The 71,817-nt window shown below is 40.8% G+C and overlaps 3 protein-coding genes across 3 annotated transcripts; 2 read left to right on the top strand and 1 right to left on the bottom strand.

Moving 5' to 3' along the window:
• Window positions 1–1,447: 1,447 nt before the first annotated feature.
• Window positions 1,448–10,605, bottom strand: GJB7 (gap junction protein beta 7). The gene is given in 2 exon segments (XM_003586474.6): window positions 1,448–3,730; window positions 10,355–10,605. A coding segment is annotated over 1 exon segment (807 nt). The 5' UTR covers window positions 3,704–3,730; window positions 10,355–10,605; the 3' UTR covers window positions 1,448–2,896.
• A 17,556-nt stretch (window positions 10,606–28,161) lies between these two features.
• On the top strand, window positions 28,162–40,095 carry SMIM8 (small integral membrane protein 8). Its single transcript, NM_001081531.2, has 3 exons — window positions 28,162–28,271; window positions 37,149–37,306; window positions 39,627–40,095. The coding sequence occupies exons 2-3, from the start codon at window positions 37,172–37,174 to the stop codon at window positions 39,783–39,785; spliced, it is 294 nt and encodes a 97-aa protein (NP_001075000.1). The 5' UTR covers window positions 28,162–28,271; window positions 37,149–37,171; the 3' UTR covers window positions 39,786–40,095.
• A 3,615-nt stretch (window positions 40,096–43,710) lies between these two features.
• On the top strand, window positions 43,711–71,615 carry C9H6orf163 (chromosome 9 C6orf163 homolog). Its single transcript, NM_001079772.2, has 5 exons — window positions 43,711–44,096; window positions 48,327–48,421; window positions 51,196–51,303; window positions 66,583–66,785; window positions 71,111–71,615. The coding sequence occupies exons 1-5, from the start codon at window positions 43,949–43,951 to the stop codon at window positions 71,544–71,546; spliced, it is 990 nt and encodes a 329-aa protein (NP_001073240.1). The 5' UTR covers window positions 43,711–43,948; the 3' UTR covers window positions 71,547–71,615.
• The last annotated feature ends 202 nt before the right edge of the window (window positions 71,616–71,817 follow it).

Genomic DNA, 71,817 nt, shown 5'->3' with positions numbered 1-71,817 from the left:
TCCTGCATCATAGGCAGATTATTTACCATCTGAGCCACCAGGGAATGGCTTGAATTAAATCTGTTTACTGATCTGGAAGCCTGGTGTGGTGAGCAGGTGGTTTAAGGGAGACCTATGGTGATTTTTAACTCTGCTTTTACTAGATGAGTGTCTTTGAAAAGGCAACTGCGTTTTGGGATCTCACCTTCTTCTCTGTCTGCTTCCTGGGCACCAGAAGCATGCAGGGGGTTAAGTGAGGTGGTACATTAATAAATGCAGGACACAGGTGTGAAATACTCCATGGCACTTTCGCCTCCACCCTTGTTAATAGAAGTGGAAATTTTCTTGAGATGGGAATTATGTATCTCTAAAGATGCACAACACAGTGTCTTCTATTAATTGTTGCTCAATAAATATCAGTGTATCCATAAGAGAAAGAATAAAGAAGGCAAAGTTTAACTGCCAGTTTTTCTCAAATGCTTTGAGTCTTCACTGACACCCAGACAGCTTCCAGAATGTTTGTACAGGAAACTCATTTTGTAAATTAAGCTTTAAAGAAAAAAATTATCCCCGTTTCTATCTAAACAACTTCACGCATGGCCTTTGCTTCCATTAGCTTTAACTCTTCTCCGTATGCAAAATGGAAAAGCACAAATGTACATATGTTTTCATTCCTTTTAGCTTGAGCAGAGCTTGTTGTCAGGTGAAGAGGCTGAGGTCCCCAAAGACATTTTGACAGCAAATTCATCCTCAGACTGAAAAATTTCCTGACCTCCATCCCAGTTGTGTACACAGAACCCTATTTTCTAGATTCCATGCCATGATCAGGGCCTCCAAAACCTTAAACCTCTGTTAACTGCAGATATATATACATACATATATATACACACACACACACACACACATATATATATATACATATATATATATATATCATATATCCTAAAGGAATATATATATAGTGTGTTACTTGCATTCAATATAAGGCTTTCAGTGGTTACCTGCATTTGTGATGGCTACCTGTTTTCATAGCACAAGGTGAAGTAAACTGGATATAAGTGCCTGAGTCCAGCAGTGACCTGTGGAATAAACTGGAGGAAGGGGGACCACAAAGTTCACATCCTCTCTGCTCTCCAAGACAAGTCCTTAAGACAGATTACAACTGTTGTTGGTGGCATGATCTGTGGGCTACATAATGACACAACCTTTGTTACACATGAATTGTAATGAGACAGTTTAGGTTAAAGGAGGGAAGGCCAGGGAAGACATGACATAATCAGTTTTTGTTAAAATTACATTTTTATGCAGTGACTTTTTGTTTAAAAAAGTCACAGCAGAGAAGAATGATTTCTGAGCTATCTTTACCAGGGAGGTTTGCAAATCCTATTCTAAAATTGTCAGAACAAGTTTTATGTCACAGAATAATCATGCCCAGTGTGGCCAAGTAGTGATATCAATGACAGCCAAGTAACACCACAAAGTCACTTCATTTTTATTCTGGAGAAATGCACATGTGTTAGCATATTAAATCCAAAAAAGGAGGAAAGTGAAAGCGATAGTCAACATCTTTTTTTTAACATTTTTTTACACTAACATAACAGCATAATACACTGTTACTGTCTATCCTAGAGGGAGATGTACCAGCAAATTGTAGGCAAACCACAACCCTTGTGAATTCCTGCTTGTAGAAAGGTCCAACAATATGGAAATTTACAAAATCTTTGAGTGTTCTATGGTTTAAGATAAGTGTTCAGAAATTATCAGGTGGGTGTATTTTTTTTCTGGGTTCTGCTCCCCATCCACGTGGGACCTACCTCCTTCGTGACTACAGTGCCCCTTGCACATGTCTGCTAGTTCAGGCTTAAGTGGACTATCCCCCAGGAATATTTGTATTTAAGTTGCCTTGCATGCATGCTCAGTCATGTCCAACTCTTTGCAACCCTACGGACTGTAGCCTGCCAGGCTCCTCTGTCCATAGGATTCTCCAGGCAAGAATACTGGAGTGGTTTGCCATTTCCTTCTCCAGGGGGTCTTCCCCACCCAGGGATCGAACCCAGGTCTCCTGCATTGGCAGGTAGATTCTTTATCGTCAGAGCCACCTGGGAAGTTGGATACCAATAAACGATGGCTTTCTTCCCTTTCCCCTAGTCCACTTCTATCCAGAGACACTTATACTGCAAAGTGTCCTGGACTGAACCTTCTCACCGAATGTGCTCCTGTGTGCCCCTGGCTCAGCTGCTGTTCCACCCTCATTACGGTCTTTCTCCACAGAGACTGAGCAGGGCTGAGTGAGGGGAGCCTTGGCTGCAACTTGAGAAAGATCGCCAGTGCCTCCATCGTTGCTTGGAGGCCATCACATTTGTCAGAAGTGTCACTTTTTATGTTTTCCAGTTGATAGATCTAAGTGCTTAGAAGAATGTTGTTGGATTTCTTCAAACTAATTTGCAGTTAACTATTCAAACACAACTCATGTAGCCTCATGAACCCTACAACCAAACAATGAGACCTCTGTCTAGTATATACAACTGAGCATGAAAATTTTTAAGAATTTCTCCCAAATGACATTAAAGTTGACACACTTTGTTTGCCAAGGAAGCCTGCTACTGCTAAGTCACTTCAGTCGTGTCCAACTCTGTGCGACCCCATAGATGGCAGCCCACCAGGCTCCCCTGTCCCTGGGATTCTCCAGGCAAGAACACTGGAGTGGGTTGCCATTGCCTTCTCCAATGCATGAAAGTGAAAAGTGAAAGTGAAGTCGCTCAGTCGTGTCTGACCCTCAGCGACCCCATGGACTGCAGCCTTCCAGGCTCCTCCATCCATGAGATTTTCCAGGCAAGAGTACTGGAGTGGGGTGCCATCGCCCTCTCCACCAAGGAAGCCTAGTTCTTGCTTAAGGGAGATGCAGGTTTTGCTTTGTTTAAGCCTCTTGTGTGTCACAGAGTAACTTTGTTTCACCTCCCTGGGCTATGCTTGTGGCCAAGTCTGAAGAGTGCTTCTGGAGCAGGGGAGGGGCCCCTATCTCAGCACATGTAACATACTTGAGGTTGTGGCATTCACACGTGGAGGACTTGAGTCTTTTAGAGTATTTTTGGAGGCAGCACTTAATAAAACACTTGAGGACCAAAAAGCTCAGTTCAGTGACATTCAACACAATGCACAGGCATGAAGTCACGACCAGGAAGAGGATGAAAATCGTTTTCTCTGTGGGTTTGGAGACAAAGCAATCCACAGTATTGGGGCAGGGCTTCAGATCACACTTCAGGAGGTAGGGAACACGAAAGCCATCATATAGCTTGTAAAATAAAACCAGGAAGCCAATTTCGAAACCGGTTTTAACCATGAGGCTGATAAGGTACGTGTACCACAGGCCCCCACCCATGGTGCCTGGGCTGACATAGAGTTTCTTCCTGTGCCTTTTCTCTCTACCCTCACGATAGGCTACATGTAGAACCACCAGCAGTGAAGGCGTGGAGACCATGATTAGTTGTAAGGCCTAAAGTCTGACCTGGGAGATGGGGAAGAAGTAGTCAAAACACACATTTTCACAACCGGGTTGTCTAACGTTGCACTCAAACTCTTTCTGCTCTTCTTTCCACACGTGTTCTGCCGCCACCATGTAGACCAGCAAACGGAAGATGAACACGACAGCCAGCCAGATCCGCCCAATCCCCATGGAGTATTTATTTACTCCACTCAAGAGGTCTCTGAGGAACATCCAACTCATGGCTGAGATTCCAAAGAAGGCAAGATTCTGCAAAAGAAAATCCCTCATGATTCATTTATCTTGATTCCATTGATTGTTTCTGCTACCTTACCTGTTGGTTATGGAATTGACATTTTGCATTATTACAACCCTGGATATTGAGGGCTCTCTAAGAATCCCATAGGATATCCTCGCTTTCATACAAGGAGATGACACAGCTGGTCTACAGGACATAAATGATCCTATGTCCAGTTTGATTTGGAATTTGTTTGGTCACCCAGACTACCCCATCTCCAAACAAATCCTTCTAATTTATGACTTCTCTCTCAGGGTGGTTGGGCTCTGTGGCTGAGCTGGAAAGAATTAGATGTGACCCCCTAGGTGACCTGGGTACCTTCAGATAACCTTCACATGCCATCTTCTCTCTCTCTTTGTATAATGTTCTTTTTTTTTTTTTAATTGAAGTACAGTAGATTTGGGCTTCCCTGGTGGCTCAGACAGTAAAGAATCTGCCTGCAATGCAGGAGAACTGGGTTCTATCCCTGGGTTGGGAAGATTCCCTAGAAGGGGGCATGGCGATCCACTCCAGTATTCTTGCCTGGAGAATCCCAATGAACAGAGGAGCCTGGTGGGCTACAGTCCATGGGGTCGCAAAGACACAACTGAGTGACTAAGCACAGCACACGTAGTAGATTTAAAGCATTGCTTTGGTTTCAGGTATATGGCAAAGTGATTCAGTTATGTGTTTTTTTCAGGTTGTTTTCCATTATATGTTATTACAAGATACTGAGTAGAGTTCCCTGTGCTATGCAGTTAATCCTCATTACTCAGCTGTTTTACGTATAGCTATGTGTATCTGTTAATCCCCAACGCCTAACGTATCCCTCCCCTCCTAGTACGCTGTCTGTGCTGCTCAGTTCTCTTGCTCCCCTCTCCACCTCTTCTGCTCTCTTCCCTGTAAAAGCAGATGGGAAGCTGTCATCGTGGTGACATGGTCTTTCTTGCACTCTGCTTCCATCTTGCTGTAGAACTGAACTCTGGTCTGGGCCCTGATTTGTGTGTTGGGCCCACAGAGTGCTCAGCACTCTCTGTTTAGCAGTCTTTTGAGTTGATCTCTCACAGTCACCCCAGAGAGGCGGGGTTTTGTCTGTCTGTGGTGGTGGTGGTAGTGTTTTTTCAGATGAGAAAGCAGACTCTGAAAAATAAAGTCATCTGCCAGGCTCACAAAAAAAAAAAAAAAAAAAACAACACACCAAAAAACCATTGGTCTTAACTCTCTACCACAATCAAAATATATGGACTGGAGCTCCAGGTCTGCTACTAAGATACTGCGTTATTTCTCAGGTGAAAATCTTGCCACTTCAGGTTCTATCTCCAATTACAAAGATGAATTACTTCTTGCTTTCTCTATAGACTCAGCTAAGGGAGTATCATGCAAATGACGATGTAAGGGAAACCAGGGGGTTAAGAAAATGGGGATGTTGTGGCAACAACATTCCTATCAGAGCACATCACATGGTCTCTTCCAGAGGGAACAATATGTAACGAGCCCTTGTGCTAGAGCCCCAAGGAGATGTATGAAAGTTAAGAGGTGTTTTCAGAAAAAACAAAGACACAGGTACACAATGCCCTATTCAGTAGGGAATAAAATACTTCAATGTCCTTGGCTTCAGAACACAAACAAAATTGCATTAAATAAAAAGGATTCTCAAATCCACCTCAAAGGTTAACATCTCCATGAATTATTAAAACAAAGCCTCAGAGATTAAAAAGGGGAAAGGGGGATATTATGTTTCCTATGACATGTGTCACTGGGCATTTGTCCATGTTACTCAGGAGGATGTTTATGTAATGTTGCAAAACGTTTAAAAGTAGCCTGTTGGACATTTTGGAGAAGGGATAAAGGTTAAGAGATTATCTTCCTGTTTTTCCAAAAGTAGTAAGAAAGTGATCAGTGTTTAAATAGAATCAGAAGACTGCTGCCATCAAAAGTGCCGGGATTATGAGTATCATCTGACTAATGTCCATCCTATTTTGAATCTCTCTGCTGGTAGAAAGGCAAGTTTTCTCAGGAGGGAGGGGTGTTCTAACACCCACTTTACACGAGGGTGCTTTTGCACTGTGGATAAGAGCCTGGGCACAGTGTTGGACCCCTTGGGTTCAAGTCCAAGTTCATCTCTGATGCGGACAGTACTTCCCTCATGGGACTGAAAACAGAGACTGACCCATGTTACGTACTCGGTAAGCATTATCATTATGATTTTTAGTTTTGCCATTTTATTGATGTCTAAGTGAAATCTTTCCAATTGCAAGGTAAATGCATTTTTTCTCCTCTAGCTCTGTTCCTATGAATATGGGTAATAGGAATCTCCCAATAGCCCTTTTGAGCATTTGAAAGCTGTTAAGTCATCAGCTCAACATTTTAATCTCTTAATAATGTAGATCACCTCCTTAATTTTAAAAAGGGTCTTTAATTTATCCCTTTTCTTAAATCACTAAGTATTGCTCCCAATTTTTGAAGAGTCTCCACTTATCATTTCTAATGTACAAATTATCCTGTGACTTTCTCCTTTCCCTTAAGAAGCAGCAGTTTACTGCACAGGAATTTTAGTTTGGAAAACTCCAATATTTTTTTAAAAGTAAAATGTTCAGTATTCTAATATAAGGAATAATTTTGAAAATTAGAAATTTCCCCCAAACATTTGATCTCAATTAAAAGTGAGAGTGGGAAGAAGGTGTGAGAACAATCATATTTCCACATGTGAAAGAATGAAATTGGATCACTTCCTCACACCATTAAAAAAATGAACTCAAAATGGACTGATGGCCTAAAGAGCTAAAACCGTGCGTACATTTGTGTTAAGTTGTTTCAGTCGTGTCCAACTCTTTGTTACCCTATGGACTATAGCCCCCCAGGCTCCTCTGTCCATGGGAATTCTCCAGGCAAGAATACTGGAGTGGGTTGCAAAAACCATAAAACTCAAAATCCTCCACCAGCTATTCTAAGGTTCTACGAACTGATTCATCCAGACAAAAGGATTAACCTTTTTTACTTTTTTTTTTTTAATCTTTAATATGTCAATAGGATTTCCAGTATCACCAAACCATTTTAGACTTTTGTTCCTTCCCTCCTCACACACTGGACTTAATGAAAGAGTGCTTTCTATTTTAACAATACATTGAGGTCACTGAGTAAAATTTTCCAGTTGCTATCTGTTTCAGCTAAGTACCATAAGGAAGGTTCCACCATAACAACCCTCTGGAGTTAGGAAAACTACCACAGACCTAGAGCTTCGGTGGGTCATTAACTTCCAACTGGTCTTTATTTCTTGTGATGAAATGATGTGCCTTTACTTGCCTAATCCCTTCCTGATGTGTATCAGCATTATTCAATGTCTTCTAATTTAGCCATTTTAAATAAATATGTCTGTAAACATTGAATTTTTAAAAATCTTATTTATTTATTTCATTACTGTAGTACTTGACTGATTAAAAAAAAATAACAGTAGTTTCTTACAAAATCCTAAATCTGTTTTTTTTTTTTTTAATAAAAAATGAGATTTTAAAAAAAGAAAAATTAATGGAATCATAGCCCTCCATAAAACATGACACCCTGGAGTGAGAGTATAGCCAGGATAAATTAAGTAACTCAGAATTTGGAGACAAATACCTCCTTTGAGTGTGAAATGAGTAAAAACCATTATGGAAAAGGATTAGCTCTTTATAGAAGAAACCCACACCAAAGAGATCATCTGTCCTGTATTCCTGGGATACGCTGGAAAGTACTAGAATGTTGGTAGATAACAAGGAGTAGGAGTATGCAGGACTTCAAACAGCAAGGTAAGAATTGGGAATTTCATAGCAACCAGAGGGTACCTGAGTAAAGTGGGAAGTAAAGAAAGAAACGGAAGACAGTCAATCGTGTGGTCCTGTGACTGGCATCATGATAGAGCAGCAAAGATTCACAAGGGACTAGAGCTCTGTGTGAAAGATGGGTGAGCAGAAATGACCTAAAATGACATATACCTACCTGCTCAGTGTCTACACGGCTCTCTACATGGAGAGAATACTGAAATGTGTGGACACTATTCTCCTGCAGCCAAGGATACTGGATTTTCTGAGACAACCCCCACTGCAAACGTGCTGCGCTGTTGTCAGAGCTACTGAGAACATGTGCAAGTCTTAGGTTCAGAAAATGAGTTCCATTAACCACCTGGCAGAGCAAGGAGGGCTAATGCATCTGGCATCTCTGGAGTAAATGTCCATCACAATCATTTGCATCTCACTACTCCAAGTGACCTTCTGAGTAATCATGTCCTTGCCAAGACTCCTTAAGCTATCCAAAGAAGTTTTCCTGACATTAGATACAGGAGTTCCAGTCCCTGGAGAGGCACTTTATAAATCAGGCTTCCCAGGGCTTGGTTAATCTGGATGAGTCCCTTGTGGATGAGTCCCTTAAAGCTGACTCCGCTTGGGGTGAACTAACTATACACCCGAACTTCTGAACATTTGGCATGAGTACCAGCCTTCCCATCCTTCTCTTATTGCAGGATGAGCCTTTGCTATGCTAGCAACTTCCCACACGGGAGGCTTCTTGTGTGGTTCAGGCATCAGCAAGCCAAGTGCCCTCCCAGGGCTCCAGATGGCACTGTTCAAGAAACCCTGGCACTGCTGGAAGCCAGGGACCTGCTCCATCATTACCAAGGACAACATCATCAGCCTCCGTGCCCAGCTGCTTTCCCTTCTCAGTAATAATAACACCTTGGATATTATTATCCTTGGATACGGCTTGACTATTTCCAAAACATCTCACAGCATCTCGTCTGTCCCCCGCCCAATCCTCTGTAGTTGGCAGTGTACAGTAGGACCTTCAGTGCAGTGATAAAGAAACTGAAACACAGAGGGGGAAGAGGCTTGTCCACGACTCCCAGCAATCAGGTGGAAGTCCAGCAGCAGAAACTGCAGGACGGGTCTCCAGTTCTCCCTGAAGCTGGTTTCTGTCCTACTTTGCACATGAATCATTTAACCCCTAAAGAAAAGCTTCCTCTCAAGGGCCTTTTTCCACCTCTGAGACCCATAGGACCTCCTGACGTGTGTGAACTCTCTAACCTCTTGTTTGAATATAAAGTATTTCATTTTTAGAGATGCCTGCTTGGAAAAATCCCCCAGAGATTTTCTCAGCTCAAGATCTGTGGCCCCTGAAGGCCTGTTGTTAGATTCTCAAGGGTGTGTGAGAAGTGTATGAATGTGTGTGCCTTTGGTCTAGGATCTTTAAACAAACAAACAGAAGCAACGCTGGACAACCAGCTCATAACCCAGGCTGCCCCAGGCTCTCAGCGCTCGTATTTACCAGTGTCCGGCAGACTACAAAGCCTTCTGGCCAAATCCAGTCCACCACCTGTTCTGTAAATAAAGTTTTGGGAGACAGTCATGCCCATTCATTTACTACTGTTGTTGGGCACTTTCATGCCAAAACAGCACACTTGAGTAGTTGCAACTGAGATATAACAGCTCTCAAAGCCTAAAATATTAACTCTCAGGCCTTTTGCAGCAAATGTTTGTTGACCTCTGATATTTAAAGTGTGTTTTAAAGCATCTTGGAACAAAAAGTTGCAGAACTTTAATCATCTAGGCTTGTGAGCAACAGCACAGGATGGGTTGTGCTCAACGGAAGGCCACAGGAAGCAGCGGGGAGGGCAACGGGAACCAAGGTGCTGGTCGCTAGAGTGGGGACCAGCGATGGGAGAAGCAGCCAGGACTGCCCTGCTGTTGGGCAGGCCCACTGCAAGGACTCTACAGTCAGAATCTCATTCTCTCAATGAGCAGCAATTTTATTTCAGGCAAAATGATGTCTTTTGTCTACTAAACTTTAATTTATTGGTTTTGTGATGTTTGATTTTCCTTTGGTAAATATAGCCTCATGAAACTCGTAAGTTCAGGGACTTCCCTGGTGGTCCAGTGGCTAAGAGTCTGTGCTCCCAGTGCAGCAGGCCTGGGTTTAATCCCTGGTCAGGGAACTAAGACCTGGTGCAGCCATATAAATATATATATTTTAAAGTTGTAAGTCTAAAGATGAGCCTGTAAATTAGGTGTAAAATTATTTTACAGCTCTTTTTATTTTTTGTACCTATCAATCACAATATACTAAAAACGTGTCAATAGTGAGGGTCTACGAGCAGCACTGAGGCGAACTGAACCCACCCAGGCTGACACATGTCCGTACACAGGACTTGTCTGCTACTTCACTTTCCTATATGAATAAAAGTGTTGACACTTTCAGAGTATCCCCTCATAGGAACAGTGCAAAGGTTGTCCTCGGGCCACACAGAAAAGGCCACTGAAAGGTCCTGGGCTGTGCCTCTGTGCCCCCATTACCCCACTTACATCAGCCAATGTCCCATTTTCCTGCCAGGCTTCTGCCCTGGCCAGAGCCTCCCAAAACCTTTGTCACCTCCACATTCCAAATGGGCAACTTTACTTAAGAAGCAGCTCATCCAGAAAGGGCACCTGTGATGCAACACAAAACTGCAAAGTAGTTTGTCTAGGTTTGTAATACAGTAATTAGGATTCCTTCCTAAAGGGAAAGAGGGAATGACTACTCAATTACAATAAGTAGCTTACCTTCCCATTAAATAAACAAATCTTACCACAGGAGAAATAAGCTTAACTTACCTCTTGACACAGATGTGAAGATTAAGAAGAAATCCGGTCCGTTGCTCATTCAATTTAAAAACCATGAGTTGATTATATTATTTCCCTGAGAGGGAATGGTGTTTTAAGCTGAGGAAAATGGAGTCTATTGGTTTCCAAGGTAGTGTAAGCTGAACAGGTGTAACCTGATCGTTTGTTTTGGCTCATAACTTTGATGAGAATTCTGGTGTCTCTGCTGTTTACAGTAAACGTTAGAAGAGAATTGAAACTGAAAAACGAATTCAAAGCTGTTCACGTACACACAGTTTATTGAACATGCCTTTTAAAAAAAACCTTGTCATCATCTACACAAAGAAGCCGGGACAATAGGACAGGGTGTTTCATCTCTTCAAATGATTTCCCAAGGTTATTTATCAGAAGACATTGACAGAGGAAAAATACTAGGTGAAAGAATAAGTCAATCTATCTTTAATGAGCTTATTTTAACTTCACGTCATGGGTTCTAATCTTAGAAATCCTGAGAAGTTAAAAGGCATAGTAAAAATGACTTTTCTAAACCCAGGGAACATTGATAATAGACATTTTCTATGTATATAAATAGAGAAAGAAAGTGCTTTATCTTTTTATGGAGCCATTTCTAGGCATGAGTTCAGCTAAAATTAAAGATGTGCAGAAGTGAAAATGAAATCCCTCTCTCTTGGAATAAGAATAGTTTAGAAACAGAATTTTCACAGTTAGAAATCATATTAGATGTCATGAAATCGAATGCCATCATTTTAGAGATGAGAAAAACAGAACCACAGCGAGCAGCTTGCCGCAGGTCCCAGAGCCAGGGTATAAAGTGTAGAGAAGGGCTAAGCAGGAAACCCAAGTCCTAGACTTCCACACTGTGATAGCCACTTCTACAGACCATGTGGATTTCAGTTCTCTCTTAACTGCTCTTAACATGCATGACCTGTAAAATTATTCCATATGTTCACATATTTAGTCCAAAATTAGAAGTGCAGTTTACTTTGAAAAAGCATTGATTTACACTATGAATTGTATTACTGGATAAACCTTTTCCATACCTAATGAAGCAAATCTTGTTTGATTTGGTTTTGTTTTTACAGAGAGATCCCAGGATCCCACAATAGTGACCCAAAGGTTTGTGTGTGCTCAGCTGCTTCAGTCGTGTGTGACTGTTTGCGACCACCAGGCTCTTCTGTCCATGGTTACTATCATGACAAGATCCCAAAGCTTGTTTTCAGATGTGATCATTTCTTTTAGTTTCCACTCCTTTGTTATAATGAGCACTTATCAAACTTCACCCTTGGCCTTAGAACATTACCTGTTGTACTAAGACACCTGCTGCCAGGAAGGTTGGACTGATGTGGTGTGTTGTTAAGGTAATCTTCAGGTGGCCTTGCTGAAAGCTCCAGCACTAATGATTTGAAAGATCCCAGCCTTAAGATAATGTTAGCACTAACCCAAACAAAGGTAGCATTTGATGATCTAGTGTGGCAGAGGTGTAATTTTCTAGGTAAAGGTCCTTGTCCTCAGGGGTCATGTAACATAAGCTAGAGGAGGCAGAAATTGCTGGGGTAGGGGGCCATCAGGAGAGATTGTATAGAAGAAAGTATATGGGTTTGCTCTGCTGAACCTGACACTTTCTTAATCACGCTCATGTTTTCATGTTTTTGCCAAACAATTTAATTCTCCCACCCTCCTTTTTTTGTTGTTGTTGAGAAACACACATAATAAGAACTGAAAAAGGAGTGGCATGTTGTAGGGAAAATAACATTTTAGAGTTAGAAATTTAAGGGCGGGGAGAGGTAAGAGAAGAGCCAGAGCTGGAAAGAGAATGGAATGAATGCTGTTTGCCTTGTTCTCTGTTTTCAGTGTGAAAATGTGGCCCTGCAGGACGTCAGCAGGAGCAGAGCCCAGAACAGGATAAGCCAGAGCCGTCGAGTGTCCAGTGTGTCCCCCTGGATGAACTGCACAGGGGTCGGGGCTGCAGGAAGACCTGCTTGGGTACAGAGATGTGTTGAATGCAGAGCTGTATGACAGCCAAGGTCTAAGTGTTAACATCACAGCTGGTGGTGGTGATGCAGGTCTAAGCTCTCCTGTGTGTCGGGAACCCTCATGCAGAGTGCTGTGCTCTGAACTCAGCCTTGATTGTTTCTCAGCATAGTTTCTCTTCTAAGGGAGGTAAGCAGTCCTTCCTGCTCATTTTAGACACAACTGGAGCACTGCGTTTTTTTCTGGCCTCAGTAAGACCTTTGATGAACTCAAGTAGGTCTTGAAGACAGTGACCAGAGTGGAGAGGGTGTCTCTAAACAAATCTTAAAAAGATGGATTGACGGTGTTTGTTTAGCCTAGAGAGGCAAAGTTCAAGGGAGTTACTTATCAGAATTTGTGTCAATTCTCTATTAAGAATTTTTTTTTTTTTTTTCCCTTTTGGGCAGAGGTAGAAATCCCACAGACCTGAGTTCAGATATACAAAGGTTGGAATTCCAGACCTGTTTTTCAAACTTTGTGAACTTACTCAAGGTGCTTGAATTCTCTGAGCCTCAGTTTCTGTGTTTGCAAAATGGAAAGGGCATTCCCTTCTTTGTTTTTCTTGTAGTGCTTAAATAAAATAATAACTCCTCAATAAATAGTAGCTGTTGTTATCTTTGTCTACTGAAAGCAATGCTGACTTTAGAGTTGTGAGATTTCCTGTCAAGAAAAATGGGACCAGCTGATTCACGCTTTTGTATGGTAGAAACCAACACAGCATTGTAAAGCAATCATACTCCAATTAAAAAATAAATTTAAGAAATGGGATCAGAAATAGAGAAATATGCAGAGACTTGAAAAGCATTGCCCTAGGCAGCAAACCACATATGGGGAGAATGTGTCTTCACGTCTCAGAACAATTGCTCTTCAGTACAATCTGTGAACACAAGGTACTTACATGAAAAAGTACCTGTCTCTTTCTTTTTTCCCTCTTTAAAAAAATTTTTATTGGAATATAGTTGATTTAGTATTGTGTTACTTTCTGCTGTGCAGCAAAGTGAATCAGTTATATATACATATATCCACTCTTTTTTAGATTCTTTTCCCATATAGATAACAGAATAATGAGTTTCTTGTGCTGTACAGTAGATCCTTATTAGTTATCTATATTATTTGGAAAACTCACAGTGGCCACAGGACTGGAAAAGGTCAGTTTTCATTCCAATCCCAAAGAAAGGCAATGCCAAAGAATGCTCAAACTACCGCACAATTGCACTCATCTCACACGCTAGTAAAGTAATGCTCAAAATTTTATATATAATAGTGTGTATATGTTAATTGCAATCTCTCAGTTTATCCGTGTCCCCGTCCCTCCTGGTAACCATAAGATTATTATCTATGTCTGTAACACTGTTTCTGTTTCGTAAATAAGTTCATTTGTACCATTTTTTTAGACTTCACATGTGATATCACGTGATATTTGTCCTTTTCTGACTCACTTCACACAGCATGACGGTCTCTAGGTCCATCCATGTTGCTGCAAATGGCAGTATCTCATTCTTTGTTATTGTATATGTGCACCACATCTTCTTTATCCACTACTCTGTCAATGGACCCTTGGGTTGCTTCCGTGTCCTGGCTATTGCAAATAGTGCTTCAATGAATACTGGGGTGCCATGTGTCTTTTCAAATTACAGTTTTTTCCAGGTATATGCCCAGGAGTGGGATTGCTGGATCATATGGTAGCTCTACTTATAGTTTTTTGGTGGGGGGAATATGCTATTTTATTAACATTTAAATTTCACTAACAATGAATTCAAGTATCTGCTAGCCATGTGCTCAGATTTTTGAAATAAAGATAAAATGGACGTACAGCTTTAAGGGTGCAGTGTATTTAACACTGCACAATGTACCCAACAATTAGACAATCTATACACTTAGGAGCAAAAGTTTAGAGACAAACCCTGAAATTGGAGGAAAAACATGCCACTCAGGACTGAACAGAAGTCCTTGGTTGCTGAGAGAATCTCCCTTTGACTTCAGACTTGAGACAAACTGAGGGAGTCTGTGTACAAAAACCCACTGAATTCAGACCAAAGAGTAACAGGATAGATTTGCCACAGCCAGTTTGGACTGTGGGGGCCAGTCTGAAGCGAGAAGGGTTAGCTGGAGGCTGGAAATGTTGCAACTGAAATGCAGGATGTGTAGATTTAGAGCAGCCATCTTCTAAGAATCACTGATTTCCAAACAAGTTCACAAGATGCTTTTCCCAAACAGGTTATTTTCAGTTTTTTAAGGAACCTCTGTACTGTTCTCCATTGTGGCTGCACCAATGTACGTTCCTACCAACAGTGTAAGAGGATTCTTTTTCCTCCACACCCTCTCCAGCTTTTATTATTTGTAGATGTTTAGATGATGGTCATTCTGCCTGGTGTGAAGTGATACTTCATTGTAGTTTTGATTTGCATCTAATAATTAGTGATGTTGAGCATCTTTTCATGTGTTTGTTGGCCATCTGCATGTCTTCTTTGGAGAAATGTCTATTTAGATATTCTGCCCATTTTTCGATTGTATTTTTTGTTTGTTGTTGAGCTGCGTGAGCTGTTTGTATATTTGGGAGATTTATCCCTTGTCCATCTCTTTGCAAATATTTTCTTCCATTCTATAGGTTGCTTTTTCATTTTGTTTATGGTTTCTCTTGCTGGACAAAAGCTTTTGGGTTTAATTAGGTGCCATTTGTTCATTTTTTTCTATTTTTATTACTTTAAGAGGTGGGTCAAAAAAGATATTGCTGCAATTTATGTCAGAGAGTGTTCTGCCCATGTTTTCCTCTAAGAATTCTATAGTATGCGGCCTTACATTTAGGTCTTTAATCCATTCTGAGTTTGTTTTTGTGTATGGTGTTAGAGAGTGTTCTAATTTCATTCTTTTTTTTTTTTTTTCCTCCTGAGAAAATGAAAAGGGGTACATGTGGATATACACAAGGGTGAACTCTGAGAGAAAGTTGCCTCTAATTTCATTCTTATAATGCAAGCTGTTAGTTCCCCAATCAGGGATTGAACCCATCACCATGGAGGCACGGTCTTAACCACTGGACCACCAGGGAGGTCCCTACTTCTCTCTTTCTAACATGCAATCCTCAGTTATATCAGGAGCTCATGGAAGATTTTTAGCATTTAGAACGACTCCAGGAACACAATAAATATTTCTCATGTATTTATTTATTGGAGCATGGTTGATTTACAATATTGTATTTGTTTCAGGTGTACAGCATGGTGATTCAGTTATACATACATTTTTTTCAGATTCTTTTCCCTTTTAGGTTATTACAGAATATCGAGTAGAGTTCCCTGTGCTATACAGTAGATCCTTGTTGCTTATCTATTTTATATAATAGTATTCATAGTATTAGGGCTTCCCTGGTGGCTCAGACAGTAAAGTGTCTGTGAGACCCGGGGTTCAATCCCTGGGTTGGGGAGATCCTCTGGAGAAGGAAATGGCAACCCATTCCAGTACTCTTGCCTGGAAAATCCCATGGACGGAGGAGCCTGGCGAGCTACAGTCCATGGGGTCGCAAAGAGTCGGACACGACTGAGTGACTTCACTTTAACTTTCATTCATAGCTCAGTTGATAAAGAATCTGCCTGCAATGCAGGAGACCTGGGTTCGATTCCTGGGTCGGGAAGATCCCCTGGAGAAGGAAATGGCAACCCACTCCAGTGTTCTTACCTGGAGAATCCCATGGACAGAGGAGCCTGGCAGGCAACAATCAATGCGGTTGCAAGAGTCAGACACAACTTAGCAACTAAAGAGAGAGAGAGATGTGTATGTTAATCCCATACTCCTAATTTATCCCTCCCCTTCCTATGTATTTCTCAGTAATAGTTGATGAGAGCAATATAGTGCTTCCTAGGTTTCAGATTCTGGTAAGAATGAGCCATAGGGCTCTGTATCCTGAGCTGCTGCCTCTTATTCTGGTGCCATTGGTGATTCATTCAACTTCTGACTGATGTAGGAAAGGATTGAGGAAAAATGCCTCGTGGATACAGAATATCTGAGGAGTTGGAAAGGTCACATTTCTATATCTAAAGTGAATTTTCAGCAGTTTTCAAATGAAAATATGAGCATCACTTCCTGATTGTGTAAGTGTTAGTTGCTCAGTCATGTCTGACTCTTTGTGACCCCACAGACTAGCCCACCAAGCTCCTCTATCCATGGGATGCTCCAGGAAAATTAGTTGCTCAGTCATGTCTGACTCTTTGTGACCCCACAGACTAGCCCACCAGGATCCTCTATCCATGGGATTCTCCAGGCAAAAATAGTGGAGTGGGTAGCCATGCCCTCCTCCAGGGGGTCTTCCTGACGCAAGAGTCAAACTGGGGTCTTCTGCACTTCAGGCAGATTCTTTACCATCTTAACCACCAGAGAAGCTCTTTCCTGATTGTAACTCCTTTTAAATCAGCCCTTTCTGGATCCAGTGGCACAATGGGCTTGCCCCACACCAGGCAGTCATCAACAGAGACCCAGCTCAGAAACCACATCTCCCCACCAGGTCACTGAAAGCACTCACATTTTCAATATTTGCACTTAGAGCATCAGGTATTTTCTAAGCATTTTCCATAGCCAGGAGATATTGCTTTCCTGTTTGAGATACTGTTTTTCCTAAATAAAAGGAAGTCACATATTCCCCAGGCACCAGGCTTTCAAAATTTTCTGGGTTTGAGTGGGCTCTAAGTTAATCAATGCATATGCCTCTAGCTCTGGTTGAGTTTTCTTTATTATATATTGGCTGTGTTGGGTCTTAGTTGCAGCAGGTGGGATCTTCAGTCTTCACTGTGGCATGCTGTATCTAGTTCCCTGACCAGGGATCAAACCCAGGCCCCCTGTATTAGGAGTCAGGAGTCTTAGCCACTGGACCACCAGAGAAGTCCTTCTACTTGATTTTTCTAGCTGTCAAGTCTATGGTTAGAAGGCCCTATTTTACACACCTCTACTTAAGAAAACAAGTATGCAGTATCAGAAAACATTTAGATCCACCTGGATATGTTCAAAGTACACACAGTGTAACAGATATTACACTTGTATGACAAATAAACCTAGGTTTTCGTTTCTCTCCCTTTATTGAATTTTCTTTAAGAAAAATAATAATATGAATGGCTTTGTGTATATGTAAATGTTAATGCAGATATTGGAGAACAAACTACAGATTTATATCTTCTCCACCAATTTGTGTCAAATGCTTCCTAATTTAATCCTTGCATGCCTCCCCACCCTTCCAAAAAATAATACTGTTTTGATAGTTAGATTCTAGATGGGAGACACAAGTACCGGCAACAAAATCCCACTGTGTATAGAAAAGTCTATAGAAATCTGTAAATGTACCCTGTAGATTAATAATATGAAATATAAATAGATACATACATGAGTAAGTACCCCCCACTCCAGGGTGGCTGGAATACTCACTGACTATGACTTCATAGTGTGCTCAGGAGTTAGCTCCATCATCCGGCAACAATGTGCAGGTATTGGATAACAGTGTCTGACCTGTAATAGGCATTTGATAAAAGTTAAATTTATGGCTAAAAAGGTGACTAATGAGTCATAGTTTAAACAATTTGAGATTCCCATATGAAAGGGGATCTCAGTAGGTTAAAAGCAGGAGCTACTGGTTATTTCAATGCAATCGATGGGCAAAAATATTAATACATATGTAACTATAAGAAGATGAAATAATTGGGTCAAATACTTCCTCCAGTGCCTAAACTAAACTTTAAAAAATCAAAACAAAACCACATCCAGATTAAAAATTAACGTGGACTTTTTTGTGTGTGATTCAAATGAGAGGCACACACTTAAAATTCCATTCAGGGCTTAAAGCCTGTGGCTTGACCACTCCATGTGTTGCCAAAACATTTCAGCAGATGGTGTTTTGTAAAATAAACATGGACATAAAACAGCCATACGCTCTTCTAAGTTTTCATGCCTAAGTATGCTTACCTTTTGCTCCATGTAGTATAATTTGTTGTTATGTAGTCACTAAGTCATGTTGGATTCTTTGTGACCCCGTGGACTCCAGCATGCCAGGCTTCCCTGTCCTTCACTATCTCCTGGAATTTGCTCAAACTCATGTCCATGGAATCAGTGATACCATCCAACCACCTCATCTTCTGTTGCCCCCTTCTCCTCTTGCCCTTAATCTTTCCCAGCTTCAGGGTCTTTTCCAGTGAGTCTGCTCTTCGCATCAGGTGGCCAAAGTATTGAGTTTCAGCTTCAGCATCAGTCCTTCCTATGAATATTCAGGGTTGATTTCCTTTAGGATTGACTGGTTTGATCTCCTTGCTGTCCAAGGGACTCTGAAGAGTCTTCTCCAGTACCACAGCTCAAAAGCATCAGTTTTTTGGTGCTCAGGCTTCTTTATGGTGCAACTCTCCACACAGTTAATTTTACACCCAGCCTGCATATGGGTATACACAGAATTAACACAATGGCACCCAGAGTCAAAGCTTCATAGCAATCTCAGAGACTTGTTAAGCATCTTTAGCCTATTGGAAAGGCTGAGAAGGAAACCCAGCATATGTAATGACCTGTGTCAGGCACTGTAGAGAAAGGAGAAGGCTTTGCCAGGAGTACCACTACATACCCACCAGAATGACTGAAATTGAAAAGACAGACAATATTAAGATATTGGTGGGAGTGTGCAACACTGAAACTCTCATACACTGCTGGTGAAGTATAAATTGGTGCCATCACTTTGGAGACTAGTAAATGTAGTAAAATTGAACATACACCCACTGATGACTCAGCAGTTCTAATGCCAAGTGTGTATATATGTGCATCAAAATACACCAATGTTCATAACAGTCTCAAACCGAAAATACCCAAATGTCCATCAGCATAAGAATGGGTACATGAACTGTGACATATTCATATTTTCAACCTCCTCACAAAGACTACCAGGAAAACTGTTGATCAAATAAAGCTTACAGAGTCTTTGTAACGTAGGAATTAGGGAATAGTGTTTTTAGGGTTTGGAATTCTGGGCTCACAAGATTAATGGCAGGTCTTTCAAGGTAAGGAACTGGTTAGGATTGGATCAAGTTCATGATACCATATTTTAGGAGTGGTGGTCATAACAAAGTGACATTCTGCAGGTGAGCTTTCTAGAAATAAAACCATTGTCTTGGTAAGTGAGTTGTTTACCTAGACAGGAAAACTGTTCGTGTTTATTAACTGGTTAGCAAAAAATTTCCTGATATAAATAGTAATGTAATTTATTGATCTGCTATTGTATCTTCCTTGTTATATTGACACTGGGTGGTCTCAGCAATCAGTCCCATTAGTTAAGTTCATGTTGAGGCAGGAAATCTCACTTCTCAGGACAATGCAATACTGTGTAGCAATGGAAATAAATAACAGACTAAGTGCATTAATATGAATGAATTTTAAAACAGAAAAGTTTAAAAAATTAATACATAGTGATAAAAATCAAAATAGCAGTTACCAGAGAAGGGGCTGGATAGTGACTGAGAGGAGCTGTGATGGGGTTCTGAGATGCCCTTATGGGATATTCTGAGATATCCTAGCTCCTAACTCAAGTGGTGGTCACTTGAGTGTGTACACTTGGTAAGAATCCATCAAGCTGTTCACTTAGGATTTGTATACTTTCTTTTAATTAAACAAGAAGATTATTTAAAAAATAGAGGTGAATAAAGGAAAAGTCTAAATTCCAGCACCATATGTGTGTGCTCAGTCACTTAGTTGTGTCCGACTCTTTGCAACCCCATGGACTCTAGCCCACCAGGTTCCTCTGTCCGTGGGATTTTCCAGGCAGGAGTACTGGAGTGGGTTGCCATTTCCTTCTCCAGTGGATCTTCTCAACCCAGAGATCAGACCCATGTCTCCTGCATTGGCAGGTGGATTCTTTACCACTGAGCCACCTGGGAAGAAAGAAAAGAAGTGAGTAGAAGAAAGATCCAAATTCTATCACCAGTGTATATTAAATGATTGCTACTGAAAATAAGTATCAGTTCAGTTTAGTTCAGTCGCTCAGTCATGTCCGACTCTTTGCAACCCCATGAATCACAGCACGCCAGGCCTCCCTGTCCATCACCAACTCCCGGAGTTCACCCAGACTCACGTCCATCAAGTCAGTGATGCCATCCAGCCATCTCATCCTCTGTCATCCCCTTCTCTTCCTGCCCCCAATCCCTCCCAGCATCAGAGTCTTTTCCAATGAGTCAACTCTTCACATCAGGTGGCCAAAGTACTGGAGTTTCAGCTTTAGTATCATTCCTTCCAAAGAAATCCCAGGGCTGATCTTCAGAATGGACTGGTTGGATCTCCTTGCAGTCCAAGGGACTCTCAAGAGTCTTCTCCAACACCACAGTTCAAAAGCATCAATTCTTCGGCGCTCAGCCTCCTTCACACTCCAACTCTCACATCCATACATGACCACAGGAAAAACCATAGCCTTGACTAGACAAACCTTTGTTGGCAAAGTAATGTCTCTCTTTTGAATATGCTATCTAGGTTGGTCATAATTTTCCTTCCAAGGAGTAAGCGTCTTTTAATTTCATGGCTGCAATTACCATCTGCAGTGATTTTGAAGCCCCCCAAAATAAAGTCTGACACTGTTTCCACTGTTTCCCCATCTATTTCCCATGAAGTGATGGGACCGGATGCCATGATCTTCGTTTTCTGAATGTTGAGCTTTAAGCCAACTTTTTCACTCTCCACTTTCACTTTCATCAAGAGGCTTTTTAGTTCCTCTTCTATTAAAGAAAATCTGAACAAAGGAAATAATTCCTCATAATTACACAGTCCTGTTAGTCTGTTTGCCTTGATTCATGTGCTTTCTGTTTTTCTGTGCCTGTGTCACTTGGCTTTATTCCATCAGGCATCCAGCCACTAATGGCAGAGCACTCTTTCTCTGCCTGCCCACTCAATTGTATTGATCAAAGCTCTGCATCCGTTCTGCAAACAAACAAACATTGTACAATATGATGTTCATGATGCTCTGTTAGACTCTGGGACCTCTCTCTAAATGTTTGTAAGTTTGGTAATAGGCTGCAGAGTACATCTGCGGGTTTGAAGAGAGACAGACACTCTTGGTTGCTTGGAGTGAGTGGTAGAGTCTGATTGATCTAGAACAGAAATTGGATCATTTGTAGAGATGTGGGTGGACCTAGAGAATGCCAAAGTGAAGTTAGTAAGAAAAAAACCCCAAATATGATATATTAATGCATATATGTGGAATCTAGAAAAACAGTGTAGATGATCTTATTTACAAAGCAGAAACAGAGACACAGAGGTCAAGAATAAATATATGGCTACCAAGCAGGGAAAAGGGTATGTGGGATGAACTGGAAGATTGGGATTGGCATATATACATTATTGATACTATGTATAAAATAGATAACTAATGAGAACATACTGTATAGATTAGGGAACTCTACTCAATGTACTGTGGAGCCCTGAATGAGAAGGAAGTCCAAAATAAAGGGGATCTTCCCAGGTGGCTCAGAGTGGTAAAGAACCTGCCTGCCAATGCAGGAGATGCAGGAGACACAGGTTTGATTCCTGGGTTGGGAAGATCTCCTGGAGAAGGAAATGGCAACCCACTCTAGTATTCTTGCCTGGGAAATCCCACAGACAGAGGAGCCTGCGGGCTACAGTCCATAGGGTCGCAACTGAGCATACATGGCTGATTCATTCTGCTGTACAGCAGAAACTAACACAACATTGTAAACCAACTATTCTCCAGTAAAAATTAATTAAAAACAAAAAACAGAGCGAGCCTCTGGGTCAGATTAGAAAACCTCTACTCCTGTTCACACGGAGACTGGCCTCTTGCTTTGCCTTGTCACTGTGGGTTTTAACAACAGTAATGCTGCCATTAATCCAGAAAAGCACTTAGCTCGTCACCAGGTCACCTTACTTCAACACAGTTGCAGCTTTCCTGTGAATAAAAACACCGTAATCCACAAATAACCTGCCCGGTGTGTCAGCTGCTGTATCACAACGTCCACGTGACTTGAGGAAACGCTCCAAGTGTTTTCAAACTAAAGAAAGAACAGGAGAAAAGAGAGAGAGTCAAAGAAAATAGAAGAAAAGGGAATCTTTCTTATTCGAACTTAAAGAGACTTTTCTTATTTGTTTAAGCAAGGTCATGACATTCTTTTAGAGACATTGAATAAAGGTCTTTATTGTATTTTATTCATCGAAGTAACTCAATTACTTGCTTTACGCCCTAAAAGGATAGAGTTAAAAATAATTAGAATAGAGTTTCTAATCTTCTGAAAAGCTCTGTTTATTTATTTAAATTGAAGTATAGTTGATTTGCAATGTTGTTACTTCAGGTGTACAGCAAAATGATTCCGTTATACATACATGCATATATATATGCATACACACATACGTATTTATCCAGATTCTTTTCCCTTATAGGTTGTTACGAAATACTGATTATAGTTCCCTATGCTATGCAGTAGGTCCAAATCTCTGTTTTGTTTTTGAAGCTTAGGAAGCATTTTCTCAAGATAAATGTCACTGCCCCCAAATTATCCCACTCACTTGATTATATTTGCACTAATCCCAATCCATGCAGACCTAGGATCAACACCAACTGTATTTAAATCTCCACCATCTGAAATGGTCATTTTGTCTGATTTGCTGGAGGCTTCATCCAGTCAGACATATAAATCTCCAGAGGAATTTCTTAAGATGAGTTAAAATATGACACATCCCTCTCCCCAGGGTAGAAACTATATTATAAAAACCAGTTATGTCTCACCTGGCGGATGAAGAAGGAAAGTGACTCACCACGAATGTCTGTGGTTCCCAAGGTGAGGTCTAAGGAGGAGGAACAGCAGCACCTGGGAACTTAAAGTGGAATTTCTCAGGCCCCACCCCAGACCTCCTTTCTGAGACACTGGTAACTGAAGCAGGTTCCATCCCTGGGTTGGGAGTATCCCCTAGAGGAGGAAATGGCAACCCACCCCAATATTCTTGTCTGGGAAATCCCATGGACAGAGGAGCTTGGCCAGCCACAGTTCATGGGGTGGCAAAAAGTTGGACACGACTGACTGAGCACACATTCACAATTGGTGTTTTAACAAGCCCTCTGAGTCTGACGCTTGCTCAAATTGCAAACCCTTGATGTGGGAAAATGCTGAGGGTATGTGGATGTCAGACCAACTGACAAGGCTTCAGAAACACTAAGCATCTTGTGAGTTCATTTGTTAGGCTCTGCAACCTCTCTCTAAATGTTTGTAAATTTTTAAATATACTGCATTTTATAACTACATTAAATTTGCTTTATTTCAAAGATATGTACAGGAAACAGTAGTTTCTAGTACAACCCAAATATCCCCAAGCTTTTCAAGCATCTAGATAAAAATAAGGTCTCATGAACATTGATACTGGTGTTTCACTGGCATATTTGTCCTACCTGTAAATCTCAGGGTCTCCCCACCCAAGGGCATGGCTAGTTAAACTGGCAGGTTGCAAAGCCTTGCATGGGCCCCTCTCTACCTCAGGGAGCTCCCCCTATTTTTGGAAATTGGGTTTGGGCAAGGGTGGAAGAGTAAGAAGGGTGGGCTTGGGGATTTGTTTGTGTTTTACCAATGATGGGAGCAGATTGATAAAGGAATGAAACATCTGTGCCTCAGTTAAGAGAAGGTTCTGCAGCCTTGGTTGCTGTTGGAGGTAGTCACAGAATTGATGTCCAACAATAATCAGTATCAAGGCTACAAAGAACAAAGAGCTTTTTGAGGGGTCTTAAAAATTACAATTTGGGAGACAGATTCAGGTAAAACCAAGTGAAAGACTCTTCTGGGGAAGAGAGTCAGACACTTAAAAAAGCAAAAGCCATAAGATTGTTCAATAATTATCATTGACTTTGGTGCAGGGAAGGAAATTTTTTTTAATGTCATTAATTAATTAGTTAATGTTGGCTGTGCTGGGTCTTCGTTGCTGCGAGGGCTCTCCTCTCGTTGCTCTGAGTGGGAGCTACTCTCTAGCTGTGTGCTTAGGCTCCTCATCGCGGTGGCTTCTCTTGTTGGGGAGCACGGGCTCTAGAGCATGTGGGCTTCAGTAGTTGTAGCACCTGGGCTTAATAGTTGCAGCTCGCAGGCTCTAGAGCACAGGCTCAGTAGTCGTGGCACAGGGGTTAGTTAGCAGCATGTAGGATCTTCCCAGACCAGGGATCAAATCTGTGTCTCCTGCATTGGCAGGTGAATTCTTTACCACTGAGCCACCAGGCAAGTCCAAAAAAGGAAATATTTGTCCTTAAGGGATAGGCCGTCACCAGTTATTTTAGGGAAATCCAATAAGTATCTTGAGTTTCTGGAACACTGGGCAGATTCTCTGGACACCTGCTTTAGATGGTAAGTGATCAAAAGTCAGGTTCCATCCAGGCTGAGACGTGTGTCAAGTCACACTTTCTCGATGGCCTCCTGGCTCCATTTGAGAGCATTCTCTCAGCAATACCAACCCCATTTTGATTCTGCTTTCACAACTGTGGGCCTGCAGGCCCATCCTAACAGCTCTACCCTCCTCACTGGGCCCCTTTTCACAATATCTCACTTGCACCCTATTCTGGGAAAGTGTTCTTCGTGATCCAGAGGCACAGTGCAATGGGTTGGTTGGCTATTCTTCATCATGGAACCTCCTCCTCACCATCTCCCTAGTCCACTTAACATCCCTTCAGTGAGTACTTCTGGAGCTCTTCATGTCTGGAAATACACCTATGAGCAAAATATAGAGCCTTCATGCAGCTTTCTTGAAGAAGCTCCATGGAGCTTTCATGGTGTATTCATTGTCATGGCAATCCTAGCGCAGGTTGGAAAAGAATTTCCAGACACAGAGCATTTCAGAAGGAAGTGAGTTTATTAAGAGTAAACAGCAGAGGTCATGTGGGTGCTGCAAACACAGTGGGATGACTTCCTGACAGAACTGGGAAAGCCAACACTTCGTGGGTTGGTAGGAAATTTTTATAGCCTCAAGACAGAGAAGTTTCCTGCTGGAGGTTGGCATCAGGTGATTGGTTAGGGTGCTATAGGGTGAGCACTGAGGTGGGCATTTTGCCTAATATGGAGTCAGGAAGCTCGCTGGTGATGATCAGGGGCCTTTTGGCAACGGTTACAAAGGGGCTTATTCAGTTCTGGAGATGACCGTGTTTCTGGGCTCCCCTTTTGTAGCCTTCATGCCAGGTCTTGCACCAGTAGCCTTGGAATAGGACTCCACATTCATGTCTTCATGGAGCTTACATGGAATGGAAAAGAAAGACAATAAAGAAATAAATTGTATAGTGGCAGGTAGTGACACTATTTTTTTCAAGTCCCTTGGGAGTCTCACATGTGTGTTCAGCACCAGGTCCACCCATTTCTTTCATTCTGGACTTTCTCTCACCATAAGAACACATCCCCTCACCACCATGTGAGGGCATGGCTGTGGCACCCCTTGGTGGAAAAGTTCTGTTCTGTGGTCCCTGCTGGCTGCTGCTTCTCAGGAGTTCTGCGTAATCTGGACTAGAAAGCAGGTCTACCGATAAGGTGGAGATCTGCTGGTTTTGTCTTCCTAGTACCTCTACCAGAGAAGGCAATGGCAACCCACTCCATTTGCCTGGAGAATTCTTGCCTGGAGAATCCCAGGGACGGGAGCCTGGTGGGCTGCTGTCTATAGGGTCGCACAGAGTCAGACACGACTGACGTGACTTAGCAGCAGCAGCAGCAGTACCTCTACCCCATCCTAAATCTTGGAGGTATGATGATATGACCTTGACCCAGGCTGGGCCAGCCATGGTATCCCTTCCTCCTGTCCACAGCAATTTTTCCTGAAAAATGGTACATGACCCAAAAGTCATGAAAGCTAGTCAGAGCTCTTTTATGACATTTGATATATAGATGATTAGAAAAACTCTCTTTCCACTTGGATGAACCTTAACGTGATGAACCCTACTCCAAGACATGGAGTAAGTGTATGTAAGAAGCAACTGAAGCACATAGAGAAATGAGACAAGAGAGCCCTGTTGGCATATATGGATGTACCACGTCTCATTGTTCCCCCAACAAGTTCCCTCCCTGTACCTAATTACATGAGGTAATACAGATCCTTTCACACTTGAGTTACTTTCAGTTATTTGCAGCTGAAAATAATAATTGTATGCTAAGCCCACATTAATCATATCAACTACTTTGACATGGACTGATGCTAGGGAAAAGAAGCCAGCATTTATTATACAAAAATTACAGCAGCAATAAAACAAACCCTGCCTTTGACAAAACACCATATTAACATCATAGTAATAAGTTAATACAATTTTATTACACCTTATAAATTAACTATTAATTCTTGCCTGAAAAAAAAATGCACCAGCACATATGAGATTCCCTTGAAAGGGCTCACAGACCATCAGGGAACTTCTAATTAAAACAGACATCTTTTGTAAACTTGAACGAATTTTCACATGGATGAAACTTTGTTTTATGCAGCTAGTCCCATCAAATATAAAATCTCCTAACCCTAGCAAATATCAAATCTCTTGTTAAATATTATTAAATATTGATGATGCTATTTTAAAACAGGATTATAAAAGCTGCATTCAGACTAGCATCATTCTTCAAAGTAATTTCTTAAAAGCATCATAAAATAGAACTATTGTCTATTCATATCATTTGCATTGTACTCATATCCATTAAACTGACAAGATCTTCAGGCTTTTCTCTCTTATAATTACCTATAGTTTATGCTTTTTTTTTTTTAATTAAACAGGTTCTTAGGTTTCATTTATTCTTTTACTTGATCACTTTAGGTTGGTCATGATAGTAAAAGTGCTTTTCTTTGCATAGTGGTATTTGGCATTTAGGGCTTCCTGGGTAGCTCAACTGGTAAAGAATCTCTGCAATTCAGGAGACCCTGGTTCCATTCCTGAGTCAGGAAGTTCCCACGAAGAAGGGATAAGCTACCCACTCCAGTGTTCTTGGGCTTTCCTGGTGGCTCAGACAATGAAGAATCCGCCTGCAGTGCAGGAGAGCCCGGTTGGATCCTTGGGTTGGGAAGATCCCCTGAAAGAGGGTATGGCAACCCACTCCATCACCATCAGCAAAGTGTGTGCAAATCACAACCATAACCACATCTTGGAATTTCAAGGCACTAATAGAATGGCAGAGCACTAACTGTGCATTTGAAAGACTGTGCCCATAAAATGTGGCCCGCAGGAGACCAGATTCAAGTGTTCTTTCCCAAATCAGAAAGCTTTCCCCTTCCATTAAATAAACGTAGTTCTAGGTGATTTCTTCTTTTACTTATACAAAACACACACGCGAAACTGGAAAGTTATTGGAACCTAGGGGACTGAAAGCATAAGGCAAAAAAGGGAAGAAACCTAAAATGCCCCTTGCAAACCTCATCCCTCCGTTGGGCTGGAGGACCAGGGATGTGGAGGAGAGGCGCTAGAGTCATTTCCACAACTCCCGCGCCCCTGCGCCGCAGCCTCCAGGCCGTAGGGGCCGCTGCAGCGCCGAGTTTGCGGAGTGCGCTGAGACGCTCTCTCCCGCAGGAGGAGACGAGACGGAGTGCGGCGGGCGGGCAGAGGTGACCCCGCGACAGGTGAGCGGCGGAAGGGGTTGGCGTGGCGGGGTCGGGGACGAGGTGGCCGCTCCACAGCGGTCTTGATCCTGTCCTTGGCGGGCCCTACCGCCCTGTGGACCTCGTTCCCAGGTGCATGGATTCGGACTCGGGGGCGTTCTCTCGAGGCCCCCTCTTTCCCGGTACAGTCGTCGCCACTCGGTGAACTCCCAGAGCTGGATCTGGAAGTTTCTGACCCCACGGGGCGCGTGTCTCGCCCCATACGTGGACACCTCCACCCAAAGAACCTTCTCATATTCTGGACAGTTTTTTTGGTATCCCACCTCACCAAACTCCTAATTAGGGGAAAGTGGTTTTGTAATTTTTTCACGTGAGTTTCCTCTTTGCTTTTTAAGTGTGTTTACAGTCCTGTGTCTCCCCTGCAAGACAATGTCTAGAACTCAATTGAATGCAGTTTCTTTTTCTGGAGGCTTCAAAGGCATCTGTCTTTGACTAATAGCAAGATGTAGTGTAGGTCCAGGAGAAGGCGATGGCACCCCACTCCAGTACTCTTGCTTGGAAAATCCCATGGACGGAGGAGCCTGGTAGGCTGCATGCAGTCCATGGGGTCGCAAAGAGTCAGACACGACTGAGTGACTTCACTTTCACTTTCCACTTTCATGCATTGGAGAAGGAAATGGCAACCCACTCCAGTGTTCTTGCCTGGAGAATCCCAGGGACGGGGGAGCCTGGTGGGCTGCTGTCTGTGGGGTCGCACAGAGTCGGACACGACTGAAGCGACTTAGCAGCAGCAGCAGCAGCAGCAGTGTAGGTCCCACAATATGGGGAAGGCAGCGGACCCAAATAATACTTTACAGCCCTCAGATTGTTGGCAACATCCTTTGTAAATAACATTCCTTGTCAGTATCTGTCTCTAGGTATGGTAAATTTCAAGGGATTAAAAAAAGAATAACTTTTACCATTAAAAACAACAAATACAGAGTTCATCTTTAAAATTTAAAACCCAAAAGAGAGGGGACATATGTGTATCTATCTGATTCATGTTGATGTATGACAGAACCAACACAGTATTGTAAAGCAATTATCCTTCAATTAAAAATAAATTTAAAAAAATTAAGTGATTATAATTTTATGCTTCGTTGGAATATTAATTACTCAGCCATAAAAATGAACGAAATTGGGTCATTTGTAGAGAAGTCGTTGAACCTGGAGTCTGTCATACAGAGTGGAGAAAATCAGAGAGAGAAAAACCAATATTGTATATTAATACATGTATATAGAATCCAGAAAATGGTACTGATGAAGCCATTTGCAGGATAGGAATAGAGAGACAGATGTAGAGAACAGACTGTGGATGGTGAGGGGGGCTGGGAAGAGGAGGGTGAGACAAATGGAGAGAGTAGCATTGACACACATAGGCTACCTTGTTGTAAAATAGCCCGACGCTGCTGTATAGCACAGGAAGCTCAGTTCAGTGCTCTATGAGACTAGAGGGGTGGACAAGGGTGGGGTGAGAGACTCAAGAGAGGGGGGATATATGTATACATATAGTTGATTCACTGTTGTTATGCAGCAGAAACTAACACTAAAGCAATTATACTCCAATTGAAACATTTTGTTCCATTTCTTCAATCTTATAATGACTTAGAAATGCTGAGTCTTAACGATTTAGGAGTGAAGTGGTGGACCAGTGGTTGGCTGGAACATGAGTGACCTGGATTATCTCACTCTTCCATGGGCAAAGACAATCAATCTCTTTTGGTTTAGATTTGTTTAGAAAAAGGGATTGAATTAATTGGTGGAGATGAAAATAGCTACTATTTGTTGAACTTCTGTTATGTCCTTTAAAAAATGTTACCTCATTTAATCTACAAAGTCATTCTATGCAGTAGGTAATATCCCTTTTATAAAAGTGCAAACTGAAGCTCAGAGAAGTTGTCACTCAAAAACATACACTTAATAGGTAGCAAAATTGGAATTTGCAGCAATGGTACATTCCCTTAAGACAGAAAGCTGTCTGATTCTGTCCTGAACTTGTGTATTCTAAATCAAATTATTTTTAAGGTGTCCTGCCCCAAACTTCAAGTTATTTTCTTAAATTCTGAAATAGTGTGGTATGTGAAACAAAAATAACAAGTACATTATATATCCTTAAAGTATTTTATCCATTTTATAATTCCCCTAAGGCTTTTATTTAATAAAAGCAAGGCTTTATTGCTGGTATTCCTTTTCACCAGTATTCTGTGATTCTGACCTTTTTTTTTTTTTTCCATTTATCTTCTGTTCAGATGCTTATTTCAAAATGAATATCTAAGGATTAAGTTTCTCACCAAAGTAACTCATATTCTTTATATCTTGGTCTAATTTTTATGTCATGCCAGTTTTGTGCCAGCAAATTGTTTAATATCAGCGGCCAAGTACATTCTGGATTATCCCACAGAGCTGGAATTTTAATAAAGGAGAGAAAATGGTTTAAATTTTCTGCTGCCTAAGATCATCTTTGTACAGTCTCGTACAGTGTATTCGTTCTGGGGGCATGATTTTCACTCATACTTTAGGGCGTTGCTACAAAGAGGCCGCTGCTTCCTTTCTCATCACATATTGCCTTCCCCAGAGAAGGGGCAGGAGAAAAAGGTAAAGAACCTTTTGCTGGGAGGGACGTATGAAGTAAATGCAGTTTAGTTTAGATCTTTTTTTTTTTTAAAAAGCTTTTAGATTGGAGTATAGTTTCTTTACAATGCTGTGTTAGCTGCAGGTGTGCAGCACAATGTATGATTTAGTTATACATACGTTTTTTCCAGATTCTTTCCCCTTATAGTTTATTACAAAACACTGAGGGTAGCTCCCTGTGTTATACAGTACATCCGTGTTGATTATTTTATATATAGTTGTGTATGTTAATCCCAGATTCCTAATTTATCCCATGCTACCATTCCCTTTTTTGTAACCATAAGTTTGTTTTCTATGTCCGTGAGTCTTTTTCTGTTTTATAAATAAGTTTGTATCATTTAGATTCCATGTATAAGTGATATCATATGGTATTTGTCTTTCTCTTTCTGACTTACTTTGCTTAGTATGATCTCTAGGTCTATCCATTTTGCTGCAAATGGCATTATTTCATTTTTTTGTTGTTCAGTTGCTCAGTTGTGTCCAAATCTTTGCTACCCCATGGACTGCAGCACACCAGGCTTCCCTGTCCTTCACCATCTCCCAGAGCTTGCTCAAACTCATGTCCATTGAGTCAGTGATGCCATCCAGCCATCTCATCCTCTGTTGTCCTCCTCTCCTCCTGCCTTCAGTCTTTCCCAGCATGAGGGTCTTTTCCAGTGAATCAGTTCTTCGCATCAGGTGACCAAAGTATTGGAGCTTCAGCTTCAGCATCAGTCCTTACAATGAATATTCAGGACTGATTTCCTTTAGGATGGACTGGTTGGATCTCCTTGCAGTCCAAGGGACTCTCAAAAGTCTTCTCCAACATCACAGCTCAAAAGCATCAATTTTTCAGCATTCAACCTTCTTTTTAGTCCAACTCTCACATCTATATAGCTTTAACTATATGGACCTTTGTCGGCAAAGTAAGGTCTCTGCTTTTTAAATACAGTATCTAGGTTTGTCATAGCTTTTCTTCTTTCATTTTTTAGGACTAAGTAATATTCCATTGTATATATGTACCACATCTTTATCCATTGATCTGTTGATGGACATTTAGGTTGCTTACATGGCTTGGCTATTGTCAATAGTGCTGCAGTGAACACTGGAGTGCATGTATCTTTTTGAATTATGGTTTTCTCTGGGTATATGTGCAGGAGTGGGATTGCTGGATCATATAGTAGCTCTATTTTTAGTTTTTAAAGAAGCCTCCATACTGCTGCACCAGTTCACACTCTCATAAACAGTGATGGAGGTTTCCCTTTTCCCCACATCCTCTCCAGCATTTATTATTTGTAGATTTTTCAATGATGGACATTCTGAACAGTGCTAGGTGATACCTCACTGTGATTTTGATACTCTGATAGTTAGCAGTGTTGAGCACCTTTTCATGTGGTTTTTGGCCTTCTGTATGTCTTCTTTGCAGAAATGTCTTTTTAGGTCTTCTGCCCATTTTTTGTTTGGGTTGTTTGATTTTTTTTTTTTTTTGGATATTGAGCTGCATGAACTATTTGTATGTTTGGAAATTAATCTCTTGATCACATGATTTGTAAGTATATTTTCCCGTCTTTGATTGTCTTTTCATTTTGTTTATGGTTTCCTTTGCTGTGCAAAAGCTTTTAAGTTAATTACATCCCATTTGTTTATTTTTGTTTTTATTTTCATCACTGTAGTAGGTGGATCCTTTGGGATCCAAAAAGATATTGCTGAGACTTACGTCAAAGAATGTTCTGCCTGTATTTTCCTCTAAGAGTTTTATAGTATCCAGTGTTAAACTTAGGTCTATAATCCATTTTAAGTTTGTGTTTGTGTATGGTGTTAGAGAATCTTCTAATTTCATTCTTTTACATGTGGCTGTCCAGTTTTCCCAGCACCAGTTGTTGAAGAGACTTGTCTTTTGGCCAGGAGAGACATATGAAGTACATACAGCTTAGTTTAGATCTTTTTTTATAGGCAGGTATGAAAAACGCAAGTCTCTTCTATTAAAAAAAATTATGTACACAATTTCTTATTTAAGGGAACAAGAAATGGGTGATGGAAAAAAATGAAGAAGAAATAAGAACAGGGCACCTGGACAGATTGCACAGCCGTGGGGTGGCCCATGGGATACCTAACTTACTGAATGTTTTAGAGGTCAACTGGCACAGAAATTAATCACCAAATTGGCCAGCAGCAGTGCAGTGTCAAGTTCCTATCATCCCCGCTAGTGTGTGTTTGTGTGTGTGTGTATGTGCATGCACGCACGTGTGCACACTAGAGAGAGAGAGTCCCCTTTTTAACACAATAAATGCGGGTCCTTGCTTAAAAATAAACTCATCTTGAAAACAAGTATATCTAGAGATGGATCAATATCACATGTGAATAAGTAAGTGTGATTTACCTCACGCTTTGCAGTGGGGAAAAAAAGAGTAAGAGAAGAAGTGGGAGAAAGTGATGGGGGAACTTAGAAGCTCTAATGGATGTGTGTCAGATGGTAACTGTTTTTGAGGTACTGTCCACTCACTGTTGGAATAGGTTGTTGCTGTGCTTTGAATTCATGATTAGTTCTGTAGCTTTTAAAATTACAACTTATATCAGCTCTGATTAACACACCTGTGAAGAAACAACTAAGGTTTTGCATTTTATATACTTATTCAACCACGACATCTTGCATGTCTTTCACAGTCATATTCCTACCGTTCTGTGGGCCAGGCATGTGAGGAGATAGAAAAGAACATTTTCTTACATGAAAAGTCTCATTTTGTTCTGTTCGTATTACAAATTCTTACCTAATAAATCCCTTTTTGGCCTCAGTAATCTGTCTCTCTTTATTTAAAGTATCAGTCAGTCATTCAGTTCAGTCACTTAGTTGTGTCCGACTCTTTGTGACCCCATTGACTGTAGCACGCCAGGCTTCCCTGTTCACCATCTCCCGGAGCTTTCTCAAACTCATGTTCATCTACTCGGTGATGCCATCCAACGATCTCATCCTCTGTCATCTTCTTTTTCCTCCTGCCTTCAATCTCCCAGCATCAGGGTCATTTCCATTGAGTCAGTTCTTCACATCAGGTGGCCAAAGTAATGGAGCTTCAGCTTCAACATCAGCCTTCCAGTGAATATTGAGGACTGATGTCCTTTAGGATTGTCTGGTTTGATATCTTTGCAGTCCAAGGGACTCTCAAGAGTCTTCTCTGACACCACAGTTCCAAAGCATCAATTCTTCAGCACTCAGTTTTCATTATGGTCCAGCTCCACATTCATACATGAATTAAAGTCAGTAGTTCTAAAGTATAAGATTCTAAAATAATTTCCAAATCAAAGATTTGTCATATTTAGGGAGTATTTTGCCATACTGTAATAGAAATGCACTGACCAGTCCTAAGTATAATAAATAAATAGTTTTATATTTAACTAAAATAATATTGGTATAATTATTTTCGTAAATGTAAGGGGTGTGTGTGTGTGGTTGCATGCACGCACGCTTCATCACTCAGTCATTTCCGACTCTGTGACCCCATGGGCTGTAGCCCACCAGGCTCCCTCATCCATGGAGATTGACCAAGCAAGAATAGAAGGTTGTTAAAATTTTTTGTTAGTTCCGTGAGTGGTATAAACAAGTTCATGAACTTTGGGGAGAACTGTTGGAGCATCTGCAGTGACTGTGGCACATACAAAGAGAAGCGGCAACAGAACTGAGCAGTCTTATACCAGGCCTAGTAAAAGAGTGATATATGATAGAAAGTAGTACTTTCATTGGGCTTCCCTGGTAGCTCAACTGGTAAAAAATCCATCTACAATGCCGGAGACCCTGGTTTGATTCCTGGGTTGGGAAGATCCCCTGGAGAAGGGATAGGCTCCCCACTCCAGTATTCTTGGACTTCCCTGGTGGCTCAGACAGTAAAGAATCTGCTTGTAACGTGAGAGACCTGGGTTTGGAAGACCCCCTGGAGGAGAGTATGGCAACCCATTCCAGTATTCTTCCCTGGAGACTCTCCATGGACAGAGGAGCCTGGCAGACTACAGTCCATGAGGTTACAAAGAGTCAGATGTGACTGAGCGACTAAGCACAATACTCTCATATGTTCCTAAAAATATCACAAACAATGAAAATTGTGGTATGTTAAATCTTTTAAAATATAGTGTGGTAGGTAATTCTTTAATTTGTAAAAGTCACTCAGTCATGTCCGACCCTTTGTGACCCCATGGACTATACAGTCCATGGAATTCTCCAGGCCAGAATTCACTGGAGTGGGTAGCCTATCCCTTCTCCAGCAGATCTTCCTGACCCAGGAATTGAAAAGGGGTCTCCTGCATTGCAGGTGGATTCTTTACTATCTGAGCTACCAGGGAAGCCCTTTAATTTGTAAAAGTCCCTTTCAATAAACATTTGCAGTAGTTTCCAGCCTATGTATTCTTTAATTGTCATTTCTGGCAAAGAGTTTAACATGAACAGTTTAACGTAAATGGAATGTTGGTGTCTAGAGTTTACAGTATAATAAATACTACCTTGATTGCTTATTTACTTGTTTCATCACAAAGTAAATGTAGGTTCAGCTAAGGAAAGAGAGAATCTTGTGCAAAATACAATATATATATATATATATATATATATATATGTATATATATATATATATATGTATATATATATATATATATATATATATATATAGCAGAGAGGCTATCTCCCAGGCGATAGACCTCAGTAAGATCCCCAAATAAAACTTATCTTGCAACTTTAAGTTTGTGCATTTTTCTTCAGTTTACAGTTTCAAGAAATTCACCTAAGAAATGTGCATGTGAGTGGACCGCTGGTTCAGCAGAAAACATTGGAGTTTTTTGGTAACCTTGGGCATGATGTGTTAGAAGCATGTGCTGGCTGAACAGGTTTCAGGCATATTATGGAATTGTTTCAGAAGTTGTCTGTAGTGGAAAAAAAAAATCACTGTTCCAATAGAGAAAATTAGTAACTTGAATGCTGTTGAAATTTTTTTTTTAATTTTATTTTATTTTTAAACTTTACAATATTGTATTAGTTTTGCCAAATATCGATATACCCGCGTTCCCCATCCTGAACCCTCCTCCCTCCTCTCCCCTCCCTCTGGGTCGTCCCAGTGCACCAGCCCCAAGCATCCAGTACCGTGCATGAAATTTTTTAAAAATTGCTAGTTACTGCTTGAATGATGTGTTAAATGCTGATGAACCAAGTGTTTTATGAGTTGTTACCTCATATAATTCATGTCCAAAGTGGACTTCAAAGAAGAGGTAAATAGAGGTTAATGATCATTCTTTTCTGCTGTAATGCATCGCGGTTGGAAGAGATGAGACCACTTGTCATTGGCAAGTCAATTAACTCTCAGGGCTTCAGAAATGTTCATTTGCTCCCCAGTAATGATGAAGCCAGTATACATGTCTAGAGAACATGAGGTTTATTTGATGAATAGCTGAGAATGGTTGGTAAGAGGAAGATAGGAGTGAAAAGCAAGATCCTCTTGCTGATGGACACCTGCTCTGCCCAACACACCCCCGTGTTTGGATCACATGTGTTGAGTTTTCTCATTGACTAATCTTTTTCACTTTTGAAAAAACTGGACTCCTAAGTTTCTCCATAAGTAATAAGGTTGCAGAAATATTGCTTTTATAAAGACTGTAAAATGGGAAACTTAATACTTGAATAAACAAAGTCCCAACAAGTGTTTAAATGTGAGTGTTTGACTCTCATTTTATAACATTTACTGAGGGTTCAGCATTTCCCCCAAAGAATTTTATTATATTGTCATGAATCTCAGCCATTCTTTGGAAAGCTTCTTTCCCTATCTTTTCCCTTCCAAACTTCCCCCCACCCACCCCACCAGCATTCGGTGGCAGGATTGGTAAGAATAACCTTTTGCCCAGTAGTATGTAGAAGAAAAAAATATTCACGAAGTGTTGACATTCTAGCAGGGAGAACCAGAAGCCAAAAGACATACTTGGATCTATTAGGATAGATTCTGAGTAATTAAGAGAAAAATGATTTCCAATTAAGGATTAGGATAGATTCTGAGTAATTAAGAGAAAAATGATTTCCAATTAAGGAGGTAGCATAGTGTTTGTTGCCAGAGAGTGGGCGATAGAGGAGGAGTAAGGACAACAGCTGCTCACCCTTCCTGCATGGTACTGGTGCTGGGGTGACCCAGTGGAGGAAGGCAGAGGGGTGGGAAGGGAAAGTGGGAGAGGAGTCAATCTGTAGGAGGAATGGAGCGAAAGAATGCTCATGCCTCTTAGGTTGGTGTCCTGAAAGGGCTGTTGGAAGGTGAAGAATGGTGAAAATGGAAGGAAATTAAGAAGGTATGGATAACCCACTGGCCACTCCTACCCTTAGTACCCCCTTCATTTAGCAAGATACAGCGTGACTCATACCTCACTAGTTCCACGAGATGAAAAATAACCATTTTACCAAACAAAACCTAAAGGCCATTTACAAAGTACGTGTTATACAAAGTAATAAAAGAATTGACCATCACTTTTGATATATATCTAGACCGGAATTTGAAAAAAGGCTGAATATAGAATGATTTTTTTAAGAGCATTATCAGAAAAACATAACTTTGAAGGGAAAAAAAGTCTCTGATTTTATTTTTAGGTATTAAATCATCGTTAGTCAAGATGTCTTCAGCACCTGAGCCTCCAGCCTTTAAAAAGGAGCCGCCCAAGGAGAAAGACCTGGGAAACATAGGGCTCAGAGGGGTCCGCACCACAACCTTATTTCGAGCTGTGAATCCAGAGCTCTTCATTAAACCTGTAAGAAATTATCCGGGATAAGACTTTATGTTCAATTTACCTAGGCTTTCAGAAATAGAAAGTTCTAATTTTCCTGTCACATTTGATTTTATCACGGATATTTGATGTTAACTAGTGCCATCTATGGGGTCACACAGAGTCGGACACAACTGAAGGGACTTAACAGCAGCAGCAGCAGCAGTAAGACCTCTCTGTGGATAAGAAGTAGATGGAAGGAAAATCTTAAATGCTGTTTCACTAAATATACATATAAAACTAATTATTTTGAGGGTGTTTGAGAATTTAAATGGTAAATAGTTGAATTTTAATCAACTGATCAAATTCCTGTTTAAATTTTATTTTAATAGCTGCATTGATTTTAAGGAAACTTGTTTGATTGGGTACTATTAAGTAAATAAGGCCTTCCATTGAAACAAAGAAAACAGAATGGAAATCTGATCAGTCTACAATTCCAGGCTTATTAATAATGTTTTAACCTAGGAGATTTTGCAAACATATATTGAAAAATATGAAAACATGCATTTATACACTGTTAGGGAGTTAGCTAATTATATTTTTGTAGCAAGTTACTGAATACATTTGATTTGTTAAGTTTTATTTTTTGAAAAATGCAAATCAAGTCATAAAATTTACTTAAATGTTTGAATTTGATTAGAATTTTAATAACATAGTTACCAGTATAAACTGTTTGAAAGTTAAATAGGTCAATTTAGCAATCAAATCATTAAATCAAGGTAGAATGTTTTAAAAACTTTGAACTAATGTGTTTTTTTACTTGCCAAGTACAGTTCAAGAACTGCAAAAGTAAGCTGCTCTGAGCGAGTGGCCTTTCTCAGATGTCCATCCCACTGAAAAAGTTTGACCTTGATTTTTTTTGATGATTAAGAATAGTAATGAAACAGAAGCAGAAATGATAACAGAAGCAGAAAATACAGAATTGAAAAGCTTTATGATCCAGCAATCCCACTGCTGGGCATACACACTGAGGAAACCAGAAGGGAAAGAGACACATGTACCCCAATGTTCATCGCAGCACTGTTTATAATAGCCAGGACATGGAAGCAACCTAGATGTCCATCAGCAGATGAATGGATAAGAAAGCTGTGGTACATATACATAATGGAGTATTACTCACCCATTAAAAAGAATTCATTTGAATCAGTTCTAATGAGGTGGATGAAACTGGAGCCTATTATACAGAGTGAAGTAAGCCAGAAGGAAAAACACCAATACAGTATACTAACGCATATATATGGAATTTAGAAAGATGATAACAATAACCCTGTGTACGAGACAGCAAAAGAGACACTGATGTATGGAACAGTCTTATGGACTCTGTGGGAGAGGGAGAGGGTGGGAAGATTTGGGAGAAGAGCATTGAAACATGTAAAATATCATGTATGAAACGAGATGCCAGTCCAGGTTCAATGCACGATACTGGATGCTTGGGGCTAGTGCACTGGGACGACCCAGAGGGATGGTATGGGGAGGGAGGAGGGAGGAGGGTTCAGGATGGGGAGCACATGTATACCTGTGATGGATTCATTTTGATATTTGGCAAAACTAATACAATTATGTAAAGTTTAAAAATAAAATAAAATTAAAAAAATTCAGGAATTCCCTAGCTATCCCGTAGTTAGGACTCTGCCCTGTCACTGCCAAGGGCCCGCGTTCAATCCCTGGCTGGGGAACTAAAATCCCCAAAACTGTGTGGTGTGACAAAAAAAAAAAAAAAAGTAGCATCCCTTTGCCTCTTAGGGTCTTGGATTTTACACAGCAAGTCAGAGTTATTACATACAGCATATCTGTTCTATGACTGTGTTTCTTGAGGTAATAGAATAAGTTCCCGGAGAAGGGTGTGTCTGTTTTGCTGTACCTGGTATATAACATGAAAGGCTTTCTGCCAGGTTTTCATGATCCTGGGTGACAAGAAAAGCATGTAGACTTCATTCCTCACTTCTTAATAAAAATAAAAAATTTAAGGTTTGCAGATGGGAAACTTGGGCCCAAAAAAGTTAAGCAACTTCTTCACAACATAGGTAACTGAAAACTGAGCACTGGATCAATTTCCTTCTTAAAGGTGAAGGTCAGAGATGTCCCAGTTGTGATGGGAAGAAGAAGAGTCTTCCATAGTCTCTAAGTTATCAGGAGTTGAATTAACTGAATAAAGAAATGGATAAATATTAGAAATGAAATTTGACCCTAGGAATGCTGGTGTGGTACTAAAGCCTTGGCATGACGAGCGGAAAGTGCAGGAGATATTTGAGTCTCCTCAAATTGGTCTTATTGAGACCTCGTGATTTGTTTTTTTCTTTGACAGAACAAACCTGTAATGGCTTTCGGATTAATAACCATTTCGCTTTGCGTGGCTTATATCGGTTACCTACATGCGACACAGGAGAATAAGAAGGACCTCTATGAAGCTATTGATAGTGAGGGACACAGTTATATGAGGAGGAAAACATCTAAATGGGATTGATTGCGCTGGTTGCTGCAGATGAAAGTTTACTGGGGCCTCTGAAATCTTCAGCTGAAAATTAGGACCGCACAGTGTCTTGTTTGTTGTTCCAGAAGATGCTGCTGAGGAAGAAGGATGCCGATTGCAGCCAGACCCCGAGAGTGAATGTTATCCTTTCAAAATGGCAGCCATTATTGTGTTCTTTTTTCCACAGAAAGAGCTGTTCAGTATTTTAATTTTATTAAATCCTCTTTTAAAAAGTGCCATGAGAATGGAAGTCATTTTTGTGAATTATAAAGTTCTGTCCAATAAAAGTACTGCTGCTCTTAAATTTGCATGGTATTGTTAATATTTTAAGGGGAATGTGCATTTACAGCTGTTGTGAAGGTTTAGTTTTGCTATTTGCAAAGGCAGTGTTCTTTTTCTCTCTGGTGAAAAAGAAAATGATTATAAATTATTGTAAAGCCTGCAGTTAAAAACAGTTTTTACAGAATTACAGATGGGTCATATATTTCAGTTTTCCATTTCAGCTAATTTTGGTCCAGATTTTTATTTTAGTTGAAAAGATACTCCCACTCAATTACTAAAATAAAGATTAAATGAAAGAATAACCCAGAGTAATTGGAGTTGTTTAAAAAAAATAACCAGACAATGTGTTATACTGAGTATGATGTTTTTATTTGACTACAACTAAATGTTATCTATTTTGTTTTCATTGTAATTTGTTGTTTCATTGTTATTTGTATTTCATTGTTATCATTGTAATTTAATGTTACAATGATACTATAAATGTAAGACCTAGAGCATTTGGTCTTAGTTACTTGAAAACTAGTTACTTAGTTACTTGAAAACTAGAACTGCTCAGTAGATAAGGTCTAGATTTAAAGTAACTATAAGTATATGGGGTTTACCTTATACCTTTCTGATGAGGGTTCTAGATGTGTTTTATTTCTAGATATTTACCGCATTCTCCAAATCCTTGGAGTTGCATCTTAGTAAATAAATCTTGTCTCTGAAATTTTGTTTCATTTATTATTAACAAGTAAAATAATTGCAAAGGCAGAGTTTATCATCATAATGTAAGATTTAATTTCCAGTGCTTTATGGTAGTTTTATAAGATACATGAAAAAGTAATTATGTCTGATTTGTAGATATTAAAGAGCTTAGCTAATTGAGTTATCTGTATGCAACTAAATTAAATCTTTATTACTGACCCTTAAATATTTCTTTGTGAGGTCTCTCTATATAGTACACTTCATACAGTTTAAATACACTTAGGTGGTATACAATGCCTTTTAATTTAAAGTATTATCTTTTGCTGTTGGTTGGTAAAGAACTAGAGTTCTTCTGTTTTCAACTTATGCATTTAATGCCACATCATCATCATTAGAGTTCTTCTAATATTCAACAAAAGAAGTTACTGTTTGGTGGGGGAAGTATTAGTGAGCTATCAAGAGGTTATTGCAGCAAAGAAGGGCTGCAGGAACTGGGCAGAGGGCAGCCTTAAACCACGTGACTGTGTGTGAGTGAACCAGGGTAGCAGTAGATTCCACAAGGTGCGCAGCTGCGAAAAATAGTGCAAGGGAAGAATTCCATTGAATTTTAGAAACAACCTGACTTCCCTGGTGGCTTAGACGGTAAAAGTGTCTGCCTACGGTGGGAGACCCAGGTTTGATGCGTGGGTCGGGAAGATCCCCTGGAGAAGAAAATGGCAACCCACTCCAGTATTCTTGCCTGGAAAATTCCATGTACAGAGGAGCCTGGTAGGGTACAGTCCATGGTGTTGCAAAGAGTTGGGACAGGACTGAGTGACTTCACTTTCACTTTCAACCTAACTGTGCTACTGTTTATAGGTCTGTTACAAGTTCTGTAGCACGGTCTTCTATGTGCAGTGTCAAAGACTGCTTGGCTGTGGATGTTTTCATTCCTTCTCTAAAGGAAAATGAGACAAAGTCAGTGGTCTAAGGAGGGGATGCTCAGGGCAAGATGCTCAGGGCATCTTGGAGTCTGAGTTCAAGTGGTAGGAGAAATGTTTTCCAATGCAGGAATCTGGTTGAGATCGGGCAAACTGTAACATAATAGATTGTCCTGAAGCAGGTATTGATAAATGAACTGCTGGTAAGCTGCAAGCAACCTCTTAGCCCAGGGAAGTAATCTGTTCTGATAGAAGAGCCATTTGCCCAGAAGAGCAAGCAGTTTAGTTGTTAAGAATTTCCCAGTGTAAACAGTGAAGTTATTTATTGTTTAATAGCCTTATCTTCTGTAAGGCAACCAATCCTTCCTAGTTTTCTAACCAAGGAGGGGATTCTTGAGATACAGTTCTTTCCATTTTAAAACAAGACAACAAATGAATTAACTATGATTTTAAAAGCCAACCTTAGTAATTTTGAGTGCTTGCTTGCTGCTGCTGCTGCTGCTGCTAAGTCGCTTCAGTCGTGTCCGACTCTGTGTGACCCCATAGACAGCAGCCCGCCAGGCTCAGCCATCCCTGGGATTCTCCAGGCAAGAACACCGGAGTGGGTTGTCATTTCCTTCTCTAGTGCATGAAAGTGAAAGGTGAAAGTGAAGTCGCTCAGTCGTGTCTGACTCTTAGTGACCCCATGGACTGCAGCCTACCAGGCTCCTCCATCCATGGGATTTTCCAAGCAAGAGTACTGGAGTGGGGTGCCATTGCCTTCTCCGGAGTGCTCGCTTACTGAAAGTAATTTTTCCTTTAAGGTACTGTGTGATTTTCCCAGTTTTATTGCCCTGGCACAAAAGCATTATAGATAACCTGAAAAAAAATTAAACTCCTTTTTTTTAGTTCTGGCTTAAAAAATCAATTCTTTAAGTAAACATTTAACAGAAAGTATGGTAGACTGAATAATACACCTCTTTTCCCACACCACCCTAGAGATGTTTGGATCCTAATTCCAGAACCTGTAAACATGTTCATTATATGACAGAAGGGTTAAGGTTATACCAATAACCTCAGATATGCAGATGACACCACCCTAATGGCAGAAAGTGAAGAGGAACTAAAGAGCTTCTTGGTGAAGATGAAAGGAGAGTGAAAAAGCTGGCTTAAAGCTCAACATTTAGAAAAACAAAGATCCCATCACTTCATGGCAAATAGGTGGGTAAACAATGGAAACAGTGACAGGCTTTATTTTCTTGGGTTTTCAAATCACTGCAGATGGTGACTGCAGCTATGAAATTAAAATACCCTTGCTCCTTGGAAGAAACTCATTGGAAAAGACCCTGGTGCTGGGAAAGATTGAGGGCAGGAGGAGAAGGGGATGACAGAAGATGGGATGGTTGGATGGTATCATCTACTCAATGGACATGAGAAAGAGAGAGTGAAGTACTGGGTAGCCTGGTGTGCTGCAGTCCTCGGGTGCTCACAAAGAGTCAGACACGACTGGGAAAAAGAAAAACCATGGCAGAAGGAACTTGACAGATATGATTAAGTTCAGGATTTGAAATAGGGAAATGACCCTTTATTATTTGGGTGGGCCTGATATAATCACAAAAGTCCTTATAAGAGGGAGGCAGATGATGAGAGGAAGAAGCAATGTCACCCTGCAAACAAGAGGATAAGAGGCTGTATTGATGCAAGCCCATGGGCCGAGGAATGGGGACAGCCTCTGGGAGCTGGAAAAGGCAAGGAAACAGATTCTCGCTGAAGCCTCCAGAAGGAAGCAGTGCTGCCAACACCGTTGTAGACTTCTGACCTCCAGAACTGCAAGACAATGAATTTGTGTGGCTTTAAGCCACCAGTTACGTAGTCATTTGTTACAGCAGCAGAAGGAAACATACAGAAAGTATCTGGGAAATGAAGAGCTGTACCATGCTGCCTTTTGTCATGATTTCTAGTTGCTTTTATGAGCAAAGCTTGTCTTACCTAGCAACAGTTGCTAAGTAAGTTAACAATTTAATCTAGACTCCAGGAGGGAGCAGCTGCTTAAATCTTCCCAAATCCAGTGCCCAGACCTTCTATGGGCAGGGGCTTTCAGTACCATTCTTTACCACTAGGCATATAACCACTACCTAACCATGGTGAATCATTTAATCTTGATTAGCCTCTAGCATTGTCTTCAAACCTTGAATCTCTTCTGCTTTCTCAAACTTGAACTTTTCTTAAAACTACTTTTTCTAATCCTAAGAGTGTTTTAACTGTACATAGTAAAAGACAACTTTAATTATGATCAGAAATCCAAATTATACAAACTTTGTTTGCTGTGCTGTTTGTAATAAAATAATTCCACCAGCCCCTTTTGGGGAAACCTTCAAACGGATCCATGAATACAAGCCATTTAAGACACGGTTTTACACTCACAAAGATATACTGGGTAAGTGAGTTTGCTGGTTTTCTTTGTCCTAATGTTTCATAGCATTGTATGTTATTCTTGTTGTATAGACTTTGATCAGCTGTCCTAATCAAAGCTCCTTGTCCTGCAGATGTGTCTGTTTGGCATGAGAAGAATATGGGTTGAAATCCTGCTTCTCCACTTTCCAGTTGTGTGCCTTGGCAGGATACTTAGCCTCTCAATCTGTCTCCTTATATGTAAACAGGGATGTTAATATAATACTTTTCTTGCAGGTTTCTTCTGAGGCTTTAATGAAATATTCATACCTATTCTAAAGCCTGGCACATAATAGTAACTTGGAGTTCTTTTTGCCCTTGCCCATCCTTGAGCACTTTCCATACACGTAGGAGAGAAATATCTCTAAGTAACACCTTAATAAACAGATGAAAGAAACTGTGTTCTTTGTTAGTACTGGTGACATAAAATAGATTATAAATAGCATGAGAATATGTACTGTGTATGTACTTCTTTTATCTTTTAAGTCCTTTTGTATTTAAAAACATTTTAAGTATAGCTGATTTATGACGTTTCAGGTGTACAGAAAAGTGATTCAGTTTTATATATACATATATTATTATATTCAATATATTTTATATTAAATTATATATATATGTTCTCTTTCAGATTATTATCCATTATAAGTTATTATAAGCTATTGAATATAGTTCCCTGTGCCATACAGTAGGTCTTTGCTTACCTATATTATATATAGTAGTATTATCTGTTATCCCCAACTTCCTAATTTATCTCTTCCCCCTATATATGCACTTCTAATAAGCAAATCAAATTTTAATTTCAGGTTTCCTTTTCTCCTCATTCCTGTCAGGTTTTCAGTCAGGTTTTAAGCCTTGGAAGTGTTTTCCTAAGTACTCTCAAACTACTTCTCAAATCCTGTCTTCCTTTAATGTGTTAAATTAGTGGTGATTAAATTTTACTCCTGATCTTTGAAAATGTAAAAAGCTATAGAATGGAGAGTGTTTTGAAAAAAAAAAAAAAAAAAAAACTAAAATGTGGAGGGAGATCAAATTGGGATCATCCTCTAAAAATATCAATACCAAAATTGATTACTGATTTTAACTTCTAGTAACTGTTTAGTGTGACTTATTAATTATGATCTCTATAATGATTTGGCTTTTTACACTCAGAACAGTGGATATCCATTTTTAGATATGTTTTTTTTGGTTGATTCCTTATGCCTCCTAGTATATCTGAATCGAAACATTAAGTGGATAAATTAAAACATGTATCAATGCTAATAAGTATTGCAGAGGGTAGTTCTCAACATTGGCAGTGTTCTACAGAATTTTTAAATCCAAACACAAACGTCATTGGATTTAATACTGTTACGAAGTCCAAATTCATTCTACTCACTGCATGAGAGGCCAGTAAATCAGGAGATGAGTTGTTGGGGCAAAGAAGAACGACTTTATTCAGAAAGCCAGCAAACAGAGATGGCAGATTAATGTGCCAAAGAACCTTCTTACTCCTTTCAGAATGCAGACATTTTTCATATTAAAAGGGGAGGAGGGGTGAGTTGGTTGGTGCAAACTTCTTGGTGCAGGAATCCTTTGTTCTTGTAATTGTCCATTATGGGTCAGTTCATGATGTTCCTGTAAACCTCCAGCAAGACAAATCTTATTCTCTGTTCTGCAGCTTTTCGGCTCTACATGAATGGAAAAGCGTTATACCTTTAAAGGTCAGAACCTTGAGAGCAGGCTACCCTGTATATTTCAGGCTATAGGCAACATTCTTCACTCTAAGCAAAAGCAATTGAATACAAAGGTTAAAGTAAATGAAAACATCTAATATGGAGTCAGGTTTGTTCTTCCCTATTACAATACTAATCCAATACAGACCCACTAAATTAGAACCTTCAGAATTGGCCCTCAGCATGTGGGCTTTTAAAAAACTTTGCCAATATTTTTTACATATTTAATAGATTTTTATTTGGAAATAGTTGAAGACATTTTAAAAATAGAACAGAGTTCCCACCCAGGTTCTCTCACTGATGCCTTACATAACACTGGTACATTGTCAAAACCAGGAAATTGGTGTTGGAGCAATACTGTTAAGTTAGGTGCAGACCTTATTTGTTCTTTTTTCCTTGGTGTGTAGTTTTATTAAATTTATCACATGTAGATTCATGTAACCATCACTACAGTCATAACACAGAAATATTTCTTCACCACAGAGAAACTCGCTCATGTTACCTCTTAATACCTCCTCATTTAAACTCCTGGCAACCACTAATCTGTCCTCAGTCACTATAATTAAAGCTCTTTGACAATGTTTTATATAAAAAAAAAAATATATATATATATATAATATACTATATTCTCTATATATCCTGTGTGTGTGTGTGTGTGTATAATCATACAGTATGTAACTCTTTGACTTTTTTCACTCAGCATGCCCTTAAGATACAAGTTATTCTTCATATTAATAGTGTGTTCCTTTTTTCAGCATTTTAAAAAAGCTATGCAGGGATCCTGTTGTACAGTTAGGGTGGAGAATGACTAATACAAAGTACTGGAACTTATGTATAAAAAAGGATAATAGCAGCCCACACTTGTATCACATTTTTATGAAGTGCAAAACTTTGCCAGTCCATGCTTAGTCCTATGTCTTTCTAAGTCTTTTGTAATTATCTCTTCACAATGTTGGGCCTGTGTAGTATATGTCCATCCTCCTCATAGTATTCACTGCTTTATACTTTTAGACTCACTGATAATCTAGTAGCAAAGACTGTTAAATCAATGCCAATTAATATGTATTTCAGTTGCAGGTGACAGAAACACAACTCAGACTAGACTATTTATAAAAGAGGATTTCTTGACCCTTGTAACAGTGGTACCCAAGAGGGATCTGGGACCAGGGCTGTCAGTCTGTCCACACTTGCTGTCTCCATGCGTTGGCTTAGTTGTTTTACTGCTGCAGCCAAGCTGACTCCAGCAACTGAGAAAGGAGTGAAAGTGGTTCCAAACTGCCCTAATCATCTTGATATCTCCAGCTTAGAAACCTTAGAGGAAAAGAGCTTTGTTCTCCTTATAGCCTTATATAAAATAAGAAAGAGTGTGTTTGGCCAGGCTTGAGTCTGTGCTCCAGTTAACGGGGCTTGGAAGGTGGGGAGCATGTGATGGGCCAAGCAGGTTGGCTGCTGTGATTGGCAGTCCCAGAACAGGTGAGGGAGGAAGTTCTTGAGGAAAATGGGTCCTGTTACCAGAAGGAGAAAATAAAGTCTGTCACTGTTTCCTCATCTAAAATAAAGTGACAGACTTTATTTTCTTGGGCACCAAAATCACTGCAGATGGTGACTGTAGCCATGAAACTCAAAGACGTTTGCTCCTTGGAAGAAAAGCTATGGCAAACCTGGACAGGGGCTGGTGCACTGGGACGACCCAGAGGGAGGGTATGGGGAGGGAGGAGGGAGGAGGGTTCAGGATGGGGAACACAGGTATACCTGTGGCGGATTCATTTCGATATTTGGCAAAACTAATACAATATTGTAAAGTTTAAAAAAAAAAAAAAAAGCACAAACATTACTTTGCCAACAGAGTTACATCTAGTCAAAGCTGTGGTTTTTCCAGTAGTCAGGTGTGGATGTGAGAGTTGGACCATAAAGACGGCTGAGTGCTGAAGTATTGATGCTTTTGAACTGTGGTGTTGGAGAAAACTCTTGAGAGTCCCTTGGACTGCAAGGAGTCCAAACCAGTCAATCCTAAGGGAATTCAATCCTGAATATTCATTGGAAGGACTGATGCTGAAGTTCCTATACTTTGGGCACCTGATGTGAAGAACTGACTCATTGGAAAAGATCCTGATGGTGGGAAAGATTGAAGGCAGGAGAAGGGGACGACAGAGGATGAGATGGCTGGATGGCATCACCAACTCAGTGGACATGAGTTTGAGCAAGCTCCAGGAGCTGCAGTCCATGGGGCAGCAAAGAATCAGACATGACTGAGTGACTGAACAACAACTAGATGTGTGGGTTGTGGTGAAGGGGACTGAGTCCATCCAGGTCTCACCGTGCTGTGAGCTCCTTCCTAATCAGTTGGGGGAATAACTTCCCTCTTTCACTGGTGTCTTTAGAGATTGAAACTTCCCAAAATGATCTCTTAGATAACTCTAGTAAATAACTTGATAGCAGTGAAAAAGAAAGCCAAGATAGAGTCCGTGGATATATGTGATTGTTTTTCCTCTTCCACTCCACAGATATTGGGAAAGATATTCTGAATAAGGAAGAGCAATTTCAAGAGGATGCACTCAAAGAACGTATTGCACAGGCAGAAGCTGATATATGGGCTAAGGTAAAGGAACCGGAAATCCGCCTGCATGCCTCTTGGCAGTTCTTTCTCTTTGGGGATTTGTATATGCTAGAGTCAGGCAGGGCTGACCTTGAATGCTGGTCATCTGTGGGGCAGGTTCTTCAGCTCTGTAGTCTTGGCATCTTCAAATGTGAAAGAGGAATAATAATACTCTCTAGAATTGTTGAGAAAGTTCAATGAAATGACATGCCCAGCACACATAGATGCTGAGTAAGAAGCAGAAATCATCAGGAGCTTCCATCCTTTAAAATTGCCCCTGTGTGTGGATGACTCTGGCTCCCTTTATTGTCATTGAATTAAAAGTTCAAAAAAAGATATTCTTGTTGATAATTGTTTATTCAGTTCAGTTCAGTCGCTCAGTTGTGTCCAACTCTTTGTGACCCCATGAATTGCAGCACGCCAGGCCTCCCTGTCCATCACCATCTCCCGGAGTTCACTCAGACTCACGTCCATCGAGTCAGTGATGCCATCCAGCCATCTCATCCTCTGTCGTCCCCTTCTCCTCCTGCCCCCAATCCCTCCCAGCATCAGAGTCTTTTCCAATGAGTCAACTCTTCGCATGAGGTGGCCAAAGTACTGGAGTTTCAGCTTTAGTATCATTCCTTCCTAAGAACACCCAGGGTTGATCTCCTTTAGGATGGACTGGTTGGATTTCCTTGCAGTCCAAGAGACTCTCAAGAGTCTTCTCCAACACCACAGTTCAAAAGCATCAATTCTTTGGCGCTCAGCTTTCTTCACAGTCCAACTCTCACATCCATACATGACCACAGGAAAAACCATAGCCTTGACTAGACGAACCTTTGTTGGCAAAGTAATGTCTCTGCTTTTCAATATGCTTATTGCTTAATATTTAATATGTAGACCATCAATTTGTTCAGCGTGTAGTACCCCAAGTGGCTTTTTTTCCAAATACTGCATCATAGCTGAGTCTCTTTTTTCAAGCCTCTCCCAGCTCCTCTTTGCTCCAAAGTCCACATGACTGCTGAAGGCCATGGGAGCAATTTGAGCGCCTTGGAGCTCACAGTCAGATCCCAGACACTTCAATAAGGCAAAACCTGTATCCTCCAGCTCCCATTTCTTCCAGTAAGAAAGAAAAGGCTATATGTGACTTCCCTAAAGCAGATTAACACTTCTTGAGAGCAGGATAAGCCACAATGCTTAGAAGTTATTTCTCAGTTTCTCTACAATATAGACATCATAGCAAAGAGTATTGGAATTGTCCAATATTAGTTCCAGCAAAAGCTTTGGATGAAAGTCCTCCAAAAGTACAAAATGCTTCAGTGTGAAGGGTAATAGATATAAAAGTCTTAGTAGGCATTTATCCTTATCAATAAAAATACAATTTAAATTGACTGTGAGCCATTAATTATATTCCCTAATACAAGGGAATGCTTTTGTGAATAATGTACAATTTAAATATAAGTTTATCTAATGTTCTGGGCATTCTTTTCAAATAAAATAATGAAACATCTTTCTGAAGACCCTGATGCAGGGGTCACCCTGCTTATTTAACTTATATGCAGAGTACATCATGAGAAATGCTGGGCTGGAAGAAGCACAAGCTGGAATCAAGATTGCTGGGAGAAATATCAATAACCTCAGATATGCAGATGACACCACCCTTGTGGCAGAAAGTGAAGAGGAACTAAAGAGCCTCTTAATGAAAGTGAAAGAGGAGAGTGAAAAAGTTGGCTTAAAACTCAACATTCAGAAAACGAAGATCATGGCATTCCGGTCCCCGGAAATAGATGGGGAAACAGTGGAAACAGTGACAGACTTTATTTTTTTTTGGCTCCAGAATCACTGCAGATGGGGATTGCAGCCATGAAATTAAAAGACGCTTGCTCCTTAGAAGAAAAGCTATGACCAACCTAGACAGCATATTAAAAAGGAGAGACATTACTTTGCCAACAAAGGTCCATCTAGTCAAGGCTATGGTTTTTCCTGTGGTCATGAATGGATGTGAGAGTTGGACTATAAAGAAAGCTGAGCGCCGAAAAATTGGTGCTTTTGAACTGTGGTGTTGGAGAAGACTCTTGAGAGTCTCTTGGACTGCAAGGAAATCCAACCAGTCCATCCTAAAGGAGATCAGTCCTGAGTGTTCATTGAAAGGACTGATGTTGAAGCTGAAACTTCAATACTTTGGCCACCTGATGCGAAAAACTGACTCATTGGAAAAGACCCTGATGCTGGGAAAGATTGAAGGCAGAAGGAGAAGGAGACAACAGAGGATGAGATGGTTGGATGGCATCACCGACTCAGTGGTCATGAGTTTGAGTAGACTCCGGGAATTGGTGATGGACAGGGAGGCCTGGTGTGCTACAGTCCATGGGATCGCAAAGAGTCAGACACAACTGAGCAACTGAACTGAACTGAACTGATGCAGGGGATCTGGGGTGGTACTCAACCTCCCTTCTCAGCAAATTTTTGACTTTGTGCATTTTTCTACTTCTCTGTATTTTCCATAATTTCTTGGATGAGCCTACATTACTTTGATAGTTAGTCAACAAGAAATAGAGTGCCAAATTAAAAAGACCACCCAGCAGCCTGCAGTAAAGCTCTCCTGGGCAGCTCCTGAAACAGTAATGTTAGCCAGAGGCTAGGGCTGTGTTAGGGACATCTCTGCCTGAGACAGTGTGCTGTGGGAGGTCTGAGATGGGAACAGAGCCAGTTAGTGGGGCCCCATGGTGGTGGCTAATTTCATTAAGCATGAAAATCTGATGTATATTAACAAATAAATGAACTCTCTTTCAAAGGCCGATGAACGCCAAAGACAAGCAGTGAAGAAAGCCCTCGAAGAAGCAAATGACATGTACAAAATGCAAATCCAGTTTCTGAAAGAGGAACATGAAAAAGAGTTAAAGGTTTTTTAAAAAATTATTATTCGGGTATAATTGCTTTACAGTTTTGTGTTAGTTCCTGCTGTACCACAACGTGAATCATCTCTAAGTATACATACATCCCTTCCTTGAGTCTCCCTCCCATCCACCCCCCAGCCCAGCCCTCTAGGTCATCACAGGGCACCAAGCCGACTTTCCTGTGCTGTGCAGCAGCTTCCCACATGGTGGTGTATATATGTCATTGCTACTCTCCCAATTCATCCCACCCTCCTCTTCCCCTGCTGCGTCCACTTGTCTCCTGAGATTTACAGGTTTTTATAGTGGCCTGTTTGTTGTCTTTTAAGAAGTACTTAAGTTTGTTAAAAGCTCTGGCAAGGGAATGGGAGAAAAACAATCATACAGAAAGTCTAGATGAGTATTTTATGGAGGTTGGTTGGGAGGCCCAGGATTTTTACAGAAGAAATCCTGGACTCTATGGCAAGAGTGATGATTGGGTACAGGAGAATCCCTTTGACATAATGAACCATAATGAATGGCCTTGGATGAGCCCAAACCTTTATGGGGTTAGATATGAAGGAGGCACCCCTGCCTGTCAGTCTCCACATCTCTTGTCACTGGCTCTCCTCCTCTTACTGCCCTTTCTCTGGATCCTCAAACCTGTACTCACCAACCTCTTTCCCACCTTGGAGACCTTGTCAAAATGTTCTTCCTGCACTTCATCAGACACCCAGCATCACTGGTCAAGGGAAGCCTTACCCAATCAGCTGTGTGCTGACACCCAGCATCCCTACCCAGCACTGGTGTAGGTACATAGATGGGAGGATTGATTACTTGTTGAATGTCTGGTCACCACACTCCTGCAGTCTCCACAAGGACACATCTGACTCACTATCACCCTTATCCAGGGGCCAGTGTGGTGCCCTGACTTTGTAAGTGCGAAAGCAGGCTGGACAGAGGAAGGAGGCTCGATTGCATCCTTCTCCCTAAATTTGCATTTACTGTGGTTATGAGAGGGACCCCTGAGCTGTTTCTCAGGTATTTCCTGCAGGATCAGAAGTCACACGAGGGAAACTCTGCAGGCTGTACCTGGTACCATTACACAACTGCACGACTTGGGGTAGTTAGTAAACTATCAAGGCAGAGCCCCAGGGTTCTTCACACAGTTCAGTCCAACAGCTGCTCAAAGGAAAAGCACACAGCACTCCTTTCACATGTGGGTCATGGGAACGACAGGACACAGTCCCAGGTCATAATTCCTGGGCAGAGGCTGGAGGGAAAGCAACAGAAGTGTGGCCGCAGTTTGGCCTCATTTAGCAAGAACATAACTCACAAACAGTTCAGGGACCACAGGCCCATTTGTCCATTGTCAACACCATGCACACCTGTCATTGATCAGCTCTGTACTAGGGAGGTTAAATGGACCATCCTTGCCCTCAGAAAACTTGCTAGTAGGAAAGAGAGCTCCATCCCAGGACTCCTGAAGCGTGGTGGGCCCTCCCTACCTGACTACAGGGGCCATGGTCCCTGAGGGGCTGGCTGCAGTGGACCACTGCCCATCCTTGATTTCAGTTCAAAACATGAGGAGCATTTATAGCATGTCTGGAGAGGCCTGCTGCTCACCCAGCAGGGACAGAACGGCCACACCGGTTCTTGAACAGTGAAATACTTCTCTATCAGTTGATAAATCACCATGCCCAAGCCTGCCCTGGACTTCCCCAACCAACAATTTCAAGGGGTAACCATTTCCATAGGTGTGGAGGCCTTATGTCCCTGCTCTGTGCTGCAACCAGAGGACAGACATTTTAAACATCACTGCTGGCATTTGGTTGTGACAACACAAGGTAACTTAAATGTGATTCCTGTTTCCAGGAGCTCACATCACAGTCTTGCTTTAAGTCATTTGGTGGTACCCCGTATAGTCTTTTTTTTTTTTTTTTTTTAACTTTATAATATTGTATTGGTTTTGCCAAATATTGAAATGAATCCACCACAGGTATACATGTGTTCCCCATCCTGAACCCTCCTCCCTCCTCATATCATCCCTCTGGGTCGTCCCAGTGCACCAGCCCCAAGCATCCAGTATCGTGCATCGAACCTGGACTGGCAACTCGTTTCATACATGATCGTATACATGTTTCAACGCCATTCTCCCAAATCTTCCCACCCTCTCCCTCTCCCACAGAGTCCATAAGACTGTTTTATCATCAGTGTCTCTTTTGCTGTCTCATATACAGGGTTATTGTTACCATCTTTCTAAATTCCATATATATGTGTTAGTATACTGTATTGGTGTTTTTCTTTCTGGCTTACTTCACTCTGTATAATAGGCTCCAGTTTCATCCATCTCATTAGAACTGATTCAAATGAATTCTTTTTAATGGCTGAGTAATACTCCATTGTGTATATGTACCACAGCTTTCTTATCCATTCATTCATGTCCTGGCTATTATAAACAGTGCTGCGATGAACATTGGGGTACACGTGTCTCTTTCCCTTCTGGTTTCCTCAGTGTGTATGCCCAGCAGTGGGTTTGCTGGATCATAAGGCAGTTCTATTTCCAGTTTTTTTAAGGAATCTCCACACTGTTCTCCATAGTGGCTGTACTAGTTTGCATTCCCACCAACAGTGTAAGAGGGTTCCCTTTTCTCCACACCCTCTCCAGTGTTTATTGCTTGTAGACTTTTGGATCGCAGCCATTCTGACTGGTGTGAAATGGTACCTCATAGTGGTTTTGATTTGCATTTCTCTGATAATGAGTGATGTTGAGCATCTTTTCATGTGTTTGTTAGCCACCTGTATGTCTTCTTTGGAGAAATGTCTATTTAGTTCTTTGTCCCATTTTTTGATTGGGTCATTTATTTTTCTGGGGTTGAGCTGTAGGAGTTGCTTGTATATTTTTGAGATTAGTTGTTTGTCAGTTGCTTCATTTGCTATTATTTTCTCCCATTCTGAAGGCTGCCTTTTCACCTTGCTAATAGTTTCCTTTGTTGTGCAGAAGCTTTTAAGTTTAATTATGTCCCATTTGTTTATTTTTGCTTTTATTTCCAGTATTCTGGGAGGTGGGTCATAGACGATCCTGCTGTGATGTATGTCGGAGAGTGTTTTGCCTATGTTCTCCTCTAGGAGTTTTATAGTTTCTGGTCTTACGTTTAGATCTTTAATCCATTTTGAGTTTATTTTTGTGTATGGTGTTAGAAAGTGCTCTAGTTTCATTCTTTTACAAGTGGTTGACCAGTTTTCCCAGCACCACTTGTTAAAGAGATTGACTTTTTCCCATTGTATATTCTTGCCTCCTTTGTCAAAGATAAGGTGTCCATAGGTGTGTGGATTTATCTCTGGGCTTTCTATTTTGTTCCATTGATCTATATTTCTGTCTTTGTGCCAGTACCATACTGTCTTGATGACTGTGGCTTTGTAGTAGAGCCTGAAGTCAGGTAGGTTGATTCCTCCAGTTCTATTCTTCTTTCTCAAGATAGCTTTGGCTATTCGAGGCTATTTGTATTCAAACAAATTGTGAAATTATTTGTTCTAGCTCTGTGAAGAATACCATTGGTAGCTTGATAGGGATTGCATTGAATCTATAAATTGCTTTGGGTAGTATACTCATTTTCACTATATTGATTCTTCCAATCCATGAACATGGTATATTTCTCCACCTATTAGTGTCCTCTTTGATTTCTTTCACCAGTGTTTTATAGTTTTCTATATATAGGTCTTTAGTTTCTTTAGGTAGATATATTCCTAAGTATTTTATTCTTTCCGTTGCAATGGTGAATGGAATTGTTTCCTTAATTTCTCTTTCTGTTTTCTCATTATTAGTGTATAGGAATGCAAGGGATTTCTGTGTGTTGATTTTATATCCTGTAACTTTACTATAATCATTGATTAGTTCTAGTAATTTTCTGGTGGAGTCTTTAGGGTTTTCTATGTAGAGGATCATGTCATCTACAAATAGTGAGAATTTTACTTCTTTTCCAATTTGGATTCCTTTTATTTCTTTTTCTGCTCTGATTGCCGTGGCCAAAACTTCCAAAACTATGTTGAATAGTAATGGTGAAAGTGGGCACCCTTGTCTTGTTCCTGACTTTAGAGGAAATGCTTTCAATTTTTCACCATTGAGGATAATGTTTGCTGTGGGTTTGTCATATATAGCTTTTATTATGTTGAGGTATGTTCCTTCTATTCTTGCTTTCTGGAGAGTTTTTATCATAAATGGATGTTGAATTTTGTCAAAGGCTTTCTCTGCATCTATTGAGATAATCATACGGATTTTATTTTTCAATTTGTTAATGTGGTGTATTACATTGATTGACTTGCGGATATTGAAGAATCCTTGCATCCCTGGGATAAAGCCCACTTGGTCATGGTGTATGATCTTTTTAATGTGTTGTTGGATTCTGATTGCTAGAATTTTTTTAAGGATTTTTGCATCTATGTTCATCAGTGATATTGGCCTGTAGTTTTCTTTTTTTGTGGGATCTTTGTCAGGTTTTGGTATTAGGGTGATGGTGGCCTCATAGAATGAGTTTGGAAGTGTACCTTCCTCTGCAATTTTCTGGAAGAGTTTGAGCAGGATAGGTGTTAGCTCTTCTCTAAATTTTTGGTAGAATTCAGCTGTGAAGCCATCTGGACCTGGGCTTTTGTTTGCTGGAAGATTTCTGATTACAGTTTCAATTTCCGTGCTTGTGATGGGTCTGTTAAGATTTTCTATTTCTTCCTGGTCCAGTTTTGGAAAGTTGTACTTTTCTAAGAATTTGTCCATTTCTTCCACGTTGTCCATTTTATTGGCATATAATTGTTGATAGTAGTCTCTTATGATCCTTTGTACTTCTGTGTTGTCTGTGTGATCTCTCCATTTTCATTTCTAATTTTATTGATTTGATTTTTCTCCCTTTGTTTCTTGATGAGTCTGGCTAATGGTTTGTCAATTTTATTTATCCTTTCAAAGAACCAGCTTTTGGCTTTGTTGATTTTTGCTATGGTCTCTTTTGTTTCTTTTGCATTTATTCTGCCCTAATTTTTAAGATTTCTTTCCTTCTACTAACCCTGGGATTCTTCATTTCTTCCTTTTCTAGTTGCTTTAGGTATAGAGTTAGGTTATTTATTTGACTTTTTTCTTGTTTCTTGAGGTATGCCTGTATTGCTATGAACTTTAGGACTTTAGTCCCTTAGGACTGCTTTTACAGTGTCCCACAGGTTTTGGGTTGTTGTGTTTTCATTTTCATTTGTTTCTATGCAAATTTTGATTTCTTTTTTGATTTCTTCTGTGATTGTTGGTTATTCAGCAGCGTGTTGTTCAGCCTCCATATGTTGGAATTTTTAATAGTTTTTATCCTGTAATTGAGATCTAATCTTACTGCATTGTGGTCAGAAAAGATGCTTGGAATGATTTCTATTTTTTTTGAATTTACCAAGGCTAGCTTTATGGCCCAGGATGTGATCTATCCTAGAGAAGGTTCCATGTGCGCTTGAGAAAAAGGTGAAATTCATTGTTTTGGGATGAAATGTCCTATAGATATCAATTAGGTCTAACTAGTCTATTGTATCGTTTAAAGTTTGTGTTTCCTTGTTAATTTTCTGTTTAGTTGATCTATCCACAGGTGTGAGTGGGGTATTAAAGTCTCCCACTATTATTGTGTTATTGTTAATTTCTCCTTTCATACTTGTTAGCATTTGTCTTACATATTGTGGTGCTCCTGTGTTGGCTGCATATATATTTATAGTTGTTATATCTTCTTCTTGGATTGATCCTTTGATCATTATGTAGTGACTGTCTTTGTCTCTTTTCACAGCCTTTGTTTTAAAGTCTATTTTATCTGATATGAGTATTGCTACTCCTGCTTTCTTTTGGTCCCTATTTGCATGGAAAATCTTTTTCCAGCCCTTCACTTTCAGTCTGTATGTGTCCCCTGTTTTGAGGTGGGTCTCTTGTAGACAACATATGTAGGGGTCTTATTTTTGTATCCATTCAGCCAGTTTTTGTCTTTTGGTTGGGACATTCAACCCATTTATGTTTAAGGTAATTACTGATAAGTATGATCCTATTGCCATTTACTTTATTGTTTTGGGTTCGAATTTATACATCCTTTTTGTGTTTCCTGTCTAGAGAATATCCTTTAGTATTTATTGGAGAGCTGGTTTGGTGGTGCTGAATTCTCTCAGCTTTTGCTTGTCTATAAAGCTTTTGATTTCTCCTTCATATTTGAATGAGATCCTTGCTGGGTACAATAATCTGGGCTGTAGGTTATTTTCTTTCATCACTTTAAGTATGTCTTGCCATTCCCTCCTGGCTTGAAGAGTTTCTATTGAAAGATCAGCTGTTTTCCTTATGGGAATTCCCTTGTGTGTTATTTGTTGTTTTTCCCTTGCTGCTTTTAATATTTGTTCTTTGTGTTTGATCTTTGTTAATTTGATTAATATACGTCTTGGGGTGTTTTGCCTTGGGTTTATCCTGTTTGGGACTCTCTGGGTTTCTTGGACTTGAGTGATTATTTCCTGCCCCATTTTAGGGAAGTTTTCAACTATTATCTCCTCAGGTATTTTCTCATGGTCTTTCTTTTTGTCTTCTTCTTCTGGGACCCCTATGATTCGAATGTTGTAGCGTTTGATATTGTCCTGGAGGTCTCTGAGATTGTCCTCATTTCTTTTAATTCGTTTTTCTTTTTTCCTCTCTGATTCATTTATTTCTACCATTCTATCTTCTAATTCATTAATCCTATCTTCTGCCTCTGTTATTCTACTATTTGTTGCCTCCAGAGTGTTTTTAATTTCATTTATTGCATTATTCATTATATATTGACTCTTTTTAATTTCTTCTAGGTCCTTGTTAAACCTTTCTTGCATCTTCTCAATCCTTGTCTCCAGGCTATTTATCTGTGATTCCATTTTGATTTCAAGATTTTGGATCAATTTCACTATCATTATTCAGAATTCTTTATCAGGTAGATTCCCTATCTCTTCCTCTTTTGTTTGGTTTGGTGGGCATTTATCCTGTTCCTTTATCTGCTGGGTATTCCTCTGTCTCTTCATCTTGTTTAAATTGCTGAGTTTGTGGTGTCCTTTCTGTATTCTGGCAGTTTGTGGGGTTCTCTTTATTGTGGCATTTCCTCACTGTGTGTGGGTTTGTACAGGTGGCTTGTCAAGGTTTCTTGGTTAGGGAAGCTTGTGTCAGTGTTCTGGTGGGTGGAGCTGTATTTCTTCTCTCTGGAGTGCAATGAAGTGTTCAGTAATGAGTTATGAGATGTCTATGGTTTTGGGGTGACTTTGGGCAGCCTGTATCTTGGAGCTCAGGGCTGTGTTCCTTGCTGCTGGAGAATTTGTTTGGTATGTTTTGCCCTGGAACTTGTTGGCCATTGTGTGGTGCTTGGTTTCAGTGTCGGTATGGAGGCGTTTGATGAGCTCCTGTCAGTTAATGTTCCCGGGAGTCAGGAGTTCCCTGGAGTCAGGGTTTGGACTTAAGCCTCCTGCTTCCAGTTATCGGTCTTATTTTTACAGTAGTTTCAAAACTTCTCCTTCTATACAGCACCATTGATAAAACATCTACGTTAAAGATGAAAAGTTTCTCTGCCGTGAGGGTCACCCAGAGAGATTCACAGCGTTACATGGAGGAGAGGGAGGAGGGAGTTAGAGGTGACCCGGATGAGATGAGGTGGAATCAATAGAGGAGAGAGTGGGCTAGCCAGTAATCACTTCCTTATGAAACTCCACAACTGGACCGCTCAGAGATGTTCACGGAGTTATACAGAGAAGAGAAGAAGGAGGAAGGAGGCAGAGGTGGCCAGGAGGATAAAAGGGGGGAATGAAAAGGAGGGAGACAGATCCAGCCAGTAATCAGTTCCCTAAGTGTTCTCCACCGTCTGGAACACACAGAAATTCACAGAGTTGGGTAGAGTAGAGAGGGGTTAGGGAGGAGACACAGGCGACCTGGTGGAGAAAAAGGAGAGTCCAAAGGGAGAGAGAGCAGTCAAGCCAGTAATCTCACTCCCTAGTGAAAAATGGGTACTGAAGATTGGGTTCTTAAAGGTACAAAATTGGTAACAAATACATAAAAGCAAAAATTAAAAATCTAGAGTAGAGTTTGGAATTTCAAAAATACAATGTTAAAGAAAAGAAGAAGGAAAAGAAAGAGAGAGAAAAACAAACAAAAACAAAGTCACAAAAATTATAAAGAAAATTTAGATATAAAATTGATAACAAATACCAAAAAGCAAAAGTTAAAAATCTAGAGTAGAGTTTGGAATTTCAAAAATACAATGTTAAAAAAAAAAGAAGAAGAAAAAGAAAGAGAGAAAAAAACAAACAAACAAAAACAAAGTTGCAAAAATTATAAAGAAAATATAGGTACAAAATTGATAACAAATACCAAAAAGCATAAATTAAAAATCTAGAGTTGAGTTTGGAATTTCAGGTATACAATGTTATATAAAAGAAGAAGAGAAAGAAAGAAAAAAAAAGTCACAAAAATTATATATATAAAAAAAAAATATATATATATATATAGGTACAAAATTGATAACAAATACCAAAAAGCTAAAATTAAAAATCTAGAGTAGAGTTTGGAATTTCAAAAATACAATGTTAAAGAAAAGAAGGAAAAAAAAAAAGGTCAAAATATTATAAAAAAATATGTATATGAAGTTTGCTTTTAAAAAAATAGGGTCTTTTTTTTTTCTCAAAGTAATAGTAGGTTATAAAAGTGAAAATTAAAGGAATAATAGAGGACTTAAATTTTTTTTAATTAAAAAAAAAAAGAATGAATGATCGTAAAAATAGTAAAAATATATCTAGGACTTTCTCTGGCTTTGTTGTCGGTATTGTGGGTTCAGTTTATTTTCGGCTAGTTCCTTGGTCCGACTTATATTTCTCAAGATCTATAGGCCCCTTCCTATGTAGACGGTACTAACCACAGGGTTTTAATCTATTGCCTGTAGCTTCCAAGGCGGTTCCCTCTGTTATAGCTTCTTCTGTTTGCTGGTCTCTTCAGTGTCTGGTTTCCACCCTGACACAAAGGGGACGGTGGAGGACACTTTTTTTTTTTTTTTAGACTCACTTGTTCAGTCACGCTGTGGGTAGGTAGGGACGCTGCAAACAAATAACACTGGCGTGTGCTTGCAGTGCCTCAGCCACACTGGGTCTGCCCCCGCTCACGGCGCGTGTAGCCTCCCTGCCCACACTGCTCAGGCTCTAGGTTGCTCCGCCGGGAACCATCTGTGGCTGGCCCTGGGCTGCTTGCACCTCCCAGGTCCAAGCTGCTCAGGTTCAGGCACTCGGGTAGTCCTCAGAGGCGCAGGCTCAGTTGGGCCTGCGTTTTGTGCCTTTCCCAGGTCCGAGCAGCTCAGGTGATGAGGTGTTTGGCGAGCACCAATGCTGCGACTTATCGCCTCCCTGCCACTCGGTTATCTGGGTGTAAAATCGGCACACCTTCTCAGGTGGATGTTGACCGTCCAGACCCCCAAGAAGTCTTAGTTAGCAAAGAAGTCTGCTTACAGTTTTATAGATAATGTCTCTCTGGGGCTGCGATTGCCCCCTTCCGGCTCTGGCTACCTGTCACCAGAGGGGGATGGTCTGCAGCCGGCTATCTCTGTTCAGTCCTTTGTTCCGTGCACGGGCCTGGCGGTGTCTTAGGTTAGGGCTGGCTTTTTGTGTGGTAGATATCCCAGTCTGGTTTGCTAGCCCAAATTATTTCGCTCAGATAGCGCCCGGGGTACTCAGGCCAGATTCTTACTCTAAGCGATGCAGCCCGCGCTGCGCCTCCCTGCCCAGCCCCCGCTTGCTAGTGGGTGTGCAGGCATCTGTGCTGCTTCTCTGCTGGGGGAGTTACAGTAGGGCTCGTAATCTGCGGGTTTTAATTGTTTATTTATTTTTCCTCCCTGTTATGTTGCCCTCTGTGCTTCCAAGGCTCCGCACAGATTCGGCAGTGAGAAGGTTTCCTGGTGTTTGGAAACTTCTCTCTTTTTAAGACTCCCTTCCCGGGACGGAACTCCGTCCCTCCCTCTTTTGTCTCTTTTTTTGTCTTTTATATTTTTTCCTACCTCCTTTTGAAGACTTGGGTTGCTTTTCTGGGTGCCTGATGTCCTCTGCCGGCATTCAGAAGTTGTTTTGTGGAATTTACTCGGCGTTTAAACGTTCTTTTGGTGAATTTGAGGGGGAGAAAGTGTTCTCCCCGTCCTACTCCTCCACCATCTTAGCTCCTCCTCCCCCTGTATAGTCTTCAGGGGCTTCCCAGGTGGCTCAGATGGTAAAGAGTCTGTCCACAATGTGGGAGACCTGGGTTCGATCCCTGGGTCGGGAAGATCCCCTGGAAATGGCAACCCACTCCAGTACTCTTCCCTGGAAAATTTTATGGACGGAGGAGCCTGGTAGGCTACAGTCCATGAGGTCACGAAGAGTCGGACACGACTGAGCAACTTCACTTTATCACATATAGTCTTTGGTGGCTCAGTAGTAAAGGATCCGCCTGCCAGCGCAGGGGACACAGGAGATGCAAGTTCCATCCCTGGGTCAGGAAGATCCCCTGGAGCAGGAAATGGCAACCCTTCCCAGTATTTTTGCATGGAAAATTCCACGGACAGAGGAGCCTGGCAGGCTACAGTCCACAGGGTCACAAAGACTCAGACATGACTGACCATGCACACATGCACATGTCTTTGGGTTGAGTTAATCCACTTAGTGTTAAAATAGAAGTCCTAAGAAAATTTAAGGGGGATAGTTAGAGGGAGGTTGGCCTTTCCAAATTATTCCATAAAAGTTTTAGTGACTTTTTTTTTCATATAATGAAGATTTGTCTAAGTGGAGTACATAGGGTTGTTTCAGCTGTAAGATCCCTAGACATAGCCCTCATTGTTGCTTCTCAGGGGGTGCCTCTGAACCACCTCCCTAGAGTCTCCCTTCCTACAGATTCCTGGTCCCACCTGTCCTACAGAGTCACTGACAGTGTTTTTAACCATGTGCTTCTCATGCCTAAGAAAATTTGAGATTACCAGTACAGAGAGCAGAAAACCAATTTCTAGCACCAAACAGCCTTACATTCTGATACATAGAGCTCACCAGGTACTGCTCTTCTGTGATGCTAAGAATTTGGGATAAGTTTTAGGTGAATTGCTGTGAAACCAAATTTCCAGGTCTTGTCCAATGGACAGATAGGATTCTGAAAAAGTGCTAATATTATCTTATTGAAATACAATAGTATTAAAAAGTAAATAATAAAATGGAAGCTAAGGGAAAATGAGAAGAGGAAATACGAAGTCAGGTGTGAATCCAAGACTCAGAAGTGTCAGTAGCCATGAGGTCCTGTGCTGTTATCACAGCTGGGCCTTTGAGCTTTCTGACAGTCAGTTCAAAGAGGAAAGTGCTGCAAATCACCATGTCCCCCAGCTAAAGACAGATTCAAGGCCCAAGATCTTGCTGCCTGTGATACGTGAGAGAAACTTCTCCTGAGGGAGACATGGTGGCATGAAGAAAGATCTGTCACACGTCTGTACAGTCAAGATGATGGATTTGGTGAGGCTGTCTCTTGTCTCATAATAGAGGCCCATTCTCTCAAAATGCACTTCAATAAAAGTAATTTGACTGGAAGGCTTTCTGTTGAATAGGAACACTGCCAAACAGTAGGTCATTGAATTATTTTTTGTAGCTTTAAATAGCTATTGGACATACCATGTGATACAGTAAAATGCTTTCAGTTTCACTAAATCATTACATGAAAGAGGAACGGGATTTCATTCTCTAAATTCAGAACCCAGTCAAAATAAAGGGCTGAGGTATCCTTTTTAAGTTCTGTGATTCAAATAGAAATGTATTACGGTAATACATCATCTTTATAAGGCGCAACCATTTGGCAATCTCAGTTGCTGAAAATGTACTTGAAAACCCAGAAATGATACCTAAGAAGTTGAAATATGCCCTAAGATGTTCAACAGCAGCCTCTGACTACAAGATAAAAACTTAGACTTATTACCCATAGCAGAACCTTCCATACTCTGCTCAGAAATTGTCTCTGGGAGATGGGGAGGGGTTCGAAGGGAGGGAGGAAACTTACTGAACTGTCTGATAAGACTGGACAGAGTTTCTGGAATGAAAACAAACCAGTGAATCTCTGGAAAGACCCCAGCATCACAGCCAGCAATGAAGTGAGAAGCTGGTGGGTGAGAATCCTGCTTTCTGGGCCTAGTTCTTCCAATGACTCACTCTGTAAAATAACTTAATTTCTTTTTTGTTTGTTTTGTTTTTACATTAAAAAAATTTTTATTTTATATTGGAGCATAGTTGATTAGCAATGTTGTATTAGTTTCAGGTGTACTGCAAAGAGATTCGGTTATACATATATTGACACATGGATCTATTGTTTTTCAAATTCTTTTCCCATTTAGGTTATTACAGAATGTTGAACAACTTAGTTTCTGTATGTTCTCTCTTATCCCTAAAATAGAGATACACATTTCCCTTTAAATGAAAATTTTGAAACAACTGGAGAGAATTAACTGCTCCTCCTTTCTGGCATGTATTTCTTTTAGAACAGTGGTTGCAGGATGCAGTTTGGATCTCCTTCAGTAGGCAGAGTCCTGAGGATGGAATTCCAGCCTCCTCCTGCTTGGAGCAGTGGACCCAGCACTGTATGGTATGGTATGCCTGGCATACCATGCCTTCATTGGGCATTTCCAGGGATACCGGGTTTCCCTTGAGAGCCTGTTGCCCTCAAGTTCTGTTTCGTTTTTGTTTTTTTATCTTTTGGCCATGCTGCACAGCATGTGGGATCTTATTCCTGGACCAAGGATCGAATCTGTGCCTCCTGCATTGGAAGCATGGAGTCTTAACCACTGGATTGCCAGGGAAGTCCCTAGTCCTGGTTTGACAAGTGTCTCCTCTCTTTACCTAGCTGAAGACTCCATAGGTCCTTCTACAGGAACAAGTGGTGGAACTCTTGTTCCTGTCTCTGTCATGACTGAGGATGGGCTTCTCAAGGTGAATGAGCTGGAATACTCCAGAAGGACAGTGAGGGCATGCAGGCAGCTTCCTGAGACTGCCGTCCTCTGGACTGCTTGCTCAGGTCCCCTCCTACCCAAGAGACTCTCCTGGTCATTATTTCTACCAGTTTCCAGGACTCACTTCCTAAAGCAGAATTGTAGTCTGTATTTCTAATCATGGATAAAGATAATAGGATGCTATAGAATATTTGAAGAATCAAAACATGACCATGACTCAATTACTTTTCCTTTTGCATATCCCTTTTCAATATTATCTGTGTATATGCTTGGACTTCCCTGGTGGCTCAGTGATAAAGAATCCGCCTGCCAATGCAGGAGACCTGGGTTTGATCCCTGGGTTGGGAAGATTCCCCTGGAGATGGAATGGCAACCCACTCTAGTATTCTTGCCTGGGAAATCCCATAGAGAGAGGAGCCTGGTGGGCTACAGTCCATGGGGTTACAAAACAAGCAGACATGAGTTAGCATCTAAACAACAGCTATAGTATACGTACTTATGCTATATAGTTTGTACATTTCTGGTTTTACCTAGCATCATTATAAGTTTCCCATATAGTATATACTCCCTTTCCTTTTCAGTAGTTGTATATTAATAATATTCCATGGTATAGACATACCATTTCAGTTTTTCTTTTTAATTGGGAGATAATTGCTTTATAATGTTGTGTTGGTTTCTGCCATGCAACAATGCAAATCAGTCATAACTATATATATATGTGTGTATATATATATCTCCTCCCTCTTGAGCCTCCCTCCCAACCACTGCCCCCCCAAGTTTTTTTAAACTTTCTTTTTTGGTATTCTTTCACTTTTCTAAACAATTCTTTTTGTATTGAATGAAAAATTCTTTAAATTCTATGGTACTTTACAATTTTCAAAAGTTTCACACACTTGATTTCATACAACCCCATAAAAATCCTCCTTTTCTCCCTCCCCCTGACCTCTTCCCACTGGTAACTTATTCGTTTGATCTCTATATCTATGGATCTGCTTCTTATTGTTCAGATCAGATCAGTCGCCCAGTCATGTCCGACTCTTTGCGACCCCATGAATCACAGCACACCAGGCCTCCCCGTCCATCACCAACTCCCGAAGTTCACTCAGACTCACGTCCATCGAGTCAGTGATGCCATCCAGCCATCTCATCCTCTGTCGTCCCCTTCTCCTCCTGCCCCCAATCCCTCCCAGCATCAGAGTCTTTTCCAATGAGTCAACTCTTTGCATGAGGTGGCCAAAGTACTGGAGTTTCAGCTTTAGCATCATTCCTTCCAAAAAAGTCCCAGGGCTGATCTCCTTCAGAATGGACTGGTTGGATCTCCTTGCAGTCCAAGGGACTCTCAAGAGTCTTCTCCAACACCACAGTTCAAAAGCATCAATTCTTCGGCGCTCAGCCTTCTTCACAGTCCAACTCTCACACCCATACATGACCACAGGGAAAAACCATAGCCTTGACTAGACGAACCTTTGTTGGCAAAGTAATGTCTCTGCTTCTCAATATGCTATCTAGGTTGGTCATAACTTTCCTTCCAAGGAGTAAGCATCTTTTAATTTCATGGCTGCAGTCACCATCTGCAGTGATTTTGGAGCCCCCCAAAATAAAGTCTGACACTGTTTCCACTGTTTCCCCATCTATTTCCCATGAAGTGATGGGACCGGATGCCATGATCTTCGTTTTCTGAATGTTGAGTTTTAAGCCAACTTTTTCACTCTCCACTTTCACTTTCATCAAGAGGCTCTTCAGTTCCTCTTCACTTTCTGCCATAAGGGTGGTGTCATCTGCATATCTGAGGTGATTGATATTTCTCCCGGCAATCTTGATTCCAGCTTGTGCTTCCTCCAGCCCAGCGTTTCTCATGATGTACTCTGCACAGAAGTTAAATAAACAGGGTGACAATATACAGCCTTGACAAACTCCTTTTCCTATTTGGAACCAGTCTGTTGTTCCATGTCCAGTTCTAACTGTTGCTTCCTGACCTGCATACAGATTTCTCAAGAGGCAGATCAGGTGGTCTGGTATTCCCATCTCTTTCAGAATTTTCCACAGTTTATTGTGATCGACACAGTCAAAGGCTTTGGCATAGTCAATAAAGCAGAAATAGATGTTTTTCTGGAACTCTCTTGCTTTTTCCATGATGCAGCGAATGTTGGCAATTTGATCTCTGGTTCCTCTGCCTTTTCTAATTGTTATACACTCTTAAATCATCAGGCTTAATTGGTGTATATTCCATCAGGCAGATAAATTATGATCTGAATACCCTCTTAGTATTCATTTTCAAACATCAAAGCTGTAGCATCTGACCCTGGTTTTCCTGTTGTTTAAGGAAATGGCAACTAGGACCAAGATGCAACTGCATAAAAACTTGGAAGAAGAACTGCAGCGAGAACACCTGGCTGCCGAGCAGCGCATGGTCCACAGGATCCAAAGGATCATGATGGAGTGCCACCGCGAGAAGGTCCAGGCTGTGCAGGAAGCGCGAGAGCAGGAGAGGCTCATGGCCCAGGAAGAGATCCAGTCTCAGAGAAGGTACTCCAGGGAGCACCCCTGCAAATCAGTGTATCCTCTGTCAGAATCACCTTGGAAAGAGGGTAGAGTGGATGCCGTAGATACTTCCTACTTTTTGTGTTTTTACATTTTTATTACAGAATATATCAAACATGGGGAACAGTATATAATATATTGTACAGTGTGTGTGTGAGAAATGTAAAGAAAAATAACACAAATACTCAAGGGCCTACCAGCCTTTTGAGCGGATTGGAAAGTCCCATGTTCTTCCTCAACCACCTTTGTTTCCTCTCCTCCTATCTTGCAAGGTAACTACTGCCCTAAAAATTGTGCTTTTCATGCCATATGTCCAATTTTAGGGGAGGCAAGGTATTAAGAAATGTTTTTCCACAAACACATAACGGTCTTCACATCCCCTAGCCCACATGGTACACTACTGTGGATGTGTTACTTTTGGTCTCTTTCTTTTTACACAAGTCATAATGCTATAAACAAAGCTGAGCTTCTAGAAATACAGAGAGAGCAAAATTTACTAAGTCCTGACTCCCTGCTTCCTGCCCACTGTCTCCCAGAGACAATCATTTAAAAGAATGTAGTTCAGTATCCTCCCTTGCTCTTTTGATATATTTGCTCCAAAATCACTGCAGATGGTGACTGCAGCCATGAAATTAAAAGACACTTACTCCTTCGAAGGAAAGTTGTGACCAACCTAGACAGCATATTAAAAAGCAGAGACGTTATTTTCCCAACAAAGATCCGTCTCGTCAAGGTTTTTCCAGTGGTCATGTATGGATGTGAAAGTTGGACTATAAAGAAAGCTGAACACCGAAGAATTGGTGCTTTTGAACTATGGTGTTGGTGAAGACTCTTTAGAGTCCCTTGGACTGCAAGGAGATCCAGCTAGTCCATCCTAAAGGAGATCAGTCCTGAGTGTTCATTGAAAGGACTAATGTTGAAGCTGAAACTTCAATACTTTGGCCACCTGATGCGAAGAGCTGACTCATTGGAAAGACCCTGATGCTGGGAGGGACTGGGGGCAGGAGGAGAAGGGGACGACAGAGGATGAGATGGTTGAATGGCATCACCAACTCAGTGGAGATGAGTTTGAGTAAACTTCGGGAGTTGGTGATGGACAGGGAAGCCTGGCATGGTGTGGTCCATAGGGCCGCAAGGAGTCCGACACGACTGAGTGACTGAACTGAACTGCCTTATATATGTGCATAATTTGAAGTAACTTTTACATAAATCAGATCACATATACACTTATTAATATATATGTGAAAAATACCAAAGTAACCATTTTATATATGTAGTGAACATTTGATGGGTTTGGCCAGTTTTAACAGGTCAGCATTCAAGAACCCTAGTAATTATCAGGATCCAGAGGTTCCAAACCTGTTTCTGCGTGCTCAGTGACCTGCCCAAGCTCATGTAGCTGACACAGCTGGACCCAAACTGAAACCTCTCTGCTTGGCCTCCTGGTCTAGGACTTGTCTCTTGCTTCACTGCTTGAATTAACAAATCTATTTGTAAACAGTGGAAACAGTGTCAGACTTTATTTTTCTGGGCTCCAAAATCACTACAGTTGGTGACTACAGCCATGAAATTAAAAGACGCTTACTCCTTGGAAGGAAAGTTAATGACCAACCTAGATAGCATATTCAAAAGCAGAGACATTACTTTGCCAACAAAGGTTCGTCTAGTCAAGGCTATGGTATTTCCTGTGGTCATGTATGGATGTGAGAGTTGGACTGTGAAGAAAGCTAAGTGCCGAAGAATTGATGCTTTTGAACTGTGGTGTTGGAGAAGACTCTTGAGAGTCCCTTGGACTGCAAGGAGATCCAACCAGTCCATTCTGAAGGAGATCAGCCCTGGGACTTCTTTGGAAGGAATGATGCTAAAGCTGAAACTCCAGGACTTTGGCCACCTCATGCAAAGAGTTGACTCATTGGAAAAGACTCTGATGCTGGGAGGGATTGGGGGCAAGAGGAGAAGGGGATGACAGAGGATGAGATGGCTGGATGGCATCACTGACTCATTGGACGTGAGCCTCAGTGAACTCTGGGAGTTGGTGATGGACAGGGAGGCCTGGCGTGCTGCGATTCATGGGATCGCAGAGTCGGACACAACTGAGCGACTGATCTGATCTGATCTGATTTGTATATAATTAATGGGCAAAATTTCCTTGTTAGAACTGTTTAGAAGAGAGCCAAAAGTAAAATCCTATAGGAAGTATGGATAAATAGGAATGAAGGCTGCAGCCTTGGCTATTTCAGTGGTTCCCTACCTGCATAGTCTGTAAGTCATTGTGAGGTAGAGAAGGAAGAAAATAGAGGATTTGGGGAGAAAGTTACAGAAGACAGTAACTTCTGAGTGAGTTTTCCAAAGCAGTGGAGGGTGGTTCTCCTCTCCCTCTGCCTCCTCCGCTCCATCTCAGGAACTCTGCCCATCCTAAAGGAACATCTGGGTCTCTCCTCATACTCCCCTGAGCCTCCTGCTCCCTCCTTCACTCCTTAACTTTTGCCCACCTTTGGCCCCTTCCTGCATGAAGTTCAAAGGTGGAAGACTTTCAATGGCCATCTTTCACTGAACCCGTTGACTAAGACTAGGAAACTGCTGTGCCTGTTATGTAAGTATATCCACCTAGAATGTCCATTTTGTTCTTTGATGTGTCCCTAGTGCCTATAAGAGAGCCTGGCACATGGTGGGCATTCTTCAAATAATTGTCAAAGGTTCAAATTTGTTCCAGTCAGCTGAACCCACTCTGCAGCACACCAGATCTCATTTAGAGACTTTGCTAGATTCCAGCATTCTTTAGAACATTTGCAGAAACTAATATGTGGAGTGAATGTGAAAGTCACTCAGTCGTGTCCTACTCATTGCAACCCCATGGACTATTCAGTCCATAGAATTCTCCAGGCCAGAATACTGGAATGGGTAGCCACTCCCTTCCCTTCTCCAGGGGATCTTCCCAACCCAGGGACTGAACCCATGTCTCCCACATTGCAGGTGGGTTCTTTACCAGCTGAGCCACTAAGGAAGCCCACTGTTTAGAATTCCACTGTGGATCCTTGTTGTTCTTGTTCAGTCACTCAGTCGTGTCCACCTCTTTGAGACCCCATGGACTGCAGCACACCTGGCTTCCCTGTCCTTCACTGTCTCCCAGAGTTTGCCCAAACTCATGTTTATTGAGTCAGTGATGCCATCCAACCATCTAATTCTCTGTCATCCCCTTTTCCTCCTGCCTTCGATCTTTCCCAGCATCGGGGTCTTTTCCAATGAGTTGGCTCTTCACATCAGGTGGCCAAAGTATTGGTGCTTCATCTTCAGCATCAGTCCTTCCAATGAATATTCAAGGTTGATTTCCTTTAGATACATTATAATCAGAGGCATATGAATTTGTTCAGCAATGGTTCTCAAAGTATGATCCCAGATCCTTTAGTAGGACACTAAGGTCAAAGCTATTTTCTTAATAGTATTAAGACATGATCTGTCTTTTAACTCCATCTCAGGAGTATATAGTGGCATTTTCCAGGGTTTTATGAGGTGTGATACCTCAACAGATTGAAGCAAAATGAAAATCTAGCTTTTCTCCTATTTAGCCAGACAATAAAGGGTTTTACAGAAATGTAAAATGATGCCACTTTTCTCATCAAAAGATTTTTGATTTACAAAAAAAATATTTTTCGTACAAGGTAAGCTTTTTATTTTAACATTTAATGGATTTATCCAATATTTCACATGAATTTATAATGCTTGTGAAATGTCTGACTTTAATTTTTGAAAATGTTAGGGTCAGTAGATATAAACTATATATATAAACAAAGGCTCTTTGGGTTTCTTGGTCATTTTAAGAGTGAAAGTGATCTTGAGACCAAAAAGTTTGGCTGTCATAGAATATTGCTCAGATAGAATCAAAATTAAGGCTAAACTCACTTTGTGAGATAGTTTCCTGCTCTCTAACTAAAGGCGAGTAGCTATGTTGATATATAGAAATACTTTCTCTAGGGGTTTGGAGCTCTGACCTTATTTCTTCATCTTTGTAGAACTCTCCATTCATATTTTCTGACCTTGGTAGACTCCCTAAAGTTAGCATTAGTCAGTAGACTGGTGGCTTCACTCTAGCTCACAGCAAGGAAATCCATGTGTTCCTTCCCTGCTCTGAAAAGTACTTTTTGATTGTTAACATCTAATCAAAAGCTCATCTTGACCAGCCTGTCTCAGACTGGGACTCATGTAAACCATACAGTCATGTCTTCTCCATCTGTGGTGAAAGACAAAATCTTTTGGTTTTTAGTGGGTAATCCATCTAACCACTAACATTCAACTCTTACTCTTTTTGATAGAAAGGCCATGGAGGAACTTATGAGTTCTGGTGTCACAGTTGTGAAGGATCAGAAGAAGAATGTGAACCAACTGATAAAGGAAAAGCAACATGAAATGAACCTCTACTATTGCATGACTCAGAGGCAGAAGCAAGAAGAGGTTCAGGAAGTGCTTCAAGAAGCAGAGAAAACACATCAGGCCAAACTTGGAAGTGTGATGGACAAACTGGTTAACACTCAGGGGGAGCTGCTGTCCATAGCGAAGCAACTGGGAATTATGACGAATTGGAAAGACTTCCTGGAGGAAGAGTTACAGGAAACCAGGGCAGCATTTCAAAAATATATCAACTATACATTTCCAAAGCTCTCACCAGGACACGCAGATTTTATTCTGCCAGAAAGAAAGAAAACACCTTCCAATCTTATTATTCCAGAGAACCAAACAACTCCTGATTAGAAGTCTTCATCTGAAATTTCACTACAAAAGACGCAATTCAAAAAACTAAATAAATTCATTCAAAAACCATGTATGGATCCCCAGTTATGTGCATGGTACTATTGAGCTGTAAGCATTTTGATGGAAAACCAAAATATTCAAAAGCACATTTCAGGCTACAATGGGCTCCAAGTCTAATGGAGGAGAGATAACAGTGAGAGGGGTCAAAACGGACTAGGAGGTGGTACTTCCCCCACAATTTAGTGGTTAAGTAGTCACCTTCCAGCGCAGG

This window comes from Bos taurus, chromosome 9 (genome assembly GCF_002263795.3).
Source record: "Bos taurus isolate L1 Dominette 01449 registration number 42190680 breed Hereford chromosome 9, ARS-UCD2.0, whole genome shotgun sequence".
Taxonomy (NCBI): domain Eukaryota; kingdom Metazoa; phylum Chordata; class Mammalia; order Artiodactyla; family Bovidae; genus Bos; species Bos taurus.
This window is presented reverse-complemented; position numbering and strand designations above follow the sequence as displayed.

What these genes read in the sequence shown, in the direction of transcription:
- C9H6orf163 (NM_001079772.2), top strand. Translation starts at nt 43,949, where the DNA reads ATGATCAGAAATCCAAATTATACAAACTTTGTTTGCTGTGCTGTTTGT. An exon ending in AAGCTGATATATGGGCTAAG is followed by an intron (nt 48,422 to 51,195) that starts GTAAAGGAACCG and finishes TCTCTTTCAAAG; the next exon opens with GCCGATGAACGCCAAAGACA. An exon ending in AACATGAAAAAGAGTTAAAG is followed by an intron (nt 51,304 to 66,582) that starts GTTTTTTAAAAA and finishes CTGTTGTTTAAG; the next exon opens with GAAATGGCAACTAGGACCAA.
- SMIM8 (NM_001081531.2), top strand. Translation starts at nt 37,172, where the DNA reads ATGTCTTCAGCACCTGAGCCTCCAGCCTTTAAAAAGGAGCCGCCCAAG. An exon ending in CAGAGCTCTTCATTAAACCT is followed by an intron (nt 37,307 to 39,626) that starts GTAAGAAATTAT and finishes TTTCTTTGACAG; the next exon opens with AACAAACCTGTAATGGCTTT.